Source organism: Chaetodon trifascialis, chromosome 7 (assembly GCF_039877785.1).
Source record: "Chaetodon trifascialis isolate fChaTrf1 chromosome 7, fChaTrf1.hap1, whole genome shotgun sequence".
Lineage (NCBI taxonomy): Eukaryota > Metazoa > Chordata > Actinopteri > Chaetodontiformes > Chaetodontidae > Chaetodon > Chaetodon trifascialis.
In genome coordinates this window covers 128,489-200,577 of record NC_092062.1, presented here as the reverse complement: position 1 = coordinate 200,577, position 72,089 = coordinate 128,489, and the positions used below count along the sequence as shown (strand labels likewise).

Here is a 72,089-nt window from a genome sequence, read left to right as displayed (position 1 = left end):
ACCATCCAACTGGGGTTTGCTCGAAGCCTTGGGCACTTTCCAAGGAAGCGGCCAATTTCATCACATCCTCAACATGCCCTTGGAGGACTTTGTGGACCTTGTCTGTCCATTGGTCTTTGTTGACCTCCCCAGCGTGGTTGAGGAGGTTTTTGTCTAATTGTGCCATACTGTTGTTGTGGGTTTGGTTGTTGTGAATACACATCAACGACAGGTGAAGGAGCTTTAAGGGCCTTTGGGTCTACTTCAGAATCAGAATCAGAAAAAGCTTTATTGCCAAGTATGATTTTACACATACAAGGAATTTTGGTGATGTTGGTGCAGGACAAATCTTCTAAACATAAACTATTAAAAAGTAAAAAATATAACAATAGAAATACATATACACAGTCTGTTTTTTCAGAATAAAAAGAGCAGTACAGCTGGCAGTGATACAGTACAAAAAATCAAATGTTCACAAATGTGCAAATGAGAACAAGGAAATCCAAGCTGAGCGTTAATGTAATGCATAGAGTTATGGCAATGTCAGTGTGACAAGTAGAGGCAGAGGTGGAGTGTGAGGAGTGTTGGGGATGTTCCGGGTCTTGTTGATACGGCTGACAGCACCTGGGAAAAAACTGATCTTGTGGCATGAGGTTTTGGTTCTGATGGACCGCAGCCTCCTGTCAGAGGGGAGTGTCTCGAAGAGTTTGTGTCCGGGGTGAGAGGGATCAGCCACAATCCTTCCTGCATGCCTCAGGGTCCTGGAGGTGTACAGGTCCTGAAGAGACGGGAGATTGCAGTCAATCTCCTTCTCTGCAGACCAAATGACACACTGCAGTCTGCCCTTGTCCTTGGCGGTGGCAGCAGTGTACCAGATGATGGACATGAGGATGGACTCAATGATGGTTTTGTAGAAGTGCACCATCATTGTCTTTGGCAGATTGAATTTCTTCAGCTGCCGTGGGAAGTACATCCACTGCTGTGCTTTCTTAATGAGGGAGCTAATGTTTGGCTCCCACTTGAGGTCCTGGGAGATTATAGTTCCCAGGAAGTGGAAAGACTCCACAGTGTCAATAGTGGAGTCACAGAGGGTGATGGAGGCAGGTGAGGCTGAGTTTTTCCTGTAATCCACAAACATCTCCACTGTCTTTAGAGCATTGAGCTCTAGGTTGTTCTGGTTGTACCAGGCCACCAGATGGTCAACCTCCCACCTGTAGGCGGACTTGTCACCAACAGAGATGAGTCCGAACTTCAGGAGCTTGAGGGACTGGTGACTGGAGGTGCAGCTGTTTGTATACAGGGAGAAGAGCAGAGGAGAAAGAATGCAGCCCCGGGGGGATCCGGTGCTGATGGTCTTTGAGTCGGAGAAGTGTTTCCCCAGCTTCACACACTGTTTCCTGTCAGACAGGTAGTCTGTAATCTACCTGCAGGTGGAGTCAGGCACGCTTAGCTGGGAGAGCTTCTCCTGAAGCAGAGTTGGGATGACGGTGTTAAAAACAGAGCCGAACAGGACAAACAGGATCCTGGCATAGGTTCCTGCGGAGCCCAGGTGCTGGAGGATGAAGTGGAGGGCCAAGTTGACTGCATCGTCTACAAACCTGTTAGCTCTGTAGGCAAACTGCAGGGGGTCCAGGACAGGGTTGGTGATGTCCTTGAGGTGTGAGAGCACAAGGCGCTCAAAGGACTTCATGACCACAGAGGTCAGGGCGACGGGTCTGAAGTCCTTAAGTCCTGTGGTCCTTGGTTTCTTGGGGATGATGGTTGAAGACTTGAAGCAGGCTGGCATGTGACATGTCTCCAGGGAGGTGTTAAAAATTTCTGTGATCTCTGGACACAGCTGATCAGCGCAGTCCTTCAGGGAGGATGGGGAGACAGAATCTGGTCCAGATGCTTTCCAGGGGTTCTGTTTCTTGAAGAGTTTGTTGACATCCCTCTCATGGATGGAAAGAGTCATCACTGAGGTGGTGGGGGTGGGGGGACCTTTAAGGTGGGCATTGGTGGAGGTGACTGGAGCTGGAGCTGTGAGGGGGTGTCGTGGGGGTCACTTCTCAGGGCCATCCAATCTTAATATGCCCAAAGCAAGAGCTGTGTTCAGGTACTCGGCAGTAAGTCGGACTTGTTTCTGGCGGGGGTTGGCCTCCGTCAGGGCTGTGATCTGTCACCAATCCTGTTTTTGATATTCACAGACAGGATATCAAGGCATAGTCGGGGGGAAGAGGGTCTGCAGTTCGGTGTGCTGAGGGTCTCATCGCTGCTTTTTGCAGATGATGTGGTCCTGCTGGCATTATCGGTCTGTGACCTCTGGCACTCACTGGATCGGTTCGCAGCCGTGGCAGTGAAGTGGCTGGGATGAGGATCAGCACCTCTAAATCTGAGGCCATGGTTCTCAGCAGGAAACTGATGGATTTGCTACTCCAGGTAGGGAATGAGTCCTTGCCCCAGGTGAAGGAGTTCAAGTACCTTGGGGTCTTGTTCACAAGTGAGGGGACAATGGAATGTGAGATTGGTCGGAGAATTGGAGCAGCGGGGCGGTATTGCGTTCGCTCTACCGCACCGTTGTGATGAAAAGAGAGCTGAGCCAGAAGGCAAAGCTCTCGATCTACTAGTCAATCTTCGTTCCAACCCTCACCTATGGTCATGAGGGCTGGACCATGACTGAAAGAACTAGATCGCGGGTACAAGTGGCCAAAATGGGGTCGCCTGCTGAGGCTGTTGCCCCAGCGACTCGATCCCGGATAAGCAGTTGAAGTTGAGATGAGATGAGATGAGATGAGATGAGATGAGATGAGATGAGATGAGATGAGATGAGATTTTAAGTTATGTCGATTGATTATGGTTTCTTGGGTTACATTTTTCGTGACCTTCTATTTGTGTTTGTATTTTAAGGTTTTTCACCTGTTATTGGCCTTGACAACTTTCAAAATAAAAGAAAGAAAAGAAAGAAAGCTGAATCTTGGTCACTGAGTGAATTCCAGTCCAATCTTCTGAAGCAAGCTGCCTTTTCAAGTGAGGCAAGCTGCAGGTTAAACCTCACAAGAGTGAGGGCCACTTGACAGCTAAATTAATTTCATCGTTAATCCGGAACAATTCAAACCCCAGGATGAATAAGATATATTTGGAAGTCCCCTAGGAGACAGGGGGATTAGGCTTGCCTAACTTTATCCATTACTACTGGACTGCGAATATCGTCAAACTTCTACATTGGGCGTTCACTTATGAGAATAAACAGGGCACAGACTGGGCTCATATGGAACTCCTATCCAATCCTTTATCGATACTCACCTTAGGATACCTTAGGATATGGATACAATTTAGGAGGCATTTTTGATTAAAGCATGCTTGCGGACTTCTCCGAGTAGCAAATAATCAATTTTTCCCACCATCTCTTTTGGAAAATGCATTTCAGCATTGGCATAGGAATGGACTGGTATTTTTCTGTGATCTTTTTACAGACTGTGCATTGGCATGATTTGAAACTCTTGCTAAAGACCATAAAATACCCAGATCCCTTTTTTTAGATACATTCAAATTCATAGTTTTGCAAAGGAAGTGTTTCCTACATTTCCTCACCTGCCACCCAGGAATCAATTAGACGATTTTCTTGAACTAGATCCCTTTGATTTGGTGGCACGTTGGAATAAGTGGTAACACTGTCGCCTCACAGCTAGAAGGTCCCGGTTTGATTCCCGCTGTGGGTGCAGGGGGCGTGTCCTCCACCATGCCTTCGGTACCTGCTGCTTGAGGGAAAAAAAGGGCCTTTCTGTGTCATGTTCTCCCCGTGTTCACCTGGGGTATCCTCCATAAAAATACCCCCACTAAAAACATGCAAGATCACCACCTGACCAGTGGTGAAGGAAGAGAAACTGGGTCCCCGCCCAGCCCACTGTTCCTGGTCTGCCGCGGAGGAACGACATTCCAGGATGGGTTAAAAGCGGAGAAATAATTTCACTTGCATGGTGTGTACAGTTCCCTCCCTGTAACTCTGTGTGCTGTGATACATAAAGTTGACTTCTTCTTCTTCTTGAGAGGCCGCATGTCTCTTCAATCTATGCATATATACAGCGATTGAAACAGATATCCTGGAACAAAACAAAATCTGCTTGGGAAAGGGATTTGTGTGTGGAGCTTTCTGAGGATTCGTGGCATGACAGTTTAACTCGTATACACACCTCCTCACTGTGTATGCCCCACGGTCTGATTCAATTTAAGGTGCTTCATCATCTTCATTGTTCAGGAGAAAGTCTTGCCAGACTCTGGCAAGACTCTGGCAAGGAAATGGCGTTCTACCAAATTGGAAGAATTTCGGTCCGCCTGGCAAGACAGTCTTAAAATATACAGGAAAGCCCTCCGCAGTGCCAGGGCAGCCTATTACTCTGCACTAATAGAGGAAAATAAGAACAATCCCAGGTTTCTCTTCAGCACTGTAGCCAGGCTGACAGAGAGCCATAATTCTTGTGAACCATGTATTCCTTTAGCTCTGAACAGTAATGACTTCATGAGCTTCTTTAATGATAAAATTCTAACTATTAGAGACAGAATTCATCGACTCCTGCCGTTAACAGGTACTGTTTTGTCTTCAAACGCAGAAATCGTAGAAACTGTTACTCAGTCTGTCGCAGTTTTAGACTGTTTTACTCCTGTTGACCTTCACCAACTAATTTCAATAATTTCATCATCAAAATCATCTACCTGTATTTTAGATCCTATCCCGACTAAGCTGTTTAAAGAAGTATTACCTCTAATTGACTCTTCAGTTTTAGACATGATCAATCTCTCTTTATCAACAGGCTACGTACCACAGTCCTTTAAAGTAGCTGTGATAAAACCGCTACTGAAAAAGCCTACTCTTGATCCAGGGGTTTTAGCCAACTATAGACCGATATCCAACCTTCCCTTTCTCTCAAAAACTCTTGAGAAAGCAGTTGCCAATCAGCTGTGCGACTTTCTAAACAATAATAGTTTATTCGAGGATTTCCAGTCAGGATTTAGAGTGCATCATAGCACAGAGACAGCACTGGTTAAAGTTACAAATGACCTTCTAATTGCATCTGATAAAGGATTTGTCTCTGTACTAGTCTTACTGGATCTTAGTGCTGCATTTGACACCATTGACCATGGCATCCTATTGCAGACACTGGAACATTTCATTGGCATTAAGGGAACTGCGCTAAGCTGGTTTAAATCCTACTTGTCAGATCGCTCTCAGTTTGTACGCGTTAATGACGACTCCTCTGTGCTCACTAAAGTCAGCTATGGAGTTCCGCAGGGTTCTGTGCTTGGACCAATTCTATTCACCTTATATATGCTTCCTTTAGGTAAGATTATCAGGAAGCACTCAATAAATTTTCATTGCTATGCAGATGATACCCAGCTATATTTATCAATGAAACCGGAAGAAACCAGTCAGTTAACTAGACTACAAGCATGTCTTCATGACATAAAGACCTGGATGACCTGCAATTTTCTGATGCTAAACTCGGACAAAACTGAAGTTATAGTAGTAGGCCCTAAACATCTTAGAAGGTCACTTTCTGATGACATAGCAGTTATGGATGGCATTGCGCTGGCCTCCAGCACCACTGTAAAGAATCTGGGAGTTATCTTTGACCAAGACATGTCCTTTCACTCCCATGTAAAACAAATTTCAAGGACTGCCTTTTTTCACCTACGTAATATCGCAAAAATCAGGCATATTTTGTCTCAAAATGATGCAGAAAAACTAGTCCATGCATTCGTAACTTCCAGGCTGGATTATTGCAATTCTTTACTATCAGGCTGCCCAAATTCGCTGCTGAATATTCTCCAGTTGCTCCAGAACGCTGCAGCACGTGTTCTGACAAAAACCAGGAAGCGAGATCATATTTCTCCAATACTCGCCGCTTTGCACTGGCTCCCTGTAAAGTTTAGAATAGAGTTTAAAATTCTCCTCCTTACTTACAAAGCCATAAGTGGCCAGGCACCTTCTTATCTTAAAGAGCTCATAGTACCTTATTGCCCTACTCGAACACTGCGTTCCCAGAATGCAGGTCTACTTATGGTTCCTAAAGTCTCAAAAAGCAGAACAGGAGTCAGAGCATTTAGCTATCAAGCTCCTCTCCTGTGGAACCATCTTCCAGTCTTTGTCCGGGAGGCAGACACTGTCTCTACATTTAAGAGTAGGCTTAAAACTTTCCTTTTTGATAAAGCTTATAGTTAGGGCTGGCTCAGGCTTGTCCTGGACCAGCCCCTAGTTATGCTGCTATAGGATTAGACTGTTGGGGGACATCCAAAGATACACCGAGCTCCTCCGTCCTTCTGTCCCTCTCCATCCGCACGCTCTCATGTCCTACCACGGCGTGTTACTAACTTAGCTCCTTCCCCGGAGTCTCTGTGCTTTGTTGTCTTGCAGGTTCCCATGGACAGTGGCTGAATCTGGATTGTGGATTTCAGCTGCGTCTCCTGCCTTGGCCCTGCCTGACATCCACTGCAACTGCTACTGCTGTTATTACATCCACTGTCACTGTTACTGTGACTGCATGTCTGTCTCTCTGTCTCTGTCTCTCTCTCTCTCTCTCTCTCTCTGACTGCTTTTCTTTCTGTCTGTCTGTCTGTCTGTCTGTCTGTCTGTCTGTCTGTCTGTCTGTCTGTCTGTCTCACTCTCTCTCTCTTGCTCTTCCTCTCTCACCCAACCGGTCGAGGCAGATGGCCGCCCACCCAGAGTCTGGTTCTGCTCGAGGTTTCTGCCTGTTAAAAGGAAGTTTTTCCTCGCCACTGTCGCCAAGTGCTTGCTCATGGGGGAATTGTTGGTTTCTTTGTAGATAAAAGAGCTTGGTCTGTACCAGCTCTATATGGAAAGTGTCCTGAGACAACTTCTGTTGTGATTTGGCGCTATACAAATAAAATTGAATTGAATTGAATTGAATTGAATTGAATCTAGTTTCATGAGCTAGCGAGCTATTTAACCCTTTGTGAGGGTCCAACCCTGTTTTGTTCAATGTTCAAGCCTCTGATTGTAAATGAAACATTGTTTAATTTAAAAAAAAAAAAAAAAAAAGAGCTAGCAAGCTATCATAGCATCAGCTAGCAGCGTATGCTAGCGGGCTATGCTAGCGTTCCTGCGTGCTAAAAAGCTTAAGTTAACATCTTGCAATTAAATTGAAGTTATAGTAAATATAATGACTGTTTGACAGGGTCTATCGCCTCAAGCCGAGGTAGCAGCCCGGACTTTTGTCCAGTTATTGGCCCAGGAGCTGTCTGCCCCAACCACGTCTTCACAGAGCAGCACATCAGTCAGGGCTGGAGGCAGTGCTAAAGGGCCTGTAAATTATGGTAGGGTGAGACAGGCCATGACAAGGTGATGAATTGTATTTATGCTGCTATAAGAACTTACGGTGTCCCATACTCTTGTTAGCATTTAGTATTGGTCTCTGTAACACTGCAGTCATTGTGGTTATATCTGTATTGAATAATTTTGGTATATTGTATACTTCTCGAATCATTTATATTTAAAATGAAGTAAACAATACAATAACAAAAACTTGCTGGTTTCCATTACAAATGTTTGTGTAATTCCCATATCAGGCAGTTTCCCAGTATGTTCGCCAATGACCAGCCAAGAGGGAAAAGAAGGTTCTTGACCCCCCCACCTTGCATCGTGAAAACAACAGACTTTCAAATGTATGTCCTTCCAGAACCCAATCAGTTAACACCAAAAGGCTCAGAAGAGCTGCAACTTGCTCATGCTGGCCTCGGGAAGAGGTTGTTAACTCTCCCAGACAACCTGAAACACAACGAGGTAAGCATATAGTGTACAATATTGTACAAGGCATACCTATAAAAAAAAAAAAGGTGTCAGACACTTGCTGAATGCTAATTTTTATTTATTTCATTTTTTAAGATTGTGGCTCTACTTGAAGAGCAATATCCAAAATTGAAGACCTTAAAAGGACGTTGGATGTTTTTCAAGTCAACAGGTAGAATTTTTCCTTTATCTCAATTATGAAAAATATTGCTATTAATGTTTGTCACATTCCAAACCCCAGAGATGTGGTGTCATGTGACATCTAACTTTGAATTACCATTCACGTCACTACTCAAGTGGTAGGCGACAGTATTTAAGTCCTCTACAACGTGTTTGCCTGACGAATTATAACTTTTGTTTGATGTTAATGAATAATAATTGCAAGGTTTTAAAGAATTCTTACTACTTTCCATTTTAAAATAGGTGGTGGCGGACGTCGCAAGCTCTCAATAATTCCAACTGACTCAGAGGGTTACTCCACAAGGCTGCTCAAATCAGCATCTAACAATGGGAAAAATACAGTGTTTGTACTTCCACTTCAGGAGACGCTTTCCACTGAACCACTTCCCTATGATTCAGTAGAGTTTGCCAAAATGCCGCAGTCGCAGCTGTTGCCACTACATGTGGAGGGATGCCGTGGCACATTGCCTGTAAGCTGTTTCATTTATCTCATTTCTCAAATGTTTTTTAGTTTGTACAAATTACTGTTTCAAAGTCAATAGTCTTTTTTTAAATTTATTTTAGGAGAGTGAATCTGTGCCATGCCTTAATGAAGACTGTTCAGTCATTGAGCAGCCAGTCCCATGTACCACAGGCATAGACGAATCTTTGGAGGTAATAGATGTTATTTACTATTGCTGTTTCCTTTTATTTGCATTTCAGTAAGGAAGCCTTACCATTTATTCACCACGTACAGTAAGTTAGTTGATGTTTCAGAACATAATGATGTGAAGCTTGGAGGTATATAAATGGGCTTAATGCACAGCCCCACTGCCTCCTGAACTTAAACCAGCTCCTTTATTTCCTGTCTTTCATTATTGGACACACTGATTAATCCAGGTGTGTCTGCTACTTCTTGTTGTGATTACTGTGGTCAGGCATACCTTGATTAATCAGTGTGTCCAGTAATGAAAGACAAGAAATAAAGGAGCTGGTTTAACTTCAGGAAGTAGTGGAGCTGTGCATAAACTGCATTGGTGGGGCCATAACATATAGAATATTTCCTGTAGCTAATGAATGTCACAGCTCTGAAAGAGGTGTATGAAACATGACACTTTTCTTACAATTTGACCTGTTTGAAAAGAACTGATATTTTGTTTACAGGTTTGCCCAATCTGTCTTGCATCATACCCAGCTTATGTCCTCCCATCTCATGCGAGCACATGTGGTGATGGGTAAGAGGTTTATGATGAATTGTTTCAGATAAAAGATAGAAGGTAATAACATGTCCCGGGTGAGATGAAGAACTTGTGTAAAGAGCATCATGTTTAATTTTAGTATCACCATAAGCTTTTAATGTGCTTCTCTCTTTACTGTGTTTTTTGGGTTCAGAGTTTACATCAGGGCTTCTCAACTTTTTGTAACTTAATGCCCACCTCTTATTGCTAAGAAATGTCAAAGGAACACTTCTCCTCATAAATAAGAAAAAAAACAACAAACAATATGACACGTGCTTAAGTTTATTTGAAATCTCTGGTTTTAGTGGCTCATTTCTAATTTCTTTGAGCTTAGCATCACCACCTGCTGTCTGTGTTTCCAAATTTAATGTATTCAGGCCATATTTCCTCACAACATTCTTTGGAGCTTTTATTGGTGCAGAGTTGTCTCCCACACCACTTTTGCATTTCAAAACTGGATCCTTTTTGTGTCACTGTGTCTGAGGGAACATTAGCCAGCTGACAGTGACAAAACACATCTCTTACCTGATGACGTGTGTTGATATGGAAACATAATTGGTCATTGAAATTATGCACTTAATCTGACATCCATATTATTTCTTAAGCACATTTGTTCCAAGAATGGACAGCGCTCAGCCTAGTGTAGCAGCCAGTCTACCAAGGGAGAGGAATTACCAGGACCCTCAGTTCCACACTTGGCTGCAGGTAATTGCCCCACAACAATTACAAATATGGTGTTTATATTGTTACAAAACGATGTTGTTAAAAGAACTTTAATCCAGCATATTCAAAAATGAAATTTTTTGAATATGCTGAATGAAAATTTTTTCTTTTCATAAATTACAGTTTCAGCCTCGGAGAATGAAGCTGACCCCCAAAAGGCTTGCAAGAACTACTGGACCGTTGCTCTGAATGTCCACGCCTCTCTCTGTCACTTAACATGTTTGACACAGAAGAAGAACAGGACAGTGCAATCATTTCGTTTTACAAGCAGACTAATGTTAACTGGGCAGCTCCATTCAAGTGCAGGCTGAGAGGTATTACTGAACGGTGTATCTGTATATAAGCAGTTATCTGAATTGAATTTTGCCTGTAGTTGAGTGCATGTTCCGGTAGAGTCACCATTTTATTTGAAGTGTTGTTTTTTTTTTTCTCTCTTTTTTTCTTTAAGGAGATGCAGCAGTTGGTGAAGGTGTCACCTGCCATGTTTTGTCCATGGCCATGCAAAAATTGAAGACAGGCTTCAGACTAAATTTAGGTTTGTATATACATGGGAGAGAGAGTGGGCGGGTATCATCTATCATCTTTTCATGTTAAAACAATTAATTATAGCCTGTTCCTTGGACACTGAGGTGAAATGAGGGATTGGCACTGACATGTAAACACTGTTTTGAAATAAACCACATGTTCCAGCTTAAAGGGAAGGTTTGGGGGTTGGATGAGATATTTATCACTACTAGTCAGTGTGTTACCTGCCATAGTTCGTAATGAGCTCACCCTATGGGAAAGCAGCATGATGCACCCTTTTAAAGACCTGTTGCTTGTGGTCTTGTTTATAGCAGCACAATGCTATAAACATTGTCCGGTCACAGAGGGGTAGCTTACTACTGTTTATGGTAAGTAACATAATGACTAGTGATAAGTAACTCGTACAACCCCACATCAAAAGACCCAAACTTTCACTTTAATCTGAATGAATTGAGATTGATTTAGGTTTAACTGTGATCATGCATGTTTTATAACTGATTGTTCAGTGTTTCTTGACCTACGTTTTTATTTATTTAGGCTCTGCTGCTCCCACAGTCCTTTTTGATGGGGAAAAAGAACATCACATTCCCTCTGCCGCTGCTGTGCTGAGGGAAAGCAACCTATTGGAGATGGCAGGCCGAATGATTGGTCATTCTTTTCTACGTGGCGGTTTTGGCTTCTCAGGATTGAGTTTGCCTGTGGTGACTCTGTTGACTGGTGGGAGCACTGACACTGCAGCATCAGCTCTGACCCTGGAGGACTGTCCTGATATTGACTATCGTGAAACTATTAGTTTGGTGAGTAATGTAGTTAAGTTTGCATATTGTATACCAGTGCACCATATGCTACACATTTGTTATATTGTGTCATCAAAATTCAATTCCTGTGTCTGTACTGAGACATCAGGTACATCATTTGCATGCATTTAATAACAGAATACTTTAATGTTGTGAATGTGTACCTGTCTCAGCTAAAGAATGACGAACTTAATGCAGAGGAAACCACCAGAGTGACTGATCTTTGCCTGTCCTGGGATCTTCCATTTCCAACCTCCACCAATCGCATCTGGCTGTTCCAAGAACTACTTTCACATGCAGTAATCATTTTATAAATTACCTTGTTGAAACATTATAATGATAACGTGGCAGTCTAACCAATTAGCTAACATGGAGATTGTCTGTGTAACTCATGTTACATCAGGACCTGTGGTTTCTTTCCTATGAAATTGTGCTTCAGTGTAAATATTGCCCTTTGTTCTGTCAATTGTGTTTGCAGGTACTTCACCGTGTTAAGCAGCCACTGAAACAGATCCGGAAAGGCCTTAAAGAAACAGGAATCTGGCCACTTCTTGCAGATAGACCAGATGTCCACCCCATAATTTTCCCGAGAGAGTCAAATGAGGAGCTGAACCCACAGGTAAGCTGTGTTGTCTTTGTATTTATGTTGTAGCTGGGAGCTTTTTTGCAAAGATTTTAAATTTTGCTCCTTTGGTCTCTGTCACAGGTGTGTATAGAGCTAAAATAAAAAGGTTTATTTTGATCATACACTTAAGTTCTATTAATTATTACATGTGACAGAAATAAACTTACTTTACACTGCTGACCCTGAAACATGTTTATTTGATCCACTGTAGACTGTGATCCAGAGCATTACCTGGCCACAACCCAACTCTGACAGCGATGATGACGACACTGTTCCATTGGAGAAAGTCAGTCTCATCACTGGCTTTTTGAGGAAATTCATAGAGGAAGGTAATCCTCTTTTAATGCATTTACCATCTGAATTTGCACCTTATTGTTAGGGTGCTAGGACAGCTACAAATTGAGGCTGCATGAATGATTTACCAAAAAAGAATAAAAATTAATTAAAATAAAAATGGTTAATCATGATCTTAGTTTTTTATGCATTCGTTTCATTTAATCTCAGTCTGAACGGTGTTACTGTTTTCCTGTAATTCAATCACATTTCTCTTCCTCCTTTCTCTCCTGTGTGCTTCACTAATGCACACAGACACTGTGCAGTGTGGAGAAGAGAGAGAAGTGTTTTCAGTATTTTAAGTGAGGCACAGTGATATATCTTATGTTTATGCCATCTGTTTGACAGTCTTGTCTGAGCAGCAAGCGTCTCATATGTGTTTTCTTTACCTGAGCGTCTAAAAATGCAAAAAATGTTTTTTGTTGTAAAAATAAGAATTGTATGAGAGAATTGTTTTAATTCTTGTGGAGAAAAAAATGTTTAATTTTAGCATGAATCGGCAGCCCTACTAAGAATATGCAAAAGTATGGTGATAGTTTTGATGGTAGACAAATCTGCACATTTTTTTGTAAAGACATAAATCTATGCATGCAGATTTACATCTGTACGTATGTATGTATGAGATATATTTGGAAGATATGCTCCGAAGTTTTGATGAAATGCATATGTGGACTCATGTGTTCAATTTTCTCTTCCATAGCATCGCCAAAGGTGCTGCATGACCTCATGAAGTTTTGGGTTGGGTAGGAACTGCCAACAAGAAACCTCAGTGTTGAGGTTGTAACCTCAACTCATCCAGTGGCTCTCACCTGCTTCCTCCAATTGAAGCTCCCCAGCCACTACCACACCTACCAGATGTTCCACCAAGACTTGATGATGGCCCTTGGTTCCATCAATTCAGGGTTTGGGCTTGTGTAGATGCAAGTTTCAAGTTTTTGCAGTTTTGCTATTTTGGTCGTTCTAGTGGTCTGTTCTGAGTATATCAGCAATGGCAATCTGGTACACCTTATTCTTGTTTGATTTTAAAAAAGAAAAGTTTTTGGTAAAAGCCCATTTTGTCTCATCACTGTCACCCTTTTACAGGGATCTGTTCAAAATATGACAACTGTATAGCTAAATTTCTTGAATAAAGAAGTTTTGGAAAAAAAAAAGTCTACTTGTCTGACATTGTTAGAGCTTGTAGCACCCTGTAATGTCATAATCTCCTGAAAATGTAATAAAATTTGAACTTAACTCGATTGAAAATGTAATAAAACCCAATAATGTAATAACTTCACCAGTGTAATAAAATAATCTGACATTGTTATAACACTTTTACTGATAATGTAATACCTTATTACATTATTGGGAATTTATTACATTTTCAGGTGTTTTTTTTTTTTTCCTCAAAACTGATAATGTTATACTTGACAGGTAATGTAATATATATGTATGTAAGTATGTAATATATATATATGTGTGTGTGTGTGTGTGTGTGTGTGTGTGTGTGTGTGTGTGTGTGTGTGTCCATTTTCAGGCCAGAGTTCTGCATTTTGTGTTTGAAAATCTAAGAATGTCATATACACTGTATTTGAAACAACAAAATGACTACAGGGTTAAATTGCAGACCTTGAGTACCTCTTCACTTCAGATTTTGGTATGTTTAGGGAAGAGTTACCTGGGGACTCCAGTGCTGCTCAGAAGCTTCTGAGCTGGAGTTCTGGTCTCCAAGGAGGTAAGCCCATCACCCACTCAGTAAGACCAGGGTGTAGTTGCATGTTCCGAGTATTTGCACATGTACACATGGCTGTATGGTACTCAAGGTCTGTAATTTAACCCCATAGTCATTCTGCTGTTTCAAATCTAGTGTATATAACATTCTTAGATTCTTGAAACACAAAATGTAGAACTCTGGCCTGAAATGAACATATACATTATCCATATACATACAACATACAACATATACATATATACATTATATTATGTAATGTAATAAGGTATAACTACCAGTAAAAATGTTATTACAATCAGTCAGATTATTTTAGATTATTCAGGAAATTATTACATTATAGGGTGCTACAGACCTTTACAATGATTGGTCCCCTAAACAGTAGTAAAGCAACATATGATTATTTTGTAAAAGAGTTTTTATTTTACACAAATTTCATGCATGAGAAGCACAAACATTTTCTTGTTAAAAGACCCCCCCCCCAATACAAAAACACATTTGAAAAACACTTCATCAGTCTCCTTCCAGAATTCATGATCTGTTTACTAAATATAATCCACAGACATAGTTGCGAGCAGTTTTAAATGGGAACTATTTTCCATCAAACTACATGCTCTGAGTCTTCTCTTTCAAAATAAAAGCCCATCATCACTAACTGTATCTCAACATGGAACTCAGATTACTCTTCAAAAGTGAAATACCTTGACAAAGGTAGTATCAATCTCTTCACATTCAATGTGTTTTGTTGGGACAATGTTATAGGGATCCTGTGAGCCAAGCATTAGGCTCGCTTAAAGTGCTTTCCATTAACTTTTTAGTCAAAGACACACGGAGCCACTAGACAGAGGCTAGAAAGCTGTATGATCTCTTATCTTGCCTCAAGTAAGTTCTCAATGTATTGGATGGTGCTGAGATATATGTCCACTCCGAAACAGTCGGACTGCTGCAATGGATTGATGTTGTCTTGAAGTGCCATCATTTCAGGATCAGAGAGAGGACTGTCCAGTGCAGGGACACTGACACCCTGATGAGGCTCAGTTGCATATCCAATCTCCTCCCATTGAATCTCTGGGATGATGATACCCTGACAAAGAAATTTGTATGTATAAACATTACTCACATTAAATGCACTGTACCCACTGGCTTTTATATCGATTCAGGATCAGGAGAAGATTTTGACATGACATTTTAACAAATGCAAGACTTACCACAGGATCAGGATCTGCAACGGGGTTGAGGGCCTGGCCCACCTGCCACACCTGATTTGGTGTCAGGTTTTGCTCTGTCCTGATTGGATGGTTGTCCCACGCATCAATGAAGACATCCAGGCTGGCCTGAATGCGTGGTAGGAAAACATAGTGGCAGCAGAATATGTGCAGGACACTGCTGATGTCGAGCAGGTGCTCGTCCTCAAGAGAGTGCAAGATGTTGTAGTATACACCAGTAACACTCATGAACAAATCACGCCACAGACGTTCAATTCTGTATTTGGAAAAAAATAAGGAAAGAAGACTTTTTCAATATGTGTGTATCTTAAAAACCTTAAAATAATTGTTCACTTTGCTGCAGTCATTAAATTAATAGCAATGTTTCTAACTGATTATTGTATACATTTTTAAAAGAATCAACTGATTGATGAGAGTGAATACGATATATTATAAATAGAATTTTAAGTTAATTTTTCTTTTAAAAACTTTGTGATCATGGCCAGTAGATTTTTTGGTGAAGAAATTCTCTAGTCTTACAATAGCTTATGGAGGGAATCTTAAGAATACATAATACCTTAAAACTTCCAAAATAAAGTTGAACTCACTGCTGATTGTGTGCACTTTTCCCTGCAACGAAGCTGTTGATGTCAGTTCCACGAACTGTGAACATTAATTCTGCTATTCCCACATTTTCTCCTCCGTGATCTCCTCTCACTCTGAAAATAAAACATGAATTATATATCTCAAGGATATAATTATGCAGCATTAAAAAACTATCAAGTTCAAATGTCACAAACACATTTAAGGTTCCATTTAAAAAAAAAAAAAAAAGATACACACATTAACTACTTAATCATATTTTTCCAGCAGTGACATCAACCAAATTAATAACCTAAACATTAGTACATTTCTTAAGTTCCATCTAAAATTCCTATAAAATAGACATGATCAAACATTTACTTTTTAAAAATCTAAAATGATAAATGAAAGGAGTTAATTCAGGTGTTATTCCTTATTTATGTCAAGGAAAAGGCTTTATTTTAGTGTAAACTTAGACAACAATTTCGAGTAGAAGATTTCAGAATTTCAAATTGGGCCGCATCATTTTTAAGTTTGGGAGTGGCTGCTGTATTAAATTCTATGTTGTCATCTTTAACACATGTACATATATGTGTCAGTAGAGCTAAATCCAGTTTCAGAGCATAATGTAGTGGCTTGGAAGGGTTTGTGGTGGCTATTATTTGAACATGTAGGTTCAAGCATATGTTCAGACTAAGCTACTTTGATCTAACTACAAAAGTACTATTACAATGAAAGCACTACTTTGCTTGCAATTAAAAAGTTGTCTCAATAGTAAGTGTAAGTGTTTTAATAACAATAATAATTATACTCCTCCTTGAACTGCCACCTTATCGTGGTGGAGAAGTTTGAGTACCCGAATGATCCTAGAGGCTATGTTGTCCGGGGCTTAATGCCCCTGGTAGGGTCTCCCAAGGCAAACAGGTTCTAGGTGACGGGTCAGACTAAGAGCAGTTCAAGAAGCCCCTATGAAAGAAATTAAAGCAAGGAAGCGTACGTCGCCCGGATTGGCGTCACCGGGGCCCCGCCCTGGAGCCAGGCCTGGGGTTGGGGCTCGCAGGCGAGCGCCTGGTGGCCGGGTCTTTGCCCACGGGACCCGGTCGGGCACAGCCCGAAGGAGCGACGTGGGCCCGCCTTCCCGTAGGCCCACCACCCGCAGGAAGGATCAGAAGGGGCCGGTGCTATGTGGAATGGGTAGCAGTCGTGGGCGGGGGCCCCGACGACCCAAATCCTGGACAACGACTCTGGCTATGGGGACATGGAATGTCACCTCACTGTGGGGGAAAGAGCCTGAGCTAGTGCGGGAGGTTGAGCGGTACCGGCTAGAGATAGTCGGGCTCACCTCCACGCACAGTCTGGGCTCGGGAACCCAACTCCTTGAGAGAGGCTGGACTCTCTTCTACTCTGGAGTTGCCCGCGGTGAGAGGCGGCGAGCTGGTGTGGGCTTGCTTATAGCCCCCCAGCTCAGCCGCCATGTGTTGGAGTTCTCCCCGCTGAGCGAGAGGGTCGCTTCCCTGCGCCTTCGGGTTGGGGATAGGTCTCTCACTATTGTTTCGGCCTACGGGCCGAACAGTAGCGTAGAGTACCCGGCCTTCTTGGAGTCCCTGGGAGGGGTACTGGAAAGTGCTCCAACCGGGGACTCCATTGTTCTGCTGGGAGACTTCAATGCTCACGTGGGCAGCGACAGTGACACCTGGAGGGGAGTGATTGGGAGGAACGGCCTCCCCGATCTGAACCCGAGTGGTGTTCTGTTATTGGATTTCTGTGCTAGTCACAGTTTGTCCATAACGAACACCATGTTCAAGCATAAGGGTGTCCATCAGTGCACGTGGCACCAGGACACCCTAGGCCGGAGGTCAATGATCGACTTTGTAGTCGTATCATCTGACCTTCGGCGGTATGTCTTGGACACTCGGGTAAAGAGAGGGGCTGAGCTGTCAACTGATCACCACCTGGTGGTGAGTTGGATTCGCTGGCAGGGGAAGAAGCGGGACAGACTTGGCAGACCCAAACGTACCGTGAGGGTCTGTTGGGAACGTCTGGCGGAACCCGCTGTCAGGGAAGTTTTCAACTCCCACCTCCGGGAGAGCTTCAACCAGATCCCGAGGGAGGTTGGAGACATTGAGTCCGAATGGACCATGTTCTCCACTTCCATTGTTGATGCAGCCGTCCATAGCTGTGGCCGTAAAGTCGGCGGTGCCTGTCGTGGCGGCAACCCCCGAACCCGGTGGTGGACACCGGAAGTAAGGGATGCCGTCAAGCTGAAGAAGGAGTCCTATCGGGCCTGGTTGGCTCATAGGACTCCTGAGGCAGCTGATGGGTACCGGCAGACCAAGCGTGCGGCAGCTCGGGCGGTTGTAGAAGCAAAAACTCGGGTCTGGGAGGAGTTCGGGGAGGCCATGGAGGAGGACTACCGGTTGGCCTCGAGGAAATTCTGGCAAACCGTTCGGCGCCTCAGGAGGGGGAAGCAGCTTTCTGTCAACACTGTTTACAGTGGAGGTGGGGAGCTGTTGACCTCGACTGGGGATATTGTCGGGCGGTGGAAGGAATACTTCGAGGATCTCCTCAATCCCTTTGTCATGTCTTCCGAAGAGGAAGCAGAGACTGGGGACTTGGAGGTCGATTCATTCATCACCGGGGCTGAAGTCACTGAGGCAGTTCGCAAGCTCCTCGGTGGCAAAGCGCCGGGGGTGGACGAGATCCGCCCTGAGTACCTCAAGTCTCTGGATGTTGTAGGACTGTCTTGGTTGACACGCCTCTGCACCATCGCGTGGCAGACGGGGACAGTGCCTCTGGACTGGCAGACTGGGGTGGTGGTCCCTCTTTTTAAAAAGGGGGACCGGAGGGTGTGTTCCAACTATCGGGGGATCACACTCCTCAGCCTCCCTGGTAAAGTCTATTCCAGGGTACTGGAGAGGAGAATCCGGCCGATAGTCGAACCCCGGATTCAAGAGGAACAATGCGGTTTTCGTCCTGGCCGTGGAACACTGGACCAGCTCTATACCCTCCACAGGGTGCTTGAGGGTTCATGGGAGTTTGCCCAAACAGTCCACATGTGCTTCGTGGACTTGGAGAAGGCATTCGACCGTGTCCCTCGCGTCATTCTGTGGGAGGTGCTCCAGGAGTATGGGGTTGGAGGCCCTCTGTTGAGGGCTGTACAGTCCCTGTACAACCGGAGCAGGAGCTTGGTCCGCATTGCCGGCAGTAAGTCGGACCTGTTCCCAGTGCATGTTGGACTCCGGCAGGGCTGCCCTATATCACCGGTTCTGTTCATCATTTTTATGGACAGGATTTCTAGGCGCAGCCAGGGGCCGGAGGGGGTTCGGTTCGGGGGCCGGCAGATTTCGTCTCTGCTTTTTGCGGATGATGTTGTCTTGTTGGCTTCCTCGAGCCAGGACCTTCAGCATGCGCTGGGGCGGTTCGCAGCCGAGTGTGAAGCAGCTGGGATGAGAGTTAGCACCTCCAAGTCCGAGGCCATGGTTCTCGACCGGAAAAAGGTGGCTTGCTCCCTTCAGGTTGGAGGAGAGTTCCTGCCTCAAGTGGAGGAGTTTAAGTATCTTGGGATCCTGTTCACGAGTGAGGGAAGGATGGAACGTGAGATTGACAGGCGGATCGGTGCAGCGGCTGCAGTAATGCGGTCGCTGTATCGGTCTGTCGTGGTGAAGAAGGAGCTGAGCCGAAAGGCGAAGCTCTCGATTTACCGGTCAATCTACGTTCCTACCCTCACCTATGGTCATGAACTTTGGGTCATGACCGAAAGAACGAGGTCCCGGATACAAGCGGCTGAAATGAGTTTCCTCCGCAGGGTGGCGGAGCGCTCCCTTAGAGATAGGGTGAGGAGCTCTGTCACCCGGGAGGAGCTCAGAGTAGAGTCGCTGCTCCTCCGCATCGAGAGGAGTCAGCTGAGGTGGCTCGGGCATCTCTATCGGATGCCCCCTGGACGCCTCCCTAGGGAGGTGTTCCAGGCATGTCCCACCGGGAGGAGGCCCCGGGGAAGACCCAGGACACGCTGGGGTGACTACGTCACTCGGCTGGCCTGGGAACGCCTCGGGATCCCCCCGGAAGAGTTGGAGGAAGTGTCCGGGGAGAGGGAAGTCTGGGCGTCCCTGCTCAGACTGCTCCCCCCGCAACCCGGCCCCGGATAAGCGGAAGATAATGGATGGATGGATGGATAATAATTATATTTAAATAAAATTAATACCTCAGAGGAAACCCATGCTCATTCACAGCTTCATTGAAGAACACCAAGTGAGTATCAGAGCGGTTGTTGTCTGCTACCTTCAGGTACATGATCTACACATACAAGCACAAATTGAATCATACATTAAAACTTTCATGCATTATTTTCCCCTCCAAATGAAGTAACTGACAAGTTTCTCCAGTGGAATAACACTCAATGCCCAAGTGACAGGTGGAACAGTAAGAAAACTACAGAATCATTCAATATATAGTGGGATCACATGACAAGCCTCATGAAATGAGAAATTATGAAAATGATTTAATTTCTTGAAAAAGTAAGCTCAGCACTGACTAACTACATTGCCAATGAGAAACAGTCGTACAGCAATGCTCACTGAGAGGGACAGATAGACACTTGATGGAAATATTGTTGAAGGTTAAAGGCACATCCTCAAAGTTAAAATAGTATGGTAATAGGCTCAATATGACTTTGTCAAGTGAATTTATACAAAACCTGGTTCCCCTCAATGGAAACGCTGTCATTCCATGCCAACTCTGCCAGGAATTTTGACCTATTCACAGTTCATGTCATAGATTTTTTTTGAAAGCATTCATGTGAAAAAAATGTGACTTGCAAAATCCTGTTGCTCTGTTCGACCTACTTTTTTGTTAGGAATTTTTAAAGTTTGGACCTAGGATCTACATACAAATCATCACATTTGTGATTCTTTGTGTGTGTATGCTAAGCCTCAGCAGTTGCTTATTTTTAGATTAGATTACATTTTTACCTGGACATTCAAGAAACAACAAGGATCAGCTGCAAGTTATGTATTAATGCCTGTCTAATGATTAATAGTCTTTGCCAATTTCTAAAAAAAAAAAAAAATATATATACACACACACACACACACACACACACACACACACACACACACACACACACACCAAATTGAAGACAAGATAGCCTCTGGCATTGATACTAGGCAGAATCAACATCTGATATAACATGAAAACTTACATTTTAAAGGGAAATATTCTTAATTTGGGTAAACAAATATTTTATTTTTATTAATTTAGTCACTACAAAAGATTCATCAACAGCTATCATTTGCAACATGTTGCAAATGATCCTTATGGTTTCTTGGATGTTTAGGAGAATTCTAAAGATAAGCAACTGGTGAGACTTAGGATACAGACACAATTATTTGGTGAAGAACAACAGGATTTTGTAAAGTCCAATTTATTTTAATAGACCTTTGTGAAATCATGTTTTTATGAACATCAACCTCATTAATTGAATAGTTGTAGGTAGGTTCATATGGAATGACCATAAGAATATATACAGCTGAGTGAGAGAAAACAATGGAAGCAAAATGTAATTTAGCAAAAATAGATTTTATATCTAAGGAACACCACCAGTTTGTACAAAATATAAACTGAAGCATATACAAAGAAAAACATCCTCCTGCTTGAAATCGGGACCTTCGGTAACACTTTGCAGTTCTTTGTCCTTGACAGGGAAGAGTCTTACCTTCCTTGAATAGCCGTTGATCCCCCCAAAGATAACGAAGTTGTACCTAGATTAGAAGATAAGAAGTAACTGCTGAGCACACTATATAAAATCTGTAATAGCATAGGTCTCACAATACAATCGATGAAGTTCAATGTGATTATTCTATTATTCTGGTTGATGTGATACAATACACAAAATACCAGATACACAACTAGACATAAAAAAAATTTAATTAACAGTTCAAATACAGATAGCAGACATAACATACCTGATGAGCTTGTGATTAGTGTCAATGTGCACCATGTACTTCAGATAAGGAACTGTGTATGTTCTCCTCACCACACATCCCAGGCGGGTCATCCTGGAGAGCACACCAACACTGTCCACACGATGCATGGATGCATGCACTCGGTCGCATTGCACTTTGTGTCCCTGTGCCAGTAGAGCACCTTTGACCACTCTGCTCCCAGCATCTGGCATTGTGCTCTTAATTCTGGTGATTAATGAATCTAATTCATCATCACTACAGCCACTGTATGAAGCAAACGCTGATAGATTATTTTCAGCCATTTGCTTAAATAGAGTTGCTCTTGACACACCGAGGAGTCTGGCTATGCATCTTGATGGCAGCCCAAGTTCAATAAGATGTGCAAGAGTCTCTACTGATGTTGTCAATCGTGGACGCCCACAAGAACCCTTTTGGAAATCCAGTATTACAAATGTCTGCTCATTCTCTCTCTCGTGCTGGATAACAGTATTTAGATCTGTAAGTGCAGACAGTATATCGTCTACATCCACTATGTCACCCAGAGCACACAATAAAACTAAATTCTGATGGCAAACAAACTGTAACCCTTCTAGGTCAAGAGGCTGCATCTCCAAGATGTGTAGCAGTCGGTCGTGCAGTCTCTGAAGGATGTCATGCTTCAGTGATTCCTAGGGGAAAAAATAAATAAGTAACTGACTCATAGCAAATAAGGATTGCACAATGACTTTTTGTTAGCTGCCAGCTAAGAAGGCAATTTAATTACTAATTAATGCTAAGTTTTCTGCTACTAATGTGACATAAGTATATTGGCCAGGTAAGTTGCTATGTTTACTTACTGAAGCGCTAACCTCTAACCTCTCTATATCGTATTTTTGTGTGTATAGTTTTACTGGTGCAAGGAAATAAAAATAACAACAGTCTGTCTTATTTCCGCCTAAATTCATGTATTCTTATCATGTTTGTCTCATAAAGCACTTAACGAGTGTATATGTTTTCAATACCATTTACATAAAACTAACATAGATTTATGAATCATGGTAAAAATGATGAACAACATTCATTTTGGCATTCATCATTTATAGATACAGGCTATTGGGAAACTCTTCACAATGATTTGCCATTTTTAAAAGGTGGGTCCCCAGAAAAATAATTTGGGTAATACTGGTCTAATGTTACTTGGATCATATAATGGCTGATGTTAGGCAGTTAATGATCCTTGGTTGTCTGTAAGCATTGTATAGCTTACTTGTTAGCTAGCCATGATGTCACATCTATAATGTCCCAAGTACTCATAACTAAAACATACTTAATCATGCATGCCAAGGCCAGGCCAACAGCTGGACAAATGTCTGGGCTGCTGCCTGACAGACCCTGTCAAACAGTCATTATATTTACTATAACTTCAATTTAATTGCAAGATGTTAACTTAACCTTTTTAGCATGCGGGAATGCTAGCATAGCCCGCTAGCATACGCTGCTAGCTGATGCTATGATAGCTCGCTAGCTCATGAAACTAGATACACACTTAAACCACGTAACTATATATTTCATACAATTTTCTAACTATATGGGGAAACCTCACAACTTAGGAAAACTAAGTAAACCTGTATAATGTTTCACTTACACTTTCCGCATTACCACTGCCGGACGCCATGTTCATGGTCAACGACGGCCTGTCCTTCTTGGCTGTGGCAGGCATTTATAGTGCTGTGCGGACGCGTTCATATGATTGGTTAAAAGTACATCCCACCCCCATGTGGGGCACGTTCTTGTGATTGGCTGAAAAGAGGGCGACATCTGATTGGCTACAGATACTTCCCTGTTAAAAAAAATGCATTTGTGGATCGAGAGACTCTGGCCCAATCCCAAACCAGTCCCTATCACCTAACCCTATCCACTACCCCTCCGTTTGCGCGTTCACACGCAGTTCCGCCATATTAAGGGCCGTCCCAAACCAATTATCACCGAGTGGAAGTGGCTTGTCAAGCCCTTAAATAGCGAGTCTGCACAGGTGCAGGCTCCCCGGTGTGTGCAGCGGAAATCACATCTGGAAAATGGAAGAAACAACATTCAAATGTAAGTTCCGTCTACTTCTTCCAAGTATTTTAGATCAAACACGCACATTTATCTCCTTGACACTGACTTTAGGCTACATCTCAAACTAAATAGAACATGTGAAAGATCACCAACAAATAACAGAAATTAAAAGGAGATTTGTGATTTGATTAGTCTTTATTTCGAACATATTAAAAAGATGATCACATTATCCCTAAAGCCGTATGTAGCAAACGCACAAATGCCTGGGTGCATAAATAAACGTCATCTATCTCATATTTAATGTTTTGAAATATTATGTGTTTACAGGGACAGTGGAGCACAGGCAACGCGTCTGTCCATCTCCACGACAACTGTTCTTTCCTGTTTCCGGTAAGGTAGCGAGGGCATCCCACTCGTTTGGCTTCACTTTTATACCCTCCCCCTCAATCAGGAGTGCCCTCTGCAGCTGCAAGTGTCACTCCATTCAAAGTGACACTCGGTAGTGAAGGGGCAGTGAGTGACAGAGGCCAAGATGGCGCTGTGAGCAGGCGGTTTTCAACAGCAGAGGTCTGGCGACGGGGATTCTCGCAAAATTCTACCCTTTACAGTGCAGTTTGTACAACCGAAGACTTTCATATGTCTCTTTAAAGACATCATTTGAATTTACTTTTTGTAACGAACTGTTTACGACCGTAGTTTGAACTTTTACCAGTCTGCTTGTACTGCTAGCTAAAATGACAACGAGGGAGCTGCTAGATATCGTTGCAGATATGGAAACTGAACTTGCCAAAGAAAAAAGAACCATCGATGAAACTCACTCCTATGCTTGTAAGGCTGTGTATGGAGGGGAATGTGAGTCCAGCCCAGGCACGCCAACTAAGACACAAGTGAACAAAAAGTCGAAGAATGCCTCTTCAGCTGAATCAATGGAACCAACTCTGCTTGAAGTGCAGCACAACATAATTCAAATCCTCTCTGGCAAAATCAATGAAAGAGCTGACCAGCTTGGAAAAATGGCAAAGAAAAATTCGATGGATATCGCAAATATTGGTGAGTCTCTGACTTCCATTCATAAAGATGTCATGGAATTGAAAAAAGACGGAGATGCTTTGAAAAAGGAAAATATGAAGTTGAGAAAAAAGGTAGCAGACCTAAAAGCAAGTGTCAACGTACAAGAAAGATACAGCCGGAGATGGTGTCTGCGTCTCTATGGAGTACCTGAAAACACAACAGAGATTGTCAGAAAGGAAGTTCAAGAAATCTGCAGAGCAGTGATTCCAGACACAGAGAAGAATGAGGTGGTGGCACCGGTCGACATTGCTCATCGGCTCGGACGGCTGAAGACTGGAGAAGACAAGAACGTGAAACCACGCCCGATCATCATACGCTTTGCATCCAGAACGGCGAGGGATCTTACATGGAAAAGTGCCAAAAAAAATGACTTTCTGAAAAATCATCACTACAGCTTCAAGGAAGATCTCACCGCGGGTGACAGAGATGCGAGAAGCCGTCTGTGGCCGGCAGTGGAGAAGGCAAGAAAGGAAGGCAAAAGCGCTTACTTCAGTGGAGCCAGAGCTTTCATTGATGGAAAAGAAATTCATCTTGAGTAAGACTTAATGGTAAAACCCAATAAACTGTAGGTCATTCATACCGAGGTTGTTATCCTAGACACTGTTAATGTTCTGATAAGGTCTGAAGCACTAATGTGTACTAGTTCAACAAACAAAAGGTTGTTCAAACCTCTTCTCTTAGGTTAAATGTTACAAAAAAAACCCAACTTAAACTATGCTGTACAATTGTTAATTTAAGTTTATGCGAGGTCCCTATAGCTTCATAGAAAAACTTAACTTCATCCTTACAATATTTTGCTTTTTTTCTAGTAATTGTTCAGATGTTTCTTTCTATTTTTCTGTTAATACCAGGGGTATTCGAGACTTGCTTAAAAGAAAAGCTCTATTTTTATACTGCAAAAACAAAGGTGCTAACTTCTATTTTCTTCAAGAAACACATGCAAATTCATCTGATTAGTCTTTTTGGAAAAATCAATGGGGTACAGAGATGTGGTTTTCCAATGGCAGCAATAAGTCAGCAGGGGCCGCTATTTTGAAAGATAAATTTAGAGGACAATTATTACACTTTGAAAAAGACATGTTAGGCAGATGGATTATCTTAGTTGTTGAAAAACACAATTGCCAATTTATTTTGATAAATATTTATGCCACCAACTGTAACAGTAGTAACCGCTTAATATTCCAAGATATTGAATCTAAGGTCGCCCATCTTTATTCAACTTATCCCTCATCCAGAGTGATTTGGGGAGGTGATTTTAATACGGTTTTGGATGAAAACGCTGACCGTTGGCCACCAAAGAACACAAGCACAAACGGTGAATTACAGCATACATGCTCACGTATGGGCCTCTTGGATATTTGGAGAAAAATTAACCCTCAACAAAATATGTATACTTGGTCTAATAAGAACTTCTCCCTTCAATCGTGCATAGATTTTTGGCTTATATCTAATGATCTTGCTAATTCCATAGTAGATGTATCAATAGATCCAGCTATCTTAACAGATCACAAAGGTATATTTATTAAACTTGATCTCAATAATCCTCACACAGAAAAATATAGTGCAGGCTATTGGAAACTTAATAGTTCTTTATTAAAAAATGAAGACTTCAAAAAAGAAATAACCCATATCATTGATGACCATTGGAATCATGCCTGCACTACTGGTTCGTATGGGTTTTATTGGGAAATAATGAAATATGAAATAAGGAAAATTTCTATTGAAAGAGGTAAATTAATAGCCAAACTGAAAAGAGAAAAGGACGTCAAAATTATTAAAGAAATTTTGGACCTACAATTGAACAATGATAGACAACTAACAAGTCAGGAGGTTATTAATCTTAATCTTTTACATAGCCAATTAGACAACTTGTATGAGGAAAAAACAAAAGCTGCCTTTATAAGATCTAGACGTAAATGGATAGAAAAAGGTGAGAAAAATACAAAATATTTCTTTGGTCTTGAGAAAAGAAATGCTGAATTAGCAACTATAAATAAATTGAATGTGAATGGAGTTATAACAGATGACCCAAAAACAATATCTCAGCATGTAACTAAATTTTATCAACAGCTATATTCTGCAATTCCCTCTACATCTCCAATTCAGTCCTTTTTAGATAACATAGCAACAGAGTCAAACAAAATCACTAATGAGTTTAGAGAGTGTTGTGATGTTGAAATTTCTCTGCCTGAAATTATTGAATGCATTAAATGTCTGAAAGAAAACAAGTCCCCTGGTAATGATGGGCTAACGGGAGAATTTTATAAAACATTTAGTTCCAAAATTGCTCCTTTTTTTATTAGCTGTATTTAAAGAATCTGTCTTGAAAGGTGAACTTCCAACTACTCTTAAGCAAGGAATAATTACATTGATTCCAAAACCAAACAAAGGTCGTTTAAAAATAGAAAATTGGAAACCTATTAATCTTCTTAATAATGATGCAAAGTTATTTGCCTTGATATTTGCTAAAAGGATGAAACAAGGATTAAGTCGATTAATTGATGAAGAGCAAACAGGTTTTATGCAAAAGAGACACATAAGCAATAACATTTGCTTGATATTGGATATGATAGATTATGATTTCCTTATACCTGATGAAAGCTTTATCCTATTCATTGATTTTTACAAGGCATTTGATACGATTGAACACGAATTCATTTTTAAAACTGTACCTTTCTTTGGTTTTGGAAAGTATTTTCAACGTGCTATTCAAACACTTTATAATGGCTGTTCAAGCTCTGTCAAGTTACCGCATGGCACCTCAGAAAGATTTAACATTCATCGCGGTATAAGACAAGGCTGTCCAGTCTCTCCTTTTTTGTTTTTGTTAGTTACTCAAACAATGTCTACTCACATTAAAAAATTCCTTTTTCTTGGTATACAGGCAGTAGCAAAAGATTTCAAAATCTGTCAACTAGCAGATGACACTGCAATCTTTTTAAGAAATCAAACCCAAATCTCAGAGGCTATAGCCTGTATAAATCAATTTAGCAGTGTTTCAGGTTTAAAGATGAATTTAGACAAGTCTGTATTATTTCCTTTAAAATCTTGCAATATATCGAATATATGTGGTATCCCTGTTAAAGATAAAGTAACTTACCTCGGCATTGTTATTTGTAAAAATGCTGAACAGAGATGTAAATTAAACTTTGACCCAATTATTGCAAAAACTCAATCCAAACTCAATTCATGGTTAATGAGAGATATTTCTTTATATGGTAGAGTGCTTTTATCCAAAGCAGAAGGGATTTCAATATCTGTTTATGTCTCCTTATCAAACGACATCCCAACTACTGTTGTTAAAAAAATGGACAAATTACTGTACGATTATATTTGGAGGAAAAAACCTCATTACCTCAAGAAAGATGTTATCAGAGGGAGCAGAGATGAAGGTGGTCTTGAAGTTTTGGATTTCACTGTTTTGAATAACACTTTTAAAATCAAATGGATTATTGAATTTGTAAAGAACCCCAATAGCATATGGAATGCTTTCCCGGCATACTTGTTCAATACTGTAGGTGGTATAGAATTTTTACTAAAATGTAACTTTTCAATTGAAAAAATCCCAATCAAACTGGCCAATTTTCATAGACAAGCCCTTTTGACCTGGACATTAGTATATAACCATAACTTCAGCCCTCATAAATACTTTATCTGGAATAATAAAGATATTACATACAAAAATAAATCACTGTTTTATCGCTCATGGTATGACAATGGAATATTATTAGTTGGCCAATTAATTAATAAAGATGGCATATTACTATCATACTTAGAATTTCTCCAAAAATTTCAATTACCAGTTTCTCCTAAAGAATATGCCATTGTCATGGATGCAATTCCCAGTGGTGCAATTCAGTTCTTTAGACATTTTAATCTTGTGGGAAGAAACTTCCTTGCAGACAGGCACATTTTTATAGGAGATGTTGACATTAAAAAGAAACCATGCAGCAATCGACATATTAGGAATGCTTTGACTTGTGTTACACTTTCTGCTGCTAAGTTCTTTTGGTGTTCTATTATGAGCGATAAACAGTGGAAAAAAGCTTGTTGTGTTCTTAATAAATATTGCATCACTAACAAAGTAAAAGAGGTATCATTCAAGATTTTGCACAGAATCTATCCTGTGAAAGAAGTAATGGAAAGATTTAAACTTAATTTGGACTACTCTTGTGTATTCTGTGTGTACTAATGTTCAGTTTAATCTATCCTGCATCATGTTATATTTTGTATCCAAGGATTTGTCTAATAATGCATGTTATATAATTCAACTGCTTAGAATTCTTGGTAAATTTCACATACATAAGTCTAAGTGGGCCTCATCAATACCCTGCTTTCATCGTTTCATTGCTGAACTCAAACAATACTGCACCTCTATTGAACTTGTGAAGACCAACAAAGCAACAAGGACTTTTCAGACTTTGAAAGAAATGAATCTTGAGAGAACACTTTAACTATCTGTATCCCTGGATTGTTCAATGTTCAGTTTTTTTTTCTACACCTCTTGATTGTAAATAAAAATTAATTAAAAAAAAAAAAAAAGTGAAGGGGCAGTGAGTAGGGACTGGTGTGGGATTGGGCCATTCACACACAAATGCAGCGAAGTTCACAAATGGAGAGCGGTTCGCAAATGGAGATTCGAGTTCGTGAGTAAATGTCACAATATACATATATGATTTAGATGAAAATTGCAATTTTTTTTAGATAAAGATATTTGTGGATTTCCGTGATATATATTTAAAACAAGTTACATTTGTGTGTGCATCAAAAATACATTTGTGAACTTTATTAATTTATATGTGGATTATTTTTACATTTATATAGAATGAGAAATATTTGTGTGTGCATTGAAAAATATTTGTGTGTTGAGAGACATTTATATATAAATCCCAATATACATTTGTGAATCCTTCTGCATGCATTTATTAATTATGAGACTGATCTAACTCCATAATCACCAGACATCCCTGTTTCACCTGTGTACATTCAGTCAGGTTGAGAGACCATTATGCGTGCTTTTTGTGAATTATTATAATCAATGCAAAAGACTCGAGTTAAACAAGCTTGAAAAGATAGAAGGTCGGAATGACAGTAATATTGTCTGGTTTGATGTTTTCAGTGGACACAACACTTTATGGGGGAGTGAAAGGACAGACAGTAGTGGTCAGGTAATAGAAAAGCTGCTAGATGAAAAGCATTTGGTGTGCCTAAATGATGGCAGATTTACAAGAATTGACATAAACACAGGGAAAGAATCTGTACTTGATCTTACATTAGTGCCCAACAATTTAACATTAATCATTAATCAAAATCAGGACAGTATGTCAAGAAGGAACTATAAGGAGTGATCATTACCCAGTCTGGTGGAAGGTAAATATAGCAAACTCTGCAGCAAATTCAGGAGGGAAATCAATCCTGGAGAAAGCTGACAGGGCAAAATGTCTTGAAAAAAGTGACAGACACCAAAGTCAGATTAATGACAGAATGAGCATGGAAATAACTGACATTGAAAAATAAAACAAGGCATAACATCAGAGCTTTCAGATCTGTATGTAGTAGAAAATGGGTTACTGCAGGGGATAGCCCAACCTTATTTTCCATTATGATAAATTCTATATTTATAAATATCCCAATGGACATGGAGCGGTCACTGTTTGTGGATGACTCTGTGGGCTCTCTCTATGTAACACTAGTGCGATCACGATTAGATTATGGAAGCATTGTATATGGATCAGCAACAAAATCTGTACTAGCAGACCAGACTGAATACCTAAGCTCGGGCCTTAAGATCATGCTTAGAAGCATTTAGAACTTCACCAGTATGTGCAATCCAAGTCGAAGCAGGTAAGATGCCATTGGGGATATGTCGGAACTAACTGATGGCCAACTATTGGATAAATATAATGGGGCATGGAGAGAGCCATCCTGCAAAAGTCAAAATCACGTCGCAAGAGATGGGGGAGTGTATGATAAGGAGATTGACGATACTGTACTATTAGAAAATCCTTGTGTTGACCTAGAGCTGCTCAGAATTAAGCACAGTAATAAGAATGCCAATTTAATTAATGAATATTATACTTACAAGGAATGGAAATATAAAGAATGGGTTCAGATTTTTAGAGATGGATCAAAGGATCCTAAAACAAATGCAGCAGGGTCTGTAGCTGCTGTGCCCAGTTACAAAGTAGGATTCAACAACATCAGATTATTTGAATGTGATATAGCTAGAGCTATATGCTATCCTAATGGCATTAGAGTGGAGTGAACAGGTTAAATACAGTCATTTACTAATCTGCAGTGATTCACTTTCAGCCTTCGCAAGCATTACATCAGGAACAGCCAGAAGGCACAAGGAGCAAGATTTCGTAGAACTCACAAATAGTGAGAAAAGGGATAAGTGTAACATTCATATTGTTTCCTGAACACCCAGGTGTCCTGGAAAGAAAGAAAGAAAGAAAGAAAGAAAGAAAGAAAGAAAGAAAGAAAGAAAGAAAGAAAGAAAGAAAGACATCCTTTATTAGTCACACTATATGCACATGCACACACACACACACACACACACACACACACACACACACGCCATGCTTGGTGAAATTCTTCTTACGCTTTTAACCCATCCTTGTAAGGCAGTGCTGGGCTCCCTCCTTTCTTCCCTTGTTTTGTGTATTGTGGAGGAAAACAACACAACAGTGGTGACAGCATTGGGACAATGCAGCATAAGGGAGACAGCTATATGCAACACAAAACAGAGTGGGTATAGCAAGAAGTAGAGGACACAAGAGGAAGGAGCAAGCCATACTAAGCAGACTGAGAATTGGCCATAGCAACCTTAACAGCACACTTTTCATCACGGGAAACCATCCAACAGTCCTTTGCAATCATTTTCATGAGGCTGAGATTTTAGAGAATATTTCCAAACCATGCAGGAAATTTACATACCGGAGTTATGATGACAGAGCCACGGAAAATAGGGCAGGTGGAGGACAACATTAAAAATATACCAGAGTGTGGAAACAATGAGCAAGGGAGGAAAAGGATTTTCCATTTTCTAAGAACGACTGGACTGGACAGACAGCTCTAGGGAGATGCTACAGTATCTGCATAAGGATGGAGCGTGAAACCAGAAGATGGCAGTAATGCAACATCATGGATGCCAGCTACCGTAAAACCTCAGAGAAGAAGAAGAAGAAGAAGAAGAAGTGGGGGTAGTGATTCAACTCGCCAACCGGAAGCAGGGCAGAGAGTGGAAGAGGATGCGACAAGACGAAAGCGGTAGGATTGAAAATCGGAATTTGGTGGATTTGCATTAACTGTACTCTGACTGTAACATCATGTCAACTACGTCAGATGGGTCTAGTGACAATGAAATGGAGTGGATGATATCTCGGTCTTCGAGGCTGAAAAGAGACTTGAGAAAGAGAGAGAGGCAAGATAGAATTGAAGGGGAGTGTGTCACGGCTTAGTACTAACAAAAAATCAAGGAAAAGCCCGACTAAACAGACACAAGTGGATCAAACACGGGAAAGAGAGTGGAAAGTAATGACTGGATTCAATCAGGATGGTGGGCACTACCATCCGATAAAACTCAAAAAAGCAACTGAGAATGAAATCAGGAAAATCAAGTACGCCAAGTTTATGAATAACAAGTACTAATAGTAGTGCAGTTAGTCGACAGCAACAGGAAAAGATACTCAGAATGACATCACTTGAAGGGGAAAGGATGAAGGCCTTTATCCCTGGAGCACTAGCCAAACTGAGGGGTGTAATCTCAAGAGTACCACTGAGTATGACAATGGAAGATGTTAAAAATGAAATCAAAGGTGGTAAAATAAGTGAGGCCACAAGAATTAAAAGCAAAAGGGATGGTGTGCTAAAAGAAACATTGTCAGGTATCCTCGTGTTTGAGAAGTCACTCCCTAAATCAGTGCAGATCGGGTACATGAACTATAATGTGAGGGAATACATCCCCAGGCCACTCAGGTGCTATGCATGTTAGCGAATGGGACACACGTAATGGAAAGCTAAGGTGTGCAAGATGTGGAGAGCAGCATGAGTATGGAAAATGTGAAAAAGATGCCAAAGTAAAATGTTGCAACTGTGGAGGAGAACACAGTGCAGCATTTAGAGGCTGTATGGTACAGAGAGAAGCCAGAGAAGCCCAGAGAGTTAAAATGATGGAAAAGTGTCAAATGCAGAAGCACTAAAGAAAGTAAGAAGTGAGGGAGCAAACAGCAGGAATGATGGTAGTATGGCTCAAAGTAATGTAGGATGAAGAAAAAGGCATGCACAGGAAAATCAGGCTCCAATCCATGTAGCACCAGCTCACATTCAGACTGCCTGTACACATAAATGTAAAGTGGATGAAAACATAATGCCAGTGAAAAAGATCAGCTTCGTAGCCTTTATCTGTCACATCATTAATGTCGCATCAATAATGAAAAAGAAAAGTGATAAAATCAAAACAATTGTGGAGGCAACTGTAAAGTTCCTTGACATGAAAGACATCAAGGCAGAGCAGATACATGCAATGTTAACAGCAACTGAAGTAGCAGAGAAGGCTCAAGATGAGAGTTGAAGCCTTAATCATGGTTCTGCAAATACTACAATGGAATGCAAGGAGCCTCATAGCCATTGGCCAAGAACTTAAAAAATACATCGATGTACTAGAAACAGTTCCAGATGTGGTATGTGTGCAGGAAACTTGGTTACAACCTCAGTTAGATTTTGTTAATTCCTGGGTTTAGTATAATAAGACATGATAGAGCTAACAATCAAAATGGCGGAGGACGCGCTAAATTCATTAAAGATGGGTTGGCCTTCAGGGAAATTCCCTCCCTGGAAGAGTCAGAGTGTGTGATAACTGAGATCTGTAGCCCAAAGAAAGATGGCAATATAAAGATAATTAACTTAATCCATGTAGAAATCTTACTGTAGACTTGTTTAAGGAAATAGCTGGGGCAGTACACAGAAGAGAAATATGCTGTGGAGACTTTAATGCTCATAATAGCTTATGGGGCAGCAATCACATAGACAGCAATGGGGAAATAGTGGAGCAAGTGATGGATGAAAGATCACTAGTCTGCCTCAATGATGGACGGTGTAGGGGAACTAACTTAATTTGATGTTGCATTCTTTGATAAAATGATGGGGCATCACCGTCCTCAGCTAAGAAGGACTGCAGAAATTAACTGCTATAACGCTGATGAAATACTAACGAATGAACTAACGGTAAACCAGTCTGATAATATGAAGTGTAAACTCTGGATACAGGGATTGTATATATTCAGCTCAAAAGGGACACCGTCTAACCAGGACTTAAATCAAAATCTCATTTATTAAGCACAATTATGGATAATGAATGATATATCATGAATAGTACGACAGAAGATATGAGGTGATATGACATAACACAACAAGAAACTTATGGCAACACAATGGCAAAACAAGTTGGTGATAGTGAGAAGTAGTTGAAAGGGAATATGGGGACGCGAATGTAAAGTTAAGTGACTAAACAACTAATTGAGAGAATTTGGATAAATTGACCATCTCTTAACCTCACGGACCAACTCTTATTCAAACCCGCTTAGCATGCCTACTTGATTGATGGCGTCCCGGTGAGTTCTGCTCCGAACTAACTTGAAGATGTTCCAGATGTTCGTCTGTGGCTCGATCTGCTTGGTGGTCCGGTGGAAGGCCCAGGCACACCAAGGTGAAGAGCTGATGTTGGGCAGTGATGTCTCTGGAACTGGTTCTACGGTGTCGGTTACAGATGAGGGACAGCTCCGGATGGTTGTTAGCCAGAGCAAGAATCAACAGCTGGCTGGAGAGTTTGGTTCGGTTGAGTCCGTGAAGAGTTATTTTAGACTGATAGTAACAAAATTGATAGTCTCTTCGCTGGCCGGTCAAAAAAGGCTACACAATTATTATTATTTGACTGAAATTTACTGATGCTAAAACAAAACGTTTGGCTTAAAAAAAAAAAAAATTGGAAAGCTTATGGTAAGCTATAGAAATACGTCTTCTGGAAAATAATTTATGCTACTCGGTATGGCTTTCGAGTAGCTTGAAGAGGGAAAAACTAAGATAAAGAAGACTGAAAAGAAAACTCAGCTGAGAGTAACTAGATGTTAGAAAGAAGAAAATTAAAACAGAACTGAACTGCTGCAGTCTACATGCAGTTTTTAAAAGTCGCTCCAGGGCATGTCTAATGGGCAGGCCGTTGCACATGTGAGACGGTTTGTGGCGCGCAATGTAATCTCGCCTCATGGAGCTAGAATTAATTAATGACTCATACGAGGGGCTCATCTGCTTCTCACTATGGTCAACCACATATATTTAAATGACAAGTTTTCAACAGCATTTCAACATTGTTCACAGCGTGTATTAGACAAGTATTATGACTAGATGGTGACATTCAACAATAATCAAAATAACAATTTCTACTACTCATTCTAAACATATGAAAGGGCAGAAGATATAATTTCCCAAAATAAAAGAGATGAGAGACAGACACTTATAAATGTCCAAAGGGATTATTACTAGTACAACTACGTATTGATAATGCTTCATCAGGCATATTTGGCCTAACTGCTACAAACCCCTAAATGGTAGTATAGTTCCACGGTAGAAATTCAGACAAATTTTATAAAACAGTTCAAATCACAACTTCGTCATTCTTCAAGTTAGAGGAACTGGAAAAACATCAACATTGTGCGTACAATGAGTCCTGCAAGGTGAAAACATCAAAAGTTAAGTTTAACATGGAAATTTGGTTATCCTGGTGTAGTAGGAAAAAGCAGGAATCAGGAATGCAGGAATGTCCAATTTACAACCCATCAGCCCTATCTGGTTTGTGGATTCCTATGAGGCATGGCCTTTGTCCATCCAGACAGTTTTATTGTCTTGAGCCCTTATGGGCTATCGGAGAAGAATTAGCATTGCCATGGGACATCCTGAGTAGGAGATAGCCCATGAGATAAAGGTGTTGACCTTTCCGCTCTCCCCCCTGAAAGAGTGTGGAGAAGAGTCCACTGAACCAGACATCCTGTCTCTCTCCAAAATCACATCTCCTTATAAGCAAACCAGGTGGTCTATAATTCAACCAGTTAGACTGGTTTACAACTCTGTTTCTCTTGAGTATTGCAGAGAAAAGGAGGGAAAGAAGAGGTCAGTTAGAGGCCAGTTCTGCTACAACGGGGAACAAGAATAGATGTGAGGAGAGGGACGGAGTCATGCCTAGACCTTACACGCCTACACGCCATGCCTAGAATCAGCCCAGGACTACACGGGAGGAGCTGGTCAATGACCTGAAGAGAGCTGGGACCACCGTTTCCAAGACTACTATCAGTAATACACTAAGACGTCATGGTTTAAAATCATGCAGCGCATGGAAGGTTCCCCTGCTGAAGTTAGCCCATGTCAAGGCCCGTCTGAAGTTTGCCAGTGACCATCTGGATGATCCAGAGTCATGGGAGAAAGTCATGTGGTCAGATGAGACCAAAATAGAACTTTTTGGTCTTAACTCCGTTTGCTGTGTTTGGAGGAGGAAGAAGGAGGAGTATCATCCCAAGAACACCATACCTACAGTGAAGCATGGGGGTGGAAGCATCATGCTCTGGGGGTGTTTTTCTGCACAGGGGACAGGACGACTGCACTGTATTAAGGAGAGGATGAATGGGGCCATGTATTGTGAGATATTGGGCAAAAACCTCCTTCCCTCAGTCAGAGTGTTGAAGATGGGTCATGGCTGGGTCTTCCAACATGACAACGACCCAAAGCACACAGCCAGGGGAACCATGGAGTGGCTCCGTAAGAAGCATATCAAGGTTCTGGAGTGGCCTAGCCAGTCTCCAGACCTAAATCCACTAGAAAATCTTTGGAGGGAGCTGAAACTCCATGAACCGTTTGACCTCTGTAATTGTTAACAAAGGCTTCTGTACCAAATATTAAAATTGTTTGACTCAAGTGATCAAATACTTATTTGACACAGTAATATACAAATAAATTGTATACAATGTGATTTCTGGATGACTTATTGACCCTTACTGTATATTAAGTGCTGCAAATCAGACTATCCCAAAAAGAACAACAAAGGACAGGAAGAAGGTGGTTCCTTGGTGGGATGATGAGTGTAGCAGAACTATTAAAGAGCAAAACAAAGCATTCAGAACTCTACGGAAAAACATGACGCAGGAGAATCTGGTTGACTATCAAAGGAAAAGGGCAGTGGCTCGTAGGACAATTAAAGATACAAAAAAGAAAACGTGGAGAGAATTCTGCTCCACCATAGGCAGAGGAGTTAAATTAGGAAATGTCTGGTCTATGTTTAAGGAAATGAGTGGAAAAAGGAAGTCAGTTAAAATCCCAGCACTGGTTAATGGAGATCAGCTAGCAGTGGCAGATCAAGAGAAGACAGAGGTGCTAGGAGAGACATTTGCAGCAGTACATAATGGTGAACACCACAATCACAGGAGAACACAACATTCACAGGTAGCAGAAAGAGCGAATACTCAGAGACAACAGAAATGTGAGGAAGAAGAGAGAGGACTTCAGGTCAACATTAGATATGGATTTTACAATGGCAGAACTCAAAATAGCATTAGAAGGTACTGGGTACACAGCCCCAGGACAAGATCAACTTTGTTATGCCATGTTCAGGCAGCTCCCAGAAGAATCACAAAAGCTAGTACTGAGACTCTTTAATAACATCTGGAGAGAGGGGATGATACCAAGTTGCTGGAAAAGGGTAATAATGTTACCATTTAACAAGCCAGGGAAAGACCCTTCAAATCCTATTAACTATAGGCCAATAGGACTGACATGGAGAAATTAATATTGAGTAGATTGACATATGTACTGGAACAGAAAGGGCTGCTAAATAACTATCAGTTTGGATTCTGAAAAGGTCGCTCCACTGTGGATGCACTTGTCAGAGTAAGCAATGATGTGGAAAAAACACTTAAAATGAAAGAGATAATGGCAATAGTATATTTTGATATAGAAAAGGTGTATGATTCAATGTGGAGGGAAGGGTTACTGATCAAGTTAAGTAAAATAGGTATTGGGGGAAGGATGTACAATGGGTATTGGACTTTTTGACAGATAGGAAAATTAGAATCAAGGTAGGAGCACTTTGTTCAAGGGATTTTGAGATACAAAATGGCATCCCACAGGGTAGTGCAGTTAGCCCGCTGTTTAATATCATGATAAATGACATATTTAAAATGGTAGATGGATGTATCAAAGCAGCGTTATATGCAGATGATAGGGCTATATGGATGAGGGGAAGAAATGTCTTACATGTGATAGAGAACATGAAGAAAGCAATAAAAAAGGTAGAGAAATGGTCATATGACTGGGGTTTCAAGCTGTCAGCAAGCAAATCATGCTACATGATATTCACAAATAAACGCAAAGTTGATACTGAGAAGCTAACACTGTATGGTCAGCCAATGGAGATGGTATCAGAATTTAAGTATCTGGGTCTTGGGTTAGATTGTAAATATTCATAGAAAACACATATGAAGCACTTGGAAACAAATGTAAAAATGTAATAAATCTGTTGCAAGCAGTGGCTGGGTGTGACTGGGGAGCAGACAAGCAAAGTTTAGTGGACATCTACAGAGCACTTATGAGGTCAACAATAGATTATGGGTGTATAGTGTATGGAGCAGCAATCAAGACAGCACTACGATTGCAGTACAGAGCACTTCATGTATGCACTGGAGTCATAAGAACAACCCCCATAAATGCAGTACTTATAGAAGCAGGGGAGACACCCCTGGAGCTAAGGAGAGAAAAGCTGGCATGAGCTTACTGGGTAAAACTAAAAGGAAGTGTGGAAGAAAATCCATCCATCCATCCATTTTCTATGCCGCTTATGCCTTTCAGGGTCGCGGGGGGCCGGAGCCTATCTCGGCTGTCAACTAGCGAGAGGCAGGGTACACCCTGGACCAATCGCCAGTCGATCGCAGGGCACATACACACAACCATTCACACTCGCACTCGCACCTAGGGGCAATTTAGAGTCACCAAACAACCTAATGAGCATGTTTTTGGTCTGTGGCAGGAAGCCAGAGTGTCCGGAGAGAACCCATGCATGCACGGGAAGAACATGCAAACTTCACACAGAAAGGCCCGACCCAGGAATCGAACCTGCGACCTTCTTGCTGTGAGGCATGCGCACTACCTGCTGCGTCACCGTGCAACCCTGGAAGAAAATCCTGCAACAAAAATAATACAGAGATGCTGGGAATACTCCAGACGTGGGTTTGGATGGTCTGAGGAAGAAATGTCGAAAAAGTATGGACTGGAGGCCAAAGAATTCACAAAGCCCACTCCAGTTAGCAGTGTACCACCATGGCTTCTCCCTGATGTTAAGGTAGACACGAGTGTTCTGGAAAAGAAGAGAAAATGGCAATTAAGTGAAGTGGGATTCAAAACAAGTAGGTACCTGAAAAACACCTTCTACAGATATCTCAGAATATATACAGATGGTTCTAAGAACAAGCAGGAGTGTGTGGGAATTGGTGTTTACATACCGGAATTCAAAATATGTATATCAAAATTGTTGTGTTGTGCGTTAAGGATTCACTGCAACAGATGTCTGGGTTTGCTGGAACTCTTTTTATTATCAGATCCCATTCTAACATCAAGCCTCTGCATAGCTGTCAATTATTTTGACACAGAGCTCCCGCCCAGATATATTTCATGTTGTAACCCTTTCAACACAAAAGCACACCGGAATATGCCGAACATCACCACAAAACGACTGTCAGACCAGTTGCCTGTGTATACAGCAGAAATAGTGGCAATAGTTATTAGTTTACAGTGGGTGGAGGAGGTCAGACCAGACAGGGTGGTGGTGCACACTGACTCAAAAGCAGTTATAGAAAGTATTCAGTCAACAAACACTACAAGAGAAGACTTAGTTATTGCGATTTAGCATCGTTTGTTAAGACTTCACAGGGGTAGTGTTGATGTTCATTTCTGTTGGGTCCCAGCACATGAGGGAGTAAAAGGTAACAAGATGGCTGATAAACTTGCAAAAGAGGCCCTGAAAAAGGAAATATCAGTACCAGTTCAACTTGGAAAAGAAGAAGGAAAAGCACTAATCAGACAGAAAGGAATGGAAATATGGCAGAAGATGTGAAAGAAAGGGCATTTCACAAAATTCAAAAATCAGTCATAACTAGAGATGTCAAAGAAAGGAACAGAAGAGATGCAATCATTATAACAAGACTCAGGGTGGGACACACTGGACTGAATGACACAATGTTTACCCTGGGGAAAAGAAATAATGACAGGTGTGAGAGATGTGGAACAAAGGAAAATATTGAACATGTAATATTGCACTGTGCCAAGTATGTAACAGAGAGAGTGAGGCTTCAAGAAAAGGTCAGAGAGATAAAACGGGAATGGAATCTTGAAGGAATATTGGGAACAGAAGGAGAGGGGATAAGAGACATCAGGAAGGCACTCTTTACTTATTTAGGTAACACAAGGCTGGCAGACAGAATATGAGGAGTTTTTTGTTGTTGTTGTTGTTGTTGTTGTTGTTTTTCTTTTCTTTTCTTTTCTTTTCTTTTCTTTTCTTTTCTTTTCTTTTCTTTTCTTTTCTTTTCTTTTCTTTTGTCACGGTACCATGAAAACACTCACTTTCAGGCAGAATTTAAGTAATTGACATGATTTTGCACACTCTTTTACAGTAGGTGGCGGTATGCACCTTTCAGTTGCTTGCGGTCCGCCAAAAATCCGAGAGCAGCAGAAGAAGAAGAAGAAGAAGAAGAAGAGGAAGAAGAAGAAGAAGAAGAAGAAGAAGAAGAAGATGATGATGATGATGATGATGATGATTCAACTCGTCGTCAATGGTCAGTTAACCACCTTTTATGTAGCGTCTTTCGAGCTGTGAATAGCCAAACAGTAACAACTGATAGCCCAAATTGCCACCGTGGTCATATTCTTCATGCTAGCAACAGTACCCAACTGGTGCCATGTTGTGTTATTGTCATTAAGTAGAATTCACATGGCAAACGACGCCAAACTACCAACCTTAATCTATCCGCTAAATTACGCCAGCGTCCCTGTGGAGGTTACGCCTTATTATTGGTTGATTCATAGCTGATTGCATCTCATCCAACACGTTAAATGCAACTCGTATAGCTAGCTAACGCAGCAGCTAAATACGGGGTAAGTTGACCGAAGTGGTTAATCCTAACTGTGTATTTATCATTTGCTAACATTGACGACCATAACAGAGAAACGTTAGAACTGATCTCCCCTTGTGGTGCAGTTATTTCGTCCTAGTTCTATAATATTCTTCACCAAAGTTACCTTGAATAAATAAATACTGCTGAAAGCTGTACTGCTAAAAGCGCTGGGTGACATGATGTATTTTGATATTAGGACTGCTGATGGACTGGCTGCAGAAGTCATGATACAAGTTGCAGCAGCAATGTCTCTCAAGTTCCTCCTGCGATACACCGTCAGGTACCACTGTTTTGAGATGTTTTATGATGGGACTGCGTGGATTGGACATGGCAGCTGTGCTGTCAGCCCAGTTTGAAGCTGAACTCGACACACTGGAATTTGAATGGCCAAACAATGTCTGTTTCAACTCCCTGTGATCACTGGGGTGTTAAACATTAGTGCTGAACTGATTACAGAAAAGTAACTTGCAACAATTCTAATAATATATTTTTCACAAGTAATTTATCAAATAAAAATACCAAACATTTGTGTTGTGAGCTTTTTCTCTATTACAAACTCTGTTGAAACTGGTGTCAATACAAAAAAAGCAATTGGACAATCACACATCGGCCTCAGAATTTTCATTAAGCATTGGCAAGTCGTATATTAGAGTAAGCAGTTGGCTGAAAAAAGGTGCAAGACAGATCAATAATGATGACAATCATTTGTTACTTTTTTCCTGTCTTCTCCACACAGGATGGAATAGAACTAATGGCTAACTTCTATATGTTTTTCTTTCTAGGTTGGAGCAGAAAAATGTGGCCACACATTTTGTCCAGCAAAGATCTCTGTCAGGGGCAGATGCTGTCAATGCACTCAGACCATTTTATTTTGCCGTCCATCCAGATTTCTTCGGTCAATATCCCAGGGAACGGGTAGGTCTCCTATATGTCATGGATCAATTTAGAAATCCAAATAAACATAAGGTTCTTTGTCAAACAAGTCTGAAGGGGTTCAACTGTCTGCAGCTGTTAAGTTATAAGTAGACTGACCAAGAACAAAGCTCATGAAATTGGTGTTTCAAGGTTTGTGTTCAGACCGTCTGTAGTGCTATTAGTCTTTGTGTGTGTAGTAACAACATCACACCAACACTGACAGTTGTAGCATTTTGCTGGTGAGCCACTGTTGGTCAGAACATAGCCCTAATTATCATGCAGAGAGTTTGTGGAAGACATGGCTGCATAACACTGTGTTAATGTTGTGTTCTACAGGAAGTGAATGAGAATTCATTAAGGAGGCTAAATGGCTATCTGGACAATCTACAGAAGCCTGGCTCACACTCAGCTCAGCCCATGAAGCTCACTTTTTATGTCAGGGACACAAAGGACAGCAGTGATGTGCAGCCAGACCTGCTCACCTCAGGTACAGTTTCCATCAATATTGCCGATAATATTTGTCAGTTCTCTTCTATTGTCAGTTCTGTCTTAGGAATCTAATCCTCCTCCTGGTTCTCAGGGTTCCGGTCAGTGAGTTTCACCCTGCACACAAATGATGTCTTGAGCACAGTGATAAACGTCTTGAGGTCCTGCAGCCTACCCATGGAGCACATGATGCGAATGAAAGCAAGTACAGAGAAATCGAATAATCCACCTGAGGCAGGGGTGCCTTTCTCCAGACCTATTAAGTGGGATAAGAGCTACTTCACCTACACTGGCTACAGAGACCCTGAGCAGGAGCTGCAGCAGTCTATGACAGTAGAGCCTACACTCAGGTTAGTACTCAACCTCAGCTCTGTATCCTAACTCACAATTACAACTTTACAGTACAAAATGTTGAGCTGGGTATCAAATTTCAGTACTCTTTGCATTGCGTCGCAGACCATAATCATAAATTCTATTTATTAGTTTTAAGAAACAGATCAGCACCACAAACTGTTGTTTTATACAATTCTGTTCTGTTGAAGTTTGGACAGTGCCATATTTGCCCCTCCTTCAAGTCTTTTTGCTTAGCAAGGCTAACCACCTACTGACTCCAGTTCTTGTACTTAACACTCAGACATGACATTGATATCCATCTTGTCATCTCACTCTCAGAAAGTTATTGAATGAGCGTGTTTCTAATACAATGTGGAACTGTTCGTTTAAAGATGATGTCAAGCTTGTATTCATTGAGAAGTAAAATAAACAAACAACTTAGTAAACCTGTAGTGAATATATGAAATTTGTCTGGCATTCATTTCAATCAAAATCAGAAGTTTGTGTCACCTTACGAATACAATATTCACTTTTTTTTAAGCAGTTTTTGATCTCTACCATCTCCTGATGGAGATATATTGCTACATGCACCACTATGTTCACCACGTAGGCCAATTAATGGTTTCAGCATGCCCATATGACATAGATTTTGTCATATGCCCATGAATCAGAGGGACAGGAGAAGAATCAGAGGCACAATCCCCTTTATTTGTCACATATTTTTACAAACACACTGAACACGCCATGCAAATTGGTGAAATTTGTCTTCAGCTTTTAACCCATGACATCCTTCCTCCGCGGCAGACCAGGAGCGATGGCCTGCCATCTGACCGGTGCCCGGGGAACCAGTTTCCTTCATCACCTTTAGTCAGGTGGTGATCTTCTTGTATGTTTTTAGTGGGTTTTTTTAAGGAACATGGGGAGAACATGCAAACTCCAAACAGAAAGGCCCCTTTCCTAAAGCAGCAGCCACCGAAGGCATGGTGGAGGACACGCCCCCGGCACCCACAGCGAGAATCGAACCCGGGACCTTCTAGCTGTGAGGCGACAGTGTTACCACTTGTTCCACCATGCCACCCATGTCAGCAAGGTTCGCAGACCCCTGTCTGGATGCCGCATGCAGCCCCAAAATTTGAGACTGTGTAGACTATATGATAGTCTGTATAGTGCCTTTCATACAAGAAATGAAGCTCAAAATGCTTTACAACAAAGAAATCACATGCAACAAGTGTTTTACATAAATAAATATAGAATTAACATAATAACAGAGATAGAAAATAAATGTAAAATTAGACCGAGTAAAACCCACTTGATAATAATAGTGAAAATAAGATAATAATAGTAATAATAATAATAATAATAATAGAAGGATGAAACTTAAGAGAAAGCTAATGATGGAAAATAAAACCACTAAGTAATCTAATAGAAATAGAATAAAAGATAGAAATAAAATAAAATTAAAAATACAGTATATATAATTCATAAAATCAAGTAAAATAAATTTTAAAAGATATACAGCAGTGCATAAGGTGTAATTGACAAAGACTGCACCCCTGACTTTCTTTTGGTTGTTGCTGGGAACCTCCAATAAACTGGCAGCAGTGAACCGTGAACAAGAGATGCAAGAATGTAGCTTGGCCCTAGTCCATCAAGGGTTTTGTATACAAGGTGGAGGGCCTTAAAATACATTATAGTATTACAAGAATCGAGTAAATAATGTGGTCTGGCTTTTTGGTTATAGGCATTACAAGCACACAGACTTCACGTTAAGTGGTGACATACACTGTTTTCTTCTTTTTTGACTTTTTCATGTTGTTCACCCAAATACAACAAAGGAGCTCATCGTTATGCTGTCAAGAGGTTGCCGTTTTTGTCATGTTTTCTAGTATGCATGTGTGGGACGTGTATGCAGAACCCCGATTATAATATGTACAGTGTGACCGCAGGCTGAAGTATGATCAAAACTGTCTGTCTGCTGTTTGGAGCTGAGTGTGTAGTGAACAGTGGGTTTTTAGAGCTTTTTCACCAAAAACAGCTTCCTGCTGGGAACCACTGACAGTGAACCAAAACGCTAAAGTTATGGGCTGTGAAAACAAATGATTGAGGTGTATAGAGATCAGTGGAATTTGTTCTTATTCTATGTCAACTTTTCACCATGAAAGATACTGATTATAGTATTTTTATAGAATGCATTCTCATTCTCATTCTAGAATATTATTATTATTTATTTATTATTGCCTTTTCCTTGTCAGCTTGTGGCTGAGAAACAATGAGCCTGAGGCAACAAAGAAGCACAGTGCTAGTCTTCCTCGGAGAGAAGAACTGAACAGACTGAAGAAGGAACTGTGTCACAAATTTGATCTGGCTGATATTAGGTATACTCAACTGTACTCTTTTCCCTAACACTGAGTTAGTGCTGTGGGTGCTGAACATGTCTACTCACCTGTCTAAACAATTTCATTAGCTTTTTTCTTGGCTAAATAATCAGAAACTTACAGGTCAAAAGTCCTGGGCAAGTCCTGTGGTTCTCAGTGGAGGGAGTAACTACTTATGTCAGCCAGGTTTTGAGCAGTCAGAAGTTAATTCTAAAGCTTGTTTCATTGCATTGTAACCCAGTGCCAGCCATGATTTAAGTTACAACATAATAAGAAAGAATAACAAGTCAGATAGTGTCAAAAGTATACTGAATTGTTTTTAATGGGGACTGGGACTATTGAGCTTTAATTCAAACTGCATGAACTAGCAAGCTGTATAAACAGTATATTATTATGATGATGACATCAGTTGTGTGGTGCAGGTGGCAGCGCAGCTGGGGAGTGGCTCACAGGTGCTGTCAGCTCCAGAGTCTGAGTCGACTGTCTCAGCAAAATCCAGAGGCCCTGGTCAATCTACAAGGTAAAGAGTCTAACTGAGGACAGGGCAGCTATGATGGGTACAACTAGATCACAGATAAAGCCACATGGCACATGTAAACAAGGAACACAGTGTAAAGGCAGAGGAATCTCACAGCCATAAACTGTATGTTATGGTGTGTCTACACAGTTGTGGCATTCAGTTGTCCATCTCCCAAGTGTCTGACAGAACATATATGTTCCTGTTGTCATCAGTCCTATTGTCTATACAGAATGAATAGCAGCTCATGTTTCACTTGCGCAGAAACACAACCCAAAGCTAACTACAGTTATTGTGTGTTGGCCTCTGAATGCTGCCAAACTCAGTTGACCCACACTGTGCATGGATGTAAACACAGACAGAAGACAGAAGGTCATACTACTTATACTATGCTTTGTGTGAAGACACAGTGTGTCTTTAGTGTGATGTCAAAGATATGAATAAGTTATAAATAAGAGTGAAATATGGTATTATGGAATATGGTAACATAAACTGATCAAAAATAAAAAAAAGCAATGCTTTTTTTAACCCTTCAATGTTGACTCCAGTGTAAAAAAAACAATGTAAAAATTATTTTTTGTATTGTTTATGTTATTAAGTTTACCATAAAGTGACAAGTCAACTGTTTGGTAAAGCATGTTTTAAAAAATTATTTGACCTTTTTAAGATACACTTTTTTTAAGACATGAAGCTTACCTTTGAAAATTCAGCCAAAAATAGTCCATGTCAGGAGTGATTTTTGTGCTGCTCCAGACTGACTGAGAATGCTTACTGACAAAAAGTAGAGAGACCTCTAGTGGATGTTTTTAGAATAGCATACCTCAACCAAATGTTAGTGATGTCTCAATAAGGTTAAGTTCAACACATTTTTCAATGAGAGATAGTGACTCCAAATGTACTCTAGCAAATGGTTGAGCAGACTATTAAAGGGCTAAAGAGATGAAGAATATGCAATATGCCCATTTTTCAGACTTGCGATGTTTGTTCCTCCATTGGTCTCTAAACAGTGAATGTGGCATAAAATACTGTTGTCAAATGAATGCCAAATTAGTCCAAAAGATTGTGATGATGATATGAAAACAAAATAAATAGCCTGTTGATTGCAGTGCTCTGTCAAAGTAGTGCAATCATAAGCATTATTGAGTTGACACACCTTTGAGCCATAGTGTAAACAAAGGTTTTTGTTGATAAAGTATATATATATTTTATCACTACAAAGGGTTTCTTATGGCTGTATACATACGCAAATACAGTCATAATCTTGCTAAGTGAGAGCTAAAAGAAACAAAAGACCAATATTTTTCACAGACATATAATAATCTTTTTTTGTAAAATGGCCCTGCCCTGTACTGGAGTTCGTCACAGTCCCAGAGAACTTGAAACCATGTGAGACAGTTTCTGTGTGTTTTTGCAGAAATTCTTTGGTTCTGCAAACCAACTCTTCATCAGCTGTCCCAGTGGCCAGTCTCAGACAATCTTGCAGATGAAGAAGCCAGATGTGGAGGTCCTAGCCTGGTGTGGTTACAATTACAATTAGTTATTTGGCAGACGCTTTTATCCAAAGCGATGTACATATGAATTCACACTCCGATGGCACAGCATCGAGGACAGTTTTTGGGGTTCTTGCCCAAAGATGCTTCGGCATTTGGACTGCCAAGGCCAGGGATCGAACCACCGACCTCCTGATTGGTGGACCACATACTCTTCCTCCTGAGCCACAGCCTGCCCATATGGTTACTCATGACCAATTGGATTTACTGCCAAATTGTCATAAAAAACAGTAGAGGCAGCTTATGGTAGTGAAATGAACATTAAATTCATGGGCAACTGCTCTAGTGGACATTCTTTGCTGTTGGCAAGCCAGTTGCACAATCCCTCAAAACATGAAACATCTGTGGCATTCTGTTGTGTGATAAACTACACATTTTGGCCTTTTATGGCCTTTTATTGTCACCAGCGCAAAGCACACCTGTGCAATAATCATGTGGTTTAATCAGCATCTTGATACGCTACACCTGTCAAGTGGATGGATCATGTCGTCAAAGGAGAATTGCTCAATAAGACAGGTTTAATCAAATTTGAGAACAGACTTTGAGAAAAATAAGCCTTTTGTGTCCACAGAAAAAGTTTTCAAACTTTGCAAGAGCAAAAGCGCTGCATTCATTTTTTTTATTCAGTGCATATTGCAGCCATTTCACCATTACTCAAATTAGGTAGATTTGCACCACAAGCCATCTCTTTGTTTTTTCTTGGTGACTTGCAATAAAGCAGTGGGAGGTCAATGATAATAATAATAATAATAATAATGATAATAATAATAATAATAATAATAATAATAATAATAATAATAATAATAATAATAATAATAACCATATGCTTTTTATCTATGTCATCCCACATGACAAAACAGAGCAATAATTTCTGTTATTTGTCTGTCCATGGCAGTATAAAACAGCAGTGTTTTGCAGTGTCATTAACAGATTTCTTCCATACAATGGATCCTCCATTGTATCCTCCCTCAAGCTTCCTCTGGGAAGCCTTATCCCAATGCAAATACGGCAGTTGGTACATTTCAATTCAATTCAATTCAATTTTATTTGTATAGCGCCAAATCACAACAGAAGTTGTCTCAGGACACTTTCCATATAGAGCTGGTACAGACCAAGCTCTTTTATCTACAAAGAAACCAACAATTCCCCCATGAGCAAGCACTTGGCGACAGTGGCGAGGAAAAACTTCCTTTTAACAGGCAGAAACCTCGAGCAGAACCAGACTCTGGGTGGGCGGCCATCTGCCTCGACCGGTTGGGTGAGAGAGGAAGAGCAAGAGAGGGAGAGTGAGACAGACAGACAGACAGACAGACAGAGAGACAGACAGAAATGCAGTCAGAGAGAGACAGAGACAGAGAGACAGACATGCAGTCACAGTAACAGTGACAGTGGATGTAATAACAGCAGTAGCAGTTGCAGTGGATGTCAGGCAGGGCCAAGGCAGGAGACGCAGCTGAAATCCTCAATCCAGATTCAGCCACTGTCCATGGGAACCTGCAAGACGACAAAGCACAGAGACTCCGGGGAAGGAGCTAAGTTAGTAACACGCCGTGGTAGGACATGAAAGCGTGCAGATGGAGAGGGACAGAAGGACAGAGGAGCTCGGTGTATCTTTGGTTGTCCCCCGACAGTCTAATCCTATAGCAGCATAACTAGGGGCTGGTCCAGGACAAGCCTGAGCCAGCCCTAACTATAAGCTTTATCAAAAAGGAAAGTTTTAAGCCTACTCTTAAATGTAGAGACAGTGTCTGCCTCCCGGACAAAGACTGGAAGATGGTTCCACAGGAGAGGAGCTTGATAGCTAAATGCTCTGACTCCTGTTCTGCTTTTTGAGACTTTAGGAACCATAAGTAGACCTGCATTCTGGGAACGCAGTATTCGAGTAGGGCAATAAGGTACTATGAGCTCTTTAAGATAAGAAGGTGCCTGGCCATTTATGGCTTTGTAAGTAAGGAGGAGAATTTTAAACTCTATTCTAAACTTTACAGGGAGCCAGTGCAAAGTGGCGAGTATAGGAGAAATATGATCTCGCTTCCTGGTTTTTGTCAGAACACGTGCTGCAGCGTTCTGGAGCAACTGGAGAATATTCAGCAACGAATTTGGGCAGCCTGATAGTAAAGAATTGCAATAATCTAGCCTGGAAGTTACGAATGCATGGACCAGTTTTTCTGCATCATTTTGAGACAAAATATGCCTGATTTTTGCGATATTACGTAGGTGAAAAAAGGCAGTCTTTGAAATTTGTTTTACATGGGAGTGAAAGGACATGTCTTGGTCAAAGATAACTCCCAGATTCTTTACAGTGGTGCTGGAGGCCAGCGCAATGCCATCCATAACTGCTATGTCATCAGAAAGTGACTTTCTAAGATGTTTAGGGCCTACTACTATAACTTCAGTTTTGTCCGAGTTTAGCATCAGAAAATTGCAGGTCATCCAGGTCTTTATGTCATGAAGACATGCTTGTAGTCCAGTTAACTGACTGGTTTCTTCCGGTTTCATTGATAAATATAGCTGGGTATCATCTGCATAGCAATGAAAATTTATTGAGTGCTTCCTGATAATCTTACCTAAAGGAAGCATATATAAGGTGAATAGAATTGGTCCAAGCACAGAACCCTGCGGAACTCCATAGCTGACTTTAGTGAGCACAGAGGAGTCGTCATTAATGCGTACAAACTGAGAGCGATCTGACAGGTAGGATTTAAACCAGCTTAGCGCAGTTCCCTTAATGCCAATGAAGTGTTCCAGTGTCTGCAATAGGATGCCATTGTCAATGGTGTCAAATGCAGCACAAAGATCCAGTAAGACTAGTACAGAGACAAATCCTTTATCAGATGCAATTAGAAGGTCATTTGTAACTTTAACCAGTGCTGTCTCTGTGCTATGATGCACTCTAAATCCTGACTGGAAATCCTCGAATAAACTATTATTGTTTAGAAAGTCGCACAGCTGATTGGCAACTGCTTTCTCAAGAGTTTTTGAGAGAAAGGGAAGGTTGGATATCGGTCTATAGTTGGCTAAAACCCCTGGATCAAGAGTAGGCTTTTTCAGTAGCGGTTTTATCACAGCTACTTTAAAGGACTGTGGTACGTAGCCTGTTGATAAAGAGAGATTGATCATGTCTAAAACTGTAGAGTCAATTAGAGGTAATACTTCTTTAAACAGCTTAGTCGGGATAGGATCTAAAATACAGGTAGATGATTTTGATGATGAAATTATTGAAATTAGTTGGTGAAGGTCAACAGGAGTAAAACAGTCTAAGACTGCGACAGACTAACAGTTTCTACGATTTCTGCGTTTGAAGACAAAACAGTACCTGTTAACGGCAGGAGTCGATGAATTCTGTCTCTAATAGTTAGAATTTTATCATTAAAGAAGCTCATGAAGTCATTACTGTTCAGAGCTAAAGGAATACATGGTTCAATAGAATTATGGCTCTCTGTCAGCCTGGCTACAGTGCTGAAGAGAAACCTGGGATTGTTCTTATTTTCCTCTATTAGTGCAGAGTAATAGGCTGCCCTGGCACTGCGGAGGGCTTTCCTGTATATTTTAAGACTGTCTTGCCAGGTGGACCGAAATTCTTCCAGATTGGTAGAACGCCATTTGTAATGTTAGTGGACCACAATTTTGAATTCACACACTTAACTAATAGAAACAGTGAGCCATATGTTATTTGATGTTGTCATCACCTTTTATTCTACATTATCACATAATCAGTCCAATAGTTTTTCAGTGCTGATTTTGGAACCTTAGACTACTACTCTCTCTCTACTCTTTTAACTTTTAGCTCTACTGCCAAGACCAACAAAACAGACTTGCATAGACATGTGGAAATATTGAACTTAATCTGCTCCACCACCTTCCAGGACACACTGTTGTGTTTGCTGACCAGTCAGGGATGAACGCCTCTGGACACGTCATGCTGGGAACCATGGACGTTCATCATCAGTGGACCAAAGTAATGCAGCTGCAGTGTTCCTGCTGTCACAGAGTCTGTTCTCTGTGTTCCTCTTTGTTTTCTGACCCCTCCTCTCCCTGTGTGTCCCCAGTTGTTTGAGCAGCTGTCTAGCTATCGCAGCCTGCAGCAGCAGACAGAGTGGCTGAAGGAGAGGATCAGCCTTCTCCTGGGTGGAACTCAAGTGATCCACGTGGAGAGGCTTGGACCAGTCCAGCCCATCACTGAGCACTACAGCACCCTCAGCACCTTCCACAAGAGCTTGATGTCCCGACGCCTTCACCTGCATCCTAGGAGCCTGCAGGGGCTCACCATATTACTGGAGAAGTACACTGTTAAATTACATCTGAACGCTTCAAACAGGACACACCTCTGTGAGCTTTCATCAAATAAAAGATAATTTGTTGTTTGTGTCAATTACAGTGACCGTTCTATACCCAGTCTTCATGAGATGGGGCACTTCATTATCCCCACCAACTGTGACCCGCTCAAGCTGCAGGTGTTCCTCCAGGTGCATGCTCCTGAGGCCAGACAGCGCACCCAATGCAAAAAACAGTGAGTTAAACATACCACCACACCATCAGTCAACAAGACTTGGAGTGGACTCATTCTATCAGTTGAATCACTGAACTTTTTTTAGTTGTGTCATACACAGACCAACACAGAAGCGCTTTGCAAATTTTGCAAACTAAATCTTGTTTAAAAAATAACTTAATCACAAAACTAAATGTGATGGAAGTAGAGAAATGTAAAGGAAACAGAAGGCAGTGCAATGCAGACAGCGTGAGGCAGAGTGTGATTTGTGTCTATTGACTATCAATAGAGTTGGCTGAACTACTTCTGAACCAGACCCTTTTACAGCCTCCTCTACTGCTGCCCAGCGTAACTGAGATTTCAGCTGACAGAGCTGTAGGCAGCCTAGCAGGAAAGATGCTGTGTTTCTGATCTTTTCACATGACAGATAATGAGCAAGACAGTAAATTATGGCTGTAATGGCAACTAACGTAGGTTGATACAGTACGATGAGTGTGAGCCGGCTATTCTTCAGGTGCACAGACCTAACACTAACTGGGCAGGAGAGTGAACAATATGTTTCTCATTAGGGTTGGGCGGTAATCCGGTAATAAGGTAGCAACGGTATCAGTTTCATTACCGTCATTAAAAAAAATGCTGCACATATAGGTCTATAGGGGCCTCACATAATTGGAGCGTCATCATAACAAAAATGAAGTCCACTCAGTTCAATGTATCTGGCTGAATTGTCACTCGAGAAAAAGGTGACTGTGCAAAAGAGAACGCTAAAAAAATGAACCTGAGCAGTTTTACAGATGTTTTAACACAGGTGTGTCCACGTGCTCATTTAAACACATCTGGGCAGAGGGCCGTTATCTCGTCCAAGCATACGGAGAAACTCCTCTGTTGAAAACACTTTTTCAGCCTTTTTTCTGCTTGCTATTGTTCTTAGCTCTCATAAAAAGACGAAATGCAAATAAAACAGTAAAATAACTCTTCAGGCAGCTCAGCAGAGTCCTCTGTGAGCGCTCTGCTCATTCATGAGATGGAGCGCTGAAACTAACTGCGTGGTTACGTTGGTCAATAGTTCAGCGACTCACCCAAATTCACCATAGAAACAGCAATGACGATCCAGAAGGAAGTAAGCCCAGAGATAGGTTATGGCACGAAGAGCGCTCCCTCCACTCTAGAAACCCCTCCTCTTTCTGTAAACAAGCAGGACCTTCGCTATTCATCTCAAACTAAAGGCCCATTTATACCCTCGGATCCGGACGAAATCCGGGCCTTCATACCTCTGTCCGTTTTCAGCGTTTTGTCAGTGTGTCCTCTAGGGGACAATGTCGAGTCATAAATTACAGAGCCGCTGTCATGGCAGCCGATGCCTTGTCAACACTTCTGTCAGCATGTACCGGCATCAGTAATGGCGTCAGTAGAGGAGGTTATTATAATGACAGTACTGAGAAATAGGAAAAAAAGATTAGACAAATCTTTTTTTTTGACGTAGAGCTGGTTCTCTTCTTCGTCGGTTTTTAGTTTGACTCATTTTGCTCATTTTGACTTTACACTGCCCCCACAACTTCCGGTGGTTTCGAGTGGTTTCGTCCGGAGAGCTCCGGATGGCTTAGCTCAGAGCCGACGGACAAACTGACAGATGAAACAGCCTATTTACGGAGGGTATAAATGGGCCTTAACACAGAGTCATAGGAGGAGACATTAGCAGTGTTTTTTCTAGCTGGAATATAACTTTTGACTACAAAACAGCAAAGGTAAAACATACTGTATGATTTAGCAAAGTTTTTTCTGCTACTCTTTGGCTGCTAGCTCGCTGATTTTTGTCACAGAGTGAGGAGGCAGACATCTTCGTGATCATCAGACTCTCTGCTTTCATATGATACCAGGCTTTTGTGGTTTGCGTGAAGTGGTGAAACCAGCAGATGCAGTACCTTTGACGTGCGCTATTTCCGTGTTTTCGTTACATGCGCATATAATTTCTTGGGGTATGAATTATGTTTCGTTTGGGTGGAAATGCTTGGTAGAGGCTTTTAGCTGAGTTTCTCCCCGTCCTTCTGGTATGCTACAAGTTAGGATTGGTGCTTCTTAACGTGAGCATTGAGCATTGAGTATTGAAGTGCGCGCATGTCACGCTGCCCTGCAAAGTGATTTTTAATTAGTCACGGTAATACCGTATACCCCGGGAAAATGTGGGGAAGGTTAGACGGTATCAAAATTTAGATACCACCCAACTCTATTTCTCATGTTTGCTGGTATGGTGTATTTAAAAAAAGAGTAAGTAATGTATTGATGTTAAGTATTTATAAAAAAAAAAAAAGAAGAAGAAAAGAAAAAAAGCATGAACCAATGAAATAGATAATGGATAATAGACAAATAGATGACAATGTACTGAAGTTTAATTCATGATTGCTGGATTTGCATGGCCAGGTGTCATGTAAATTTCTGGCCAATCAGAATCGGCTTTGATGATGCTGCTCATCAAAAACCGGTGATGTCTTCTCACCAGTTAAGTTTGTTCATAATGCACCATATCTCATCAGCTTTGTTATGCACTGATATTTTTTGTGTGTGTGCAGACTGCAGGTGGAGGAGGAAGCTGTGGTGAAGCTGTGTCTCCAAAATCTGTCTTTGAGGAGTCTGTCCAAAGAGGCCAGTGTCAGCTCCAGCCAGATGATCTTGTGCTGTAAAAGACTAGTGGAGCAGCGTTACCCCCTCATGCAGGGCCTCCATATCTGCGTTTCTCACTTCTACTCAGTCATGCAGGATGGGGATCTGTGTGTCCCCTGGGATTGGAAAAGTTGAGCTGGAGGGCACAGTCCCAAGATATGGTGTTTGAAAGAGGTTTTATGTTGTTCACACAGCAAATAGGCAAGTTTCAAAGGATATATTTTTAGATGGTATGTTGTCACAACAGATTTCATATCTGTTAGTTTCAAGAGAAAACTTTAGAGAAAAAAAATCAGCTGTTAAGTGGTTAATTCAAGCTGACCAGAGTGGGCTCATCAAGTAAGAAATACTTAATGCTCACTGGAAAAGCCAAATAGAAGAATTGGATGGCCACAGAACTCGACCTCTTCACACTAATCAAAAAGGAAAGTGTTGGAACCGGATAGTCTTTGGTAGAACCATGATAGTGGAGGTAGGTAGTCATTGCTGGGTTATTAAGGGTCACGAGCCAAAATGTTAGGGAACATGGAAGAGATGCAATATGACTGAAGCTTTTTTCAGACAAGGGTTGAGGTCTTGACTTGTGCATGGTTTGACAAAGTCAGTGTTTTTTGTTGTTGTGTGGAGTTCACTGAGAAAGAATTGAATAATGGTTCTGTTAAAGGCACAATCTGCAACCTGAGTGTAAACTAAAATAGCCACAGGGAACAGTGTTGTTACAAGCAACACTGTTCTGGTCAGAAAGGCCAAACTGGAAGGCAAGCTGAACAGCCTGCTGTCACAGAGAGGGGTTACATGCAATGAATTATAAATATGGGGATAACAGCATGGTTTGGCTATCCTGGAAGATTTGTGGTGTTGTATAGTATATACAATACACATACATGTGAATATAACTAATTTATGTGATCAGTAACAGAACTCTGTTATGTTAGAACTGTGATCCAGCATGTGGACAAAGATGTGTGGTGATGATTTGATTCACTAGGTGGAGCTGTTGTGGAGATATTGGGCTATTTTAGATGCGGGTGTACATTTCAGAGTCCAGTCCACAGTTGTTAAGGCTTTGGTAAGGGACCGTTTCCCTTACTGTGCATCAGCCATTTGAAACACTGTTACTGTTACACAAATGGTGCAGTGCGTTACTGTTGATTTGAACTTGTAGAGGTACCATAACTGCAAAACAGATGTTTCTTCTCAAATAAAGTCATTTCAGACCAGACTGTTTATGATGACGTCTGTTAATGAGAGAAAACACTGGACACTCAGTAACACCCTGTAGGAACTCCTAATGTAATAACTGCAGATAATGTAATGAGTGAACATAACACATCACTGCGGACATGGGCCTGGATACAACCTGCTCCAACCTCTCACTTTATGTATACAAAGTAATCCACTACCCATTCAAAATTTGTTCCAGCACTATTTGCACTATTTATTCATTCACAATCAACATAAATGTGCTCTGTCCTATAGTAGAGGGCACTGTTTCCTGCCAATGAGTTTTTTAAGATAAAAAGATAAATCAAAAGAGCCTGTAAAAAGACTGGACAAGGCAAGAAACTGCAAGGACCAGTTCTGGCAGTACAGGCCAAACATGAGACAATGGGCAAAGAATGTGATCAACTTATAGTAAGATACTGAACACTAACCATCTGTTAAAGAATATATTGTCCTTTGTCCCATATTGCAGGGACAACAAACTTTTTCTTTTTTCAAATTTACAAAAGCTCGACAGCAACATAGAAAGTGCAGTGTGTTAACATCCTCAGTACAGGGAGGACTGGACCAACTCTCTGTCTAAAGGGTCTGATTCTTAGTCCTATAGAGTTTTACCCCTAAGAGGTTATAACTCAATTCAGGATGGTAAGGAGGAGACATGTCTAGCTTCTAACTACCTTCATCCAAGTGCCTACCCTATACTGCACCTGACTGAATAGCCCTTGAGTCAGGAACAAGATATCAGCTGCACCTGTTACTGGACAGCTGTCCTCCAAATAATCTGGATGCTGGCATGGTGCTAGGATTGTTTATTTACGATTTGTGTGATTTGTGTGTATGTGTGTGTGTGTGTGTGTGTGTGTGTGTGTGTGTGTGTGTGTGTGTGTGTGTGTGTGTGTGTGTGTGTGTGTGTGTGTGTGTGTGTGTGTATCCATCTATCCATCCATTGTCTATACCTGACTATCCCTTGAGTGAGTGTGTGTCCGTGGGTCAAAATGCAGACATGAGCTTGATGAGATGCTAACACTTTAAATCTTCCCACAGAGGCACATGGTAACATGTGGTACCATATAGAGCACATTTGGAAAATGTGTTTCCACATGTTGTTAATATGTAGTAATGTGGAGTGCATGTAGCAAACATTTTATCATGTTGCAACATATGGAGCACATGGGGAAATCATGTTACCATACCATACCATACCATACCATCACCACACCCCCAACTAGGACCGACAGTTTCCTCTAAAACAACCCAAATTCAAATACAGTTTTAAGGCCCCCAGTACTGTTAGAAGTAAGTAAAGATTTTTCTTTGTTTACACAACTTGCACCAGGCCGACTTGTTGCTGGTTTTCTCGTGGCAGGTCACATATGTAAGAAATACTGCACATTTTCAAGGTTTCACCATAACATTTTAAACAAGTACAGTACTTTGAGTACTGACAAACACAAAGGTTCAGCAATATTGATAAATGATGAATACATATAGAATCTGTATAACGGCAATACATACACTACAAAGATGGTAGGCATTTAAAAGTATTTTATTTTGACTGAATGAGTTAGTAAAGCTGGACTAAAGTATGAAATAATGACACCAGATGTAGTCTTGAAAGTAATGCAGTACTGTATGTATTGAAAGAACTCTCCAAGATGACATGTTTCAGTTGGCCGACAAGGGATAAGGTAAAGACAAAGTTACCATTTTTCATTAGTTCATTTTTGTCAAATACCTGATGGCAGGTCTTGCATGCATTGTTTTCCAAAGCACAAAAGCAGTTGGGCCAATATACATGAAAATCATATTTCCCTGTTTTGAAAAGTTTTTTGAGCAGATAAAGGTGGATGGCAAGAGGAAAGTTTGTGGCAGAATAAGTATCACAATGGATAAGTGTTTGCAGACCATCTTGTATCAATCCCACTGCTCCAGCAAAAGCCATCAAAAGTAGGATGGTTTGTCCAAAAGTAACAGATGCTCCTCTGTACAGTGGGGACCTCATTATGTCATCATTAACCTGGAATAAAAAACAGGATCCCTATTAGTTATAGCTCCTGTAATGTGGTTAAAGTAGGAGATGTGATCGAACCATTTGGCCTCTTGGCAGCAGAGGCACCCCCACCCTCTTTCAGAAGCAGTATGAAATGTTGTGACATCATAAATTAAACTGCTTGCTATTGGAAGAAGAATCAAGAATCTGGATTCCAGCTGTGAAGTGTCAGGGGGCTGCCGTAAAATATTGACTAAATATTGACCATTGGTTCTATGATGGCACGATATTCAGAACCACTAGTTGTTATGAGTGTTATGAGTTATTAGCGCATTATCAGAAATTGTCATTATTTGGAATCCTGCTCAGCCATTCCCATTGCCCATTCCAAGCTAACTATGCTACAAGGACAAAATGCTATTATTACATCAACTGTCACTGTTACTGTGATTGCATGTCTGTCTCTCTGTCTCTCTCTCCCTCTCTCTCTCTCTCTCTCTCTCTGACTGCATTTCTGTCTGTCTGTCTGTCTGTCTGTCTGTCTGTCTGTCTGTCTGTCTGTCTGTCTGTCTGTCTGTCTGTCTGTCCCTCTCTTGCTCTCCCTCTCTCACCAAACCGGTCGAGGCAGATGGCCGCCCACCCAGAGTCTGGTTCTGCCCGAGGTTTCTGCCTGTTAAAAGGAAGTTTTTCCTCGCCACTTTTGCCAAGTGCTTGCTCATGGGGGAATTGTTGGTTCTCTGTAGATAAAAGAGCTTGGTCTGTACCAGCTCTATATGGAAAGTGTCCTGAGACACTTCTGTTGTGATTTGGCGCTATACAAATAAAATTGAAAATTGAATTGAATGCTTGATGGCTCTACTGTGCAAATTTGGGATATATTATAATAAAGATTATCCAACTGTGAACCACAACAGCTCATATTTTACAGGAAGTGATTGAACTTCAACAAGGATTTGATTTATATCTCTAATCAGACTGGTTTGTATCAAAAATGATCCTACCATGTGTTCAGAATCAGAAGTTGAGCTGTTATCACCACCATCATCACCATCACCACCATCATCATCATCCGTGTTGCTGTTGAGGAGGTGCTATAGATAGGAGAGACACCAATAGCTATTATTAGTTAAGAGAAGTGCTGGATTTAAATTGTTGTGTTAAATCAGTTTCTGTGAAAGGGAAAGGATTTAAAAGTTGATATACAGTATTTATACAAAATCATCATATTGATAATGATGATGATGATGAATAAATACTGTAAATCAATTTCTAGCCTCGTTAGCACAACTACTACTCATGTTTTCTGTCCTTGGTTCTGAGAGGTCCCCCAGAACATCATGTCTGTCTCTATCCCTGTGGTCATCAAGGGACTGCTGGGAGGAGACAATGGGTAGCATTATTTCAAAGTGGGGCTAAGTCTTAATCATTATGAGAATACATATGAAATAAAGAATGAGTGAACCTACTTTTGCAGGTTCATTGTTCATCCTCCCCTGTTCCTCATCACTGTCATCTACAGCGTGTCCACTGGGTTGCTTAAAAAAAAAGAAAAATAAACATTTTATAATAGATAATTAACTACTTGGCTTCATAAGCACCCTTCATGACTCATGTTAGATAACATGACTAGGCTGACCTCTCAGAGCAATGGCAAAAGACATGAGGTGTGCTTATGAGGCCAAAGTGATTTCTGAGCTATTAAGCTGTTTGAAATGCAAATTCACCTCGAAGTCAGAGTCCAAACTTGCGCCTGTCCCATCGCTGTCAGTGTTGTGATCAAAGGACTGCTGTATAAGCGGGGAAACAATTCTGTTAAATCACCACACGGCCATCCTGCTAGACACTATAGATGACGGGTGGAAACTTTGCAAGCCCGACGAAAAATCTGATTGGCTTTGCTTTTACTGTCAGTTGCTGAAGCAAAGCTAGGTATAAACTACGTTAGCAAAGGGACAAGAAAGCTATGTATGTGCTAATAAAGTGGATAGAAGAAAACAAAGTAAGTGTGGGATTGGAGAGAAATGTGAAAGACACACACACACACACACACACACACACACACACACACACACACACACACACACACACGTGTATATATATATCAAACACCTCGAATTTCAACGCACCTCCTGTCTTTTTTTTTTAGGGTGAACACTTCTGATATACAAAAAGGTGATTCCTTACCTTCCATATGTTGCAGAAATCCAAACTGGAATAGTTGTGAAGTCAGTTTCCTAATCTGGAGAAGTTCCTCTCGCACAAAAAATACATCAACGGGGCTTGTCCAGGACGCGGAACGAGCATGTTGAGGGCGATTAAAAATGTATGCGAAATGAAAAAAAAAAACCCTCCTCGCACAGGTAATCGGTCAGATTGCTACGGAGCCCCCTAAGGGACATGGAGGGAATTTTTTTTTTTTTTTGCGAGAGCTCGCAATACTTTTTTGCGAGCTCTTGCAATAGTTTTGCGATATCTCGCAATGTTTTTCTGTGTCAGTGAACCGCAAGCAAAACAGACGCACGCACAACGATTGAGGAGAGTGCGCATCACAACACGTGGGTGCTCTGCTGTGGCTAACATCAGTTCCAACCATGGAGGACGACTTGGAGGAGTTTTTAGTGTCCAGGGAGGTCCCGATAGAGGACATTACCCGAATGAAGAGGGACAAGGTGAGCATTGTGAGCGTGGTCGTTTTTGCAGAAAGAGGTCAGGAGATATTCTGTCTTCAGTTAAGGATATTTATTAACACACTGATAAAATAGATAACATGTACATGGATCTCAGTCTTTTGGGAAATCGCAGTCTGCAAGCAGTTAGCTGCAACCACCTGCCAGAATGAGAATGCCTGATTTACGATTATACAGAGTTTTAAAAAGAAATGTGCAGCTATCTGATTGGTCAAAACAGGTGGTGATCATCGTGGTTTAGAGTTTAGTGCTCCCTCCTTGGTCCACAGGCTGGTCCCAGCCTGTTGGCACACGATCCATCCAATCCATAGGAGACAGCACCCTGAAAGAGAAGATAGCTAGACCCCCCCTCTATATGCAAATTATGTGTTACCTGACACGAGATATCTTAAGTTTCGTTGTCTGTGTTTTCTGAGGTTACTGAAGGTCACATTGCCTGTGTGGCTATGTGTGTGCAGCTTATAGTTACTGGAGGGCATGTTGATTGTATTACTATGTGTACGTAGCTTATTAAGAGATGAGAGTAAATATTTAACTCTAACAAATCCCTCCTTTTACACCTTTTAAGGTGTAAATCATGAGGTAAAATATAGTAGAAAAATAGCCATGTGAGAGTTTTTGGTATCCCTCCTTTCACACCTTTTAAGGTGTGAATCCACAGTGTCAGGACTAATCACAGATTTTACTTTTGTTCTTTTTATACAGCAGTTAGTGCAAAATGTAAATGTGTAAAATATACTCTTCTCTTGTTGTTCTTTAGTACCACAGTAAAATAACAGCTAATATAAACATAAAAACAACAACACATAGAAATATAAACACACAAAATATGAAAATGTAAAAGTATAAAAAGTATAAAACTGAACTAGTGCAATGTGTAAAAATATAAAACTAAATTAGTGCAAAATCTAAAACCGAAGAAGTGCAAAATATAAGAATATGAAATCAAACCATGCAAAATATAAATGTGTAAAATCAAACAAGTGCAAAATATGAACATAAAATCAAACCATGCAAAATATAAATGTATAAAATCAAACAGTGATAAAAGCAAACAAGTGCATAATATGAATTCATAATCAAACAGTGCAAAATCTAAAAATATAAAATCAAACAAGTGCATAATATGAGTTTAGAAAAATGAAATGTATTGAATGTATTGTATCATGGTGTGACAGTGTACAGCACTGGACTTGACTGAGCTAGTTTTCCTAAACCCTTACTTTTAACAGATCCTCCACTGTGACCTGAAGCCCTTGAAACCTTCTGTTCTTAGAAAACCAGCTACACATGTCTGAGCTTACATGTAGAGGTCCATCTCTCCGTCCAGATTGAGCCAATCTGGTTCTGGGAAGAGATCAGGAACCCTCTGTTCATCACCCTCCTTTTGCTCCCCTGTGTCTGTCTCTAATTCCAGTCCGTCACACATGTCACTTAAAAGGGGCATTTGGTATAATGGGGGTTCGGCTTTTTCTTTGGACAGAGCTGTCACAATCAAACGATTTATCAGAGACCTGAGGCATGGGATGAGACAACAACCGCAACAGACCAGGATACCAAGGAAACAACCTGCTGAGACCAATAGAGAAATTACTAAACTCTTCTTTTTACCATCCGGAACGCCCCTGGGTATGCCCATAGCATCTAGGTACACTTGGGAGTCAAACGAACCACCTGGTGCGCTTCGTCTGGCTCTGTTGTGGTGAGTCGCAATCTCTTGACCTGCAAAAGATCAGCATCGATAGGTAAGACTTGAAAGGGCATCAATAACTGGGTGATGGTGCATTTACCAGTCCAGGAGATTGCTGTACTTTTCTGGTTTGTCCGGTGTATTGGACTGGGGTGGTCGATTGGTTTTCGTCTCGGCCCTCTGTACCTAATTCCCACCAAAAGTTTGGCAACACCACTATTAGGGAAATACTCAAAAGTATGCAGGTTGTGCCTCTCAGGCCACAGAACTCAGGTTTTTTCAAGAGTTCCATTTTAGTTTTCACCCCATATACAATAGTTTGGATATAGTCAATATTATAATTCCCACTAACACACACACACACACACACACACACACACACTTCTTAGCTGTAGTCTGTAGTCACAATTAATTCTTGTCCGCCTTGTGTCTTGTAGACCGGCGTAAAGTCAGACTTTCAGGTTCAGCAGGGCTTTCAGCTTTTTTTTTTTTTTTTCAGAATTGCTATTTGTTTTGGAGCCCTCTGCTTCTTCTTTCAGATTAGTTTTAACCTCTCCCAAAGTTCGAGAGGGTGGTTGTGTGGGTACACAATGTGTCAGGTGGTGCCAGACAGCCCCTGCTTTACCTCTCACTTGAACGGCATGAGACGTGACCTCTGTTACTTGGTAAGGGCCTGTCCACCTGGGATCAGTCCACTTTCTTTTGTGAACTTTCACTCGTACCCAATCACCAACCTGAACCACGGGCGTAGCTTCCGTAGTTGTTGTGGTTGCCTCAGGCTCGGCCAACTGCACCTGTTCAGACAAAGCTCGGATCAAATTAGTCAGTGCAGTCATATAGTCATCACAGGATACTTGCCAGACATCCAGAGGGGGCATATGACCTCCCTCTCTGGGTGGACCAGGCATGGGCCTGCCTGTAAACAACTCATGTGGAGTCAGGTGTGTCTTGACTCCAGGTGAGGTCCGCATGGACATAAGTGCCAGAGGGAGTGCATCTACCCACATTAACTTAGTCCCATGACATGTCTTTGCTATCTTTCTCTTTAGCGTCTGATTGACTCGTTCCACCAAGCCTTGTGATGCTGGATGATAGACAGCTCCAAATCTGTGTGTGATGCCAAGTGCCTTTTCCACTTCTGCCAGGTTTTTATTGTTGAAGTGGGATCCATTGTCAGATCTAATACTCCTTGGTATTCCATACCTGGGAATGAGTTCGTTCTTCAGCCACTTTATCACTGTACTGGCGGATTCATTCTTACATGGTATGGCTTCTACCCACTTGGAGAATCTGTCCACCATCACTAGTAGGTATCTGTAGCCTTTCACACGATTGTCAGCGCCCATGTCGGTGAAATCAATGGTAATGTCCTGGAATGGGGCCTCTGGTACAGGAAACTTTCCCATCGGGCACTTGCATGGTTGCTTGGGATTGTAACCATTGCATGTGACACAGTCAGTTATGTAGCAGAACTGGCTTCTAACTGACCCTCTCTTACCCTCTCTGCATTCCTTCAGGAGAAACGGAGTTGTAAAGCATCCCAACTTTCAAGAGCTATTGACCATTTGAACTGTTTACAGGGAAGGTGTTAATTTCAGAGACAAGATGTCTGGACAAGAGACATCTCCTCCATGTTTTCTTTTCAGGGAAGCCAGGGACACAGACACCTCAACATCAAAGGTGGCCTTCTCCTCACCTTCTCCTCACTATGTTTCTCATGGCAATGCTAATTCTCTCCTGATAGCCCATGGGAGATCAAGACAATAAAACCATCTGGAGAGACAAATGCCAGGCTCCAGAGGAACATCCACAAACATCAGCAAATGCTGATGGGTCGTAAACCGGACATCCATTGAAGCAACTTGTGTATGCTTGTGTGCTTTTTCTCAATACTCCGGGATAACCAAACTTCTGTTAAACTTAACTTTTGATGTTTTCACCCTACAGGACTCACTGTACGCATAATATTGGTGTTTTTCCAGTATCTCTGACCTGAAGTATGACCAAGTTGTGATTTTAACGGTTATAAAAGTTTGTCTGAATTGTCACCACAAAACCACACTGCCATCCAGAAGTTCCTAACCGTCAGATTGAAGTAACCGTAATCGTGATAATCATTTTTGGCAAATATAGTCTCTCTTTATTCCTATCTTTATTTTTGTATTAGTTATTCATTGAGTCATTATACCTGTTGGGATAAAACTGTACCATGATTATCATTTAATGTTGTCACCCAGCCATAGAAAGTGTCTAATGCATGCTGTGAACAATGTTGAAATGTCATTGAAAATTTGTCATTGAAATTATATATGATTGACCATAGTGAGAAGCAGATGAGCCCCTCGTATGAATCATTGATTAGTTCAGCTCCTTGAGGCGATCGCGCGTCACCAACGGTCTCACGTGATTCGATGGCCTGCCCTTTCGACACGCCCCGGAGCGACCTTTAAAAACTGCGTGTAGTGCGTGTTAGTTAGTTAGTTTTAGTTTTTAGTAGTTCTTTTGGTTTTTTTTCCACGTCTAGTTACTCTCAGCTGAGCTCAGCAACCAAGTAGGCACGCTAAGCGGGTTTGAATAAGAGTTGGTCTGTGAGGTTAAGAGTAGGTCAATTCGTCCAAATCTCTCACATCAAACATCAAATTAAGGTAGTATACACTACAGTTATGTAGATATCTACCAGCGCAGTCATATGTGGGTGCCACCACAGTGCCTCTATGTTGGCTTGAGTTCTCCTTTTCCCTTCGTGCGTCGGCCCGTGTGCCTGTCTCATCAGCAGGTTGCATAGTCTCGCTGGAGCTACTATCCTTCCATTGTGAGCTCTCCAGATCCCACTTTCCGTCTTAGTGGCTCCTTTTCTGCTCCACTCACTCTGTTCATAGGCTCCTGCATGTTCTTGCATTTTCACAATGTCTTCTTCTGTCAGTTCAGGGACCTGAGTTTCTTTCAGCACCATTTGTTTTGGTGTATAACCTCCTGCTGCTTTAGCCACAGCATCGGCTACATTATTTCCTTCAGCCACTTCAGACACCCGAGTGGCACATTTTTTTAATTTATATTTTCTTCTTCTTTTGCAGTAGTAGCATCAATAGTTATGTGGAAGAAGCATTACAGCATACACTAACACAGGGGTGAATTTTGGAACAGGGTCTCATGAAAAGATGCTTGAGTTGAGAGTTTCTTTATGAGAACTATAGGACTCATCTTTTTTAACCTTGGTACAAACATGCCAAAAGCTCGGATACATTGACCTCTGTTTTATTCATGGACCACCCTGTTTTTTTGTGTGTGTTTTGTTCTTCTAGCAGGACAGTGGGCGGAGTGTCAACCAAGAAAATCCACAGACCACACAACATGCTTCAATTAACAGGATAAAGGTTGTTGATGATCTTTTGGCTGTATTTATGGACAGCAGCACCATGAATATGACTTTAAAGATGGATTTTGTAAACGAAAAGGCTGTTGATGATGCTGGAGTGTCAAGGGAGGTGTACACAGCCTTCTGGGAGCAATTTCTGGAACAGTGTGAAGGTGAAACAGAGCGAGTTCCAAGGCTTAGGCCAGATTTCTCTGAGGCTGAATGGGAAGCAGTTGGATTTGGGTGAAAGGATTTTTAGACCATGGTGTCATGCCAGTGAAGTTATCGAAGGCTTTCATTTCAGCATGCATCAATGGAAGCGACAATGTTGATAAAGACATCTTGATGTCATCGTTTCTCAACTACCCACTTCCCATCGAGAGATCAGCTGTTGAGAAGGCTCTTCAGGGCACAATGGAGGAAAGTGATCAAGAGGACTTGCTCGACCTTTTCACACGGATGGGTTCACATTTCTTACCTCCAGAGAACAGCATGAAGTCTGCTATAGAAATAATGGCTCACAAAGCAGTTCTCCAAGAGACAAAGTATATAGTTGACTGCTTCTCCCACCCCATGTCACTTGTAAAGTTGAAATTACCAGATAAGGACAGTGTGTTGAGACCGTTTAGTTAAAGAGGCCCACAGGCAAAAGAGTGATGCAACTGCTTGAGACAACAAAAGCGGTGCTGTCTCAAAGAGAACAAGCAACCTTAAACCATCTCCAGCGTTATGTTAAAAATGCTGATCCAACCAAAGCTGAGAAAATCCTGTGCTTCTGCACAGGTTCATCAGTTATATGTGTTGAGAAAATTATGGTCAGCTTTAATGCTGAAACTGGGCTCAACAGAAGGCCTGTTGCTCATACCTGTGGAGCCACACTCGATGTGCCATGTACATACAGCTCTTACCCAGAATTCCGCACAGAGTTTGACAATATCCTACTTAGAAATGGACATCATTTGAACTTGAGAGCAATCAGGCTCTATAGTAACAAGAGGTGAAGCAATCAGGCCATATAGTAACAAGCCTCATTGATTCTATGTTATTTATTTTTTAATTTATTTTTGTTTGTTTGTTTTTGTCATTTAAACATGATTCACTGAACCAGTCTTTCACTTTATATTTATTTGTGCAATGGTACACCTCCATACTTTTTACATTCAATTCAATTCAATTTTATTTGTATAGCGCCAAATCACAACAGAAGTTGTCTCAGGACACTTTCCATATAGAGCTGGTACAGACCAAGCTCTTTTATCTACAAAGAAACCAACAATTCCCCCATGAGCAAGCACTTGGCGACAGTGGCGAGGAAAAACTTCCTTTTAACAGGCAGAAACCTCAAGCAGAACCAGACTCTGGGTGGGCGGCCATCTGCCTTGACCGGTTGGGTGAGAGAGGAAGAGCAAGAGAGGGAGAGTGAGACAGACAGACAGACAGACAGAAATGCAGTCAGAGAGAGAGAGAGAGAGAGAGAGAGAGAGAGAGAGAGACAGAGACAGAGACAGAGAGACAGACATGCAGTCACAGTAACAGTGACAGTGGATGTAATAACAGCAGTAGCAGTTGCAGTGGATGTCAGGCAGGGCCAAGGCAGGAGATGCAGCTGAAATCCACAATCCAGATTCAGCCACTGTCCATGGGAACCTGCAAGACGACAAAGCACAGAGACTCCGGGGAAGGAGCTAAGTTAGTAACACGCCGTGGTAGGACATGAGAGCGTGCGGATGGAGAGGGACAGAAGGACAGAGGAGCTCGGTGTATCTTTGGATGTCCCCCGACAGTCTAATCCTATAGCAGCATAACTAGGGGCTGGTCCAGGACAAGCCTGAGCCAGCCCTAACTATAAGTTTTATCAAAAAGGAAAGTTTTAAGCCTACTCTTAAATGTAGAGACAGTGTCTGCCTCCCGGACAAAGACTGGAAGATGGTTCCACAGGAGAGGAGCTTGATAGCTAAATGCTCTGACTCCTGTTCTGCTTTTTGAGACTTTAGGAACCATAAGTAGACCTGCATTCTGGGAATGCAGTGTTCGAGTAGGGCAATAAGGTACTATGAGCTCTTTAAGATAAGAAGGTGCCTGGCCATTTATGGCTTTGTAAGTAAGGAGGAGAATTTTAAACTCTATTCTAAACTTTACAGGGAGCCAGTGCAAAGTGGCGAGTATTGGAGAAATATGATCTCGCTTCCTGGTTTTTGTCAGAACACGTGCTGCAGCGTTCTGGAGCAACTGGAGAATATTCAGCAACGAATTTGGGCAGCCTGATAGTAAAGAATTGCAATAATCCAGCCTGGAAGTTACGAATGCATGGACTAATTTTTCTGCATCATTTTGAGATAAAATATGCCTGATTTTTGCGATATTACGTAGGTGAAAAAAGGCAGTCCTTGAAATTTGTTTTACATGGGAGTGAAAGGACATGTCTTGGTCAAAGATAACTCCCAGATTCTTTACAGTGGTGCTGGAGGCCAGCGCAATGCCATCCATAACTGCTATGTCATCAGAAAGTGACTTTCTAAGATGTTTAGGGCCTACTACTATAACTTCAGTTTTGTCCGAGTTTAGCATCAGAAAATTGCAGGTCATCCAGGTCTTTATGTCATGAAGACATGCTTGTAGTCTAGTTAACTGACTGGTTTCTTCCGGTTTCATTGATAAATATAGCTGGGTATCATCTGCATAGCAATGAAAATTTATTGAGTGCTTCCTGATAATCTTACCTAAAGGAAGCATATATAAGGTGAATAGAATTGGTCCAAGCACAGAACCCTGCGGAACTCCATAGCTGACTTTAGTGAGCACAGAGGAGTCGTCATTAACGCGTATAAACTGAGAGCGATCTGACAAGTAGGATTTAAACCAGCTTAGCGCAGTTCCCTTAATGCCAATGAAATGTTCCAGTGTCTGCAATAGGATGCCATGGTCAATGGTGTCAAATGCAGCACTAAGAACCAGTAAGACTAGTACAGAGACAAATCCTTTATCAGATGCAATTAGAAGGTCATTTGTAACTTTAACCAGTGCTGTCTCTGTGCTATGATGCACTCTAAATCCTGACTGGAAATCCTCGAATAAACTATTATTGTTTAGAAAGTCGCACAGCTGATTGGCAACTGCTTTCTCAAGAGTTTTTGAGAGAAAGGGAAGGTTGGATATCGGTCTATAGTTGGCTAAAACCCCTGGATCAAGAGTAGGCTTTTTCAGTAGCGGTTTTATCACAGCTACTTTAAAGGACTGTGGTACGTAGCCTGTTGATAAAGAGAGATTGATCATGTCTAAAACTGTAGAGTCAATTAGAGGTAATACTTCTTTAAACAGCTTAGTCGGGATAGGATCTAAAATACAGGTAGATGATTTTGATGATGAAATTAGAGCTAAAGGAATACATGGTTCAACAGAATTATGGCTCTCTGTCAGCCTGGCTACAGTGCTGAAGAGAAACCTGGGATTGTTCTTATTTTCCTCTATTAGTGCAGAGTAATAGGCTGCCCTGGCACTGCGGAGGGCTTTCCTGTATATTTTAAGACTGTCTTGCCAGGCGGACCGAAATTCTTCCAAATTGGTAGAACGCCATTTCCTTTCTATTTTCCGTGAAGTTTGCTTTAATTTGCGGGTTTGAGGAGTATACCATGGAGCTAACCTCCTATGTTTAATTTTCTTCTTTTTTAGGGGAGCAACAGAGTCAAGTGTCATACGCAACGATCCTGTAGCACTATCAACCAGGAAGTCAATCTGGGAGGGACTAACGTTAGCATAAGACTCCTCTGTTGTATTGAGACATGGCATTGAATTAAATACTGATGGGATCATATCCTTAAATTTAGCTACAGCACTATCAGACAGGAGTCTGGTATAAGAATTTTTGCCTACTGGCTGTTAGTCTGGTAATATGAATTGGAAAGTTATTAAATGATGGTCTGATAAAAGAGGATTCTGTGAGGAGACTATTAAGTCTTCGATTTCAATGCCATATGTCAGAACAAGGTCGAGGGTGTGGTTAAAACAGTGAGTCGGTTCATGTACATTCTGGCGGAAGCCAACTGAGTCTAATACTGAGATAAACGCAGTGCTAAGGCTGTCATTATCAACGTCGACATGTACATTAAAGTCACCTACAATAATTACTTTATCTGCTTCAAGAACTAAACTTGATAGAAACTCCGAGAACTCAGCTATAAATTCGGAGTAAGGACCAGGAGAGCGGTATACTACAACAAATAAAAGTGGCTGCACTGTTTTCCATTTCTCATGAGAAAGAGTGAGAACAAGGCTTTCAAATGAGTTATAGTTGAGTTTAGGTTTAGGGTTGATCAAAAGGCTTGAGTCAAAAATGGCTGCAACTCCACCTCCTCTGCCGCTGCCTCGAGGAATGTGGGTATTAATATTAATAATATAGATACACAAATAAAATTCACAAAAAAAATACCCCCCAAAAAGGGAAGATAATAATAAATGGTAGATCAAAGACATTAACTGCTGAATGAAATAGTGATACAAAACTAGACAATTTCCCCTAGGGAAATTTTGAAAGGGTCACAGGGGCTACTGATGGAGTGTGACAATGCTAACAGCTGCTAATGCTAAGCTAACATTAGCATGTCAAATAACACGTTAAAAATATCTGAATCACTTTTAGGATGCATTTAAGAATCATTTTATCATGTTAGCATTAGCATGCTAACATTAGCAAATTAGCACAACAACCTCATATCAAAGTCAAACCTATTCATAGGACCTCGTGTTAGCGTTCACCACAATGCTAACAGCGGCTAATGCTAAGCTAACATTAGCATGTCAAGCAACACCTTGAAAAGATCTCAAACACCATTAGAGCATCCATCCATCCATTATCTATACCGCCTATCCCTTTTGGGGTTGCGGGGGGCTGGAGCCTATCCCAGCTACAATGGATGAGAGGCAGGGTACACCCTGAACCGGTCGCCAGCCGATTGCAGGGCCACATGCAAGGACAAACAAACATTCACAGTCACACCTACGGACAATTTAGAGTCATCAGTTAACCTAATGAGCATGTTTTTGGTCTGTGGGAGGAAGCTGGGGTACCTGGAGAGAACCCACACATGCACGGGAAGAACATGCAAACTTCACACAGAAAAGCCCCACCTGACCCGGGGATCGAACCGGCAACCTTCTTGCTGTGAGGCACGCGCACTACCTGCTGCGCCACCGTGCAGCCACCATTACAGCATTCAAGAATCATTTTACCATAGTTAGCATGTTAGCATTAGCATGATAACATTAGCAAATTAGCACAACAACCTCATATCAAAGTCAAACCTATTCATAGGACCTCGTGTTAGCGTTCACCACAATGCTAACAGTGGCTAATGCTAAGCTAACTTTAGCATGTCAAGTAACACCTTGAAAAGATCTCAAACACCATTAGAGCATCCATCCATCCATCCATCCATTATCTATACCGCCTATCCCTTTCGGGGAGCATGTTAGCACACCAAACTGACATCAAAAGTCAAACCTGTATGCACCAACAAGTTCATAGGACCTCATGTTAGCATTAGCATGTTAGCATTGTGGCTTATGCTAACAGGCCAACATCATTCATTGCATTACATTTCAAACTCACCAGTAATATTAGGTAAGACAAGTGGCTGCTTATCGAGCCACTGCAGAGCTTGATGACAAGCTGATCATTTGAATCAGCTGCATAGCTGTCTGGGGCTGGTTGTCCCCAGACAACTGATATTTTATGACTTAAGGCTTAGAGTCACATTCTTCAAACCATGCAAATGCAATTAAAAACATGAGGTTCCTTCAATGTAACAAGATGTTTGATGTACCCAAGTGTTCTACCTAACAAGTTGCTCTATGTACCAAAATTATTACGTAACAACGAACACAAAATGAACACTTCTTGTTTTTTTTTCACAGTATCTCAAAATTAAAGCATGTTGTCCTTCAAAAACATGTACAATTGAATGTCTCTAAAGCGGAATTGTCATTCTAAAACAGTTTGACACATAAAAGCAGCTGAATCTTAAATAGTGACATTTGCTGCATTTTACTGTCAAAATCACACTTTCTGAGCGAGAAAAGCACAAAATGAGACAACATGAACACTTGTTGCATTTTCACAGTAACTGCAAAGGGAATCAAAATAAACCATGTTGTCCTTCAACAACATGCACAATTGAATGTTTCTAAAGTGGAACTGTCATTCTAAGACAGTTTGACACATAAAAACAGCTAAATCATGTCATGCCATGCTGGCCTTCAAAAACATTCGCATTTGAGTGTTTTTCAGCTGCAGGTTTAGTTCTGGGACAATTGGACACATGAAAACAGCTACACTTTCAATAGTGACTATTGATATTAATGTGTCCATTGATGATTATATATTAGCTTCTGGCTATTTGCTGTGTATGTGCAGTAACTGTAATGTAAGTCAAAGGAAGTCACGTTGTCCTTTTTTTAATCATTCCACAATTGAGTGTCTGAGATGGAAATTTCATTTGAAAAAAGGTTTGTTTTGTTTATGTGCTCTTTTGTCCTTGTGTGTGTGTGTGTGTGTGTGTGTGTGTGTGTGTGTGTGTGTGTGTGCTACCCCTTTAGAATTTGTATATTGTAGAGATCTCATGAAGCTCATCTGTTCCAACTGATGCAGCCACAGGTAAGTGGCTCAAGTAAGCTGAGCAGATCACACCCTCCTCAGATGAAAGAGATCCTGGATGGCTGTCCATGTCATTCCACAGAGGAGACTAATTAAAAAAAAGCAATACAGGAATAAATAATTTAATTATTATTAAAAATAATAATCAGAATAATATCTTATGGATAGATCTTATACAGCGCTTTTCAGGTTACTTAAAGACACTGCAAGTAATGAAATAAATGAATAGATCAATACATAC

At 41.3% G+C, this 72,089-nt stretch overlaps 1 protein-coding gene across 5 annotated transcripts; it reads left to right on the top strand.

The window, feature by feature from the left end:
- Window positions 1-31,902: 31,902 nt before the first annotated feature.
- Window positions 31,903-55,476, top strand: tcaim (T cell activation inhibitor, mitochondrial). 5 transcript variants are annotated; one of them, XM_070966659.1, is made up of 12 exons: window positions 31,903-31,943; window positions 40,583-40,591; window positions 41,127-41,210; window positions 41,713-41,845; window positions 42,182-42,332; window positions 42,426-42,681; window positions 44,917-45,039; window positions 45,462-45,559; window positions 50,973-51,064; window positions 51,156-51,388; window positions 51,485-51,616; window positions 54,163-55,476. In XM_070966659.1, the coding sequence occupies exons 3-12, from the start codon at window positions 41,155-41,157 to the stop codon at window positions 54,386-54,388; spliced, it is 1,500 nt and encodes a 499-aa protein (XP_070822760.1). In that variant the 5' UTR covers window positions 31,903-31,943; window positions 40,583-40,591; window positions 41,127-41,154; the 3' UTR covers window positions 54,389-55,476. The 5 variants fall into 5 exon arrangements, with proteins under 5 accessions (XP_070822760.1, XP_070822759.1, XP_070822762.1 ...); XM_070966658.1 differs by having other exon boundaries at window positions 31,906-31,994; window positions 40,430-40,591; XM_070966661.1 differs by lacking the exon at window positions 31,903-31,943 and adding an exon at window positions 38,747-39,166 and having other exon boundaries at window positions 40,430-40,591.
- The last annotated feature ends 16,613 nt before the right edge of the window (window positions 55,477-72,089 follow it).

What these genes read in the sequence shown, in the direction of transcription:
- tcaim (XM_070966657.1), top strand. Translation starts at nt 41,107, where the DNA reads ATGATGTATTTTGATATTAGGACTGCTGATGGACTGGCTGCAGAAGTC. An exon ending in TTTGATCTGGCTGATATTAG is followed by an intron (nt 45,040 to 45,461) that starts GTATACTCAACT and finishes TGTGTGGTGCAG; the next exon opens with GTGGCAGCGCAGCTGGGGAG. An exon ending in CTCACCATATTACTGGAGAA is followed by an intron (nt 51,389 to 51,484) that starts GTACACTGTTAA and finishes TGTCAATTACAG; the next exon opens with TGACCGTTCTATACCCAGTC.